Genomic DNA, 71916 nt, shown 5'->3' with positions numbered 1-71916 from the left:
ATAAGCTGCGAGCTTTGGGTTCCCCAAGTTTGCTCGGTTGCGTCTCTTTCCCCATCACTCCTTGACAACTCAACCTTCTACCCCCTCTCTCTCTCTTGTACGTAATTCCGGCACCGGCGCGGCGTCGTTAAAGAACTAGCACCCCTCCTCTCCTGTGAAACGGCTGCGTCCATCTAAGATGCCATTGCTGCCGATGAGTGTGTAAATGTAGCGCCGCTATATTGTAGCTTCAGGGATTGATGAAGCTATGTACCTAGGGTAGGGTTATGGACCTGTCCAAACTACCCTCCCCAAGGACATCTCTAGAAGAAACCACCTGTCAATCGACTCAGAAGCGTTCCACTCGACGGACTCGAAGACACTCGACCATGAAGCCAACCACTCGACAACCAGAAGATCTAAAGTCACTCTGTACACAAACGGACGGCCATTGAGTAGCTTTAATGGTCATCATAGTACTTTATTTGTGGCGTTACCAGTAACGCCCGACCTTAATGTACCTTAAACCCTACATAACTGAGGGCCAGAGGGGTCTGGCGAACTCTATATAAGCCACCCCCTCCTTAGTGTAAAGGGTTCGCTCCCCTGTAACTCATACACACATAATCCAGTCGACCGCCTCCGGGCTCCGAGATGTAGGGCTGTTACTTCCTCCGAGAAGGGCCTAAACTCGTAAATCTCTTGCGTATACAACTACTCCATAGCTAGGATCTTGCCTCTCCATACCTACCCCCCTACATTACTGTCAGACTTAGAACCACGACAGTTGGTGCCCACCGTGGGTCCGGTGTCTTAGCGACTTATTGGAGAAGTTGCGATTTTTCCGATCTCCTTCATCATGGTTTCAGGCGGAGTTTTGGTTGAGGGCCGTGAGATCCGTCTCGGCGCGCTCACGTTCATCGCCGATGACTCCGCTTGGCTTCAGGAGGCTCCGCTCGACATCGACGCGCTCCTAGTCCGCGGAGCGACGCACTTTCGCGCGTGCGTCTGCGGCGTCCTCCTGCGGTAACCGGCGACCCAGTATCGGTCGGCCCCTGTGTCGTCCTCCCTCCCTGTTTCCTGCTGGTGCAAGCGCTCCGGTCAGTCGAGGCTTCAGCGGTGGGTGAGGCACGCGGTCGCTCGCCAGCCGGCCACCCCCCAAGTCGCGGTAATCGAGCCCGACGAATCTCTCTACGGCCTATTTGACCTGTCGACTGGCTCCGCGGAGACTGCATCCGAGTGTGACAGTAGTGATCCAGCGGTGGAGGTTCTGATGGTCGATGGACCATGCAGTCCTCCCGGTTTTCGCCACACCGACGGAGGCGACGGCGGAGGTGATCCGTCGCATGCCCATGAAGAATATCTCCCCGAGCCCCTCACTTCGCTGCAAAGGGAAGATCTTCACCGCCGGAACATGGATGTGCTGCACACTCCTATCATTGGAGAAACCCCCGAGGCTCGTGCCTTAGAGGACGCGCGCTTGGCTAACTTGGCTGAGCGCACTTGACTGGAGAACCTTCAGCGAGCACTCGACGAGCGTGCGCGGCAACGGGTTCCAGAATCCAGTCGACGTCAACTCTTTCCACCACCGACCCAGGTATATCGAACTCCGATTCAGAATTTAGCAGCTATAGCCCGTATAGCAGAGTCGATTCAGCCTTCTGAAGGAAACATGCCCTAGAGGCAATAATAAAGTTATTATTTATTTCCTCATATCATGATAAATGTTTATTATTCATGCTAGAATTGTATTAACCGGAAACATGATACATGTGTGAATACATAGACAAACATAGTGTCACTAGTATGCCTCTACTTGAACTAGCTCATTGATCAAAGATGGTTATGTTTTCTAACCATAGGCATGTGTTGTTATTTGATTAATGGGATCACATCATTAGGAGAATGATGTGATTGACTTGACCCATTCCATTAGCTTAGCACTTGATCATTTAGTATGTTGCTATTGCTTTCTTCATGACTTATACAAAGTTCCTGCAACTATGAGATTGTGCAACTCCCGTTTACCGGAGGAACACTTTGTGTGCTACCAAACGTCACAACGTAATTGGGTGATTATAAAGGTGCTCTACAGGTGTCTCCAAAGGTACATGTTGAGTTGGCATAATTCGAGATTAGGTTTTGTCACTTCGATTGTCGGAGAGGTATCTCTGGGCCCTCTCGGTAATACTCATCACCTAAGCCTTGCAAGCATTGTAACTAATGAGTTAGTTATGAGATGATGTATTACGGAACGAGTAAAGAGACTTGCCGGTAACGAGATTGAACTAGGTATTGGATACCGACGATCGAATCTCGGGCAAGTAACATACCGATGACAAAGGGAACAACGTATGTTGTTATGCGGTTTGACCGATAAAGATCTTCGTAGAATATGTGGGAACCAATATGAACATCCAGGTTCCGCTATTGGTTATTGACCGAGAATAGTTCTAGGTCATGTCTACATAGTTCTCGAACCCGTAGGGTCCGCACGCTTAACGTTACAATGACAGTTTTATTATGACTTTATAAGTTTTGATGTACCGAAGGTTGTTCGGAGTCCCGAATGTGATCACGCCCATGACGAGGAGTCTCGAAATGGTCAAGACATAAAGATTGATATATTGGATGACTATATTTGGACAGCGGAAGTGTTCCGGGTGTTTTCGGAGAAAAACCGGAGTATCGGAGGGTTACCGGAACCCCCCCGAGAAGTAATGGGCCTTGATGGGCCCTAGTGGAGAGAGAGAGGGGCTGGCCAGGGCAAGAGGCGCGCCCCCTCCCCTTGAGTCCGAATAGGACAAGGAAGGGGGGCGGCGCCCCCCTTGCCTTCCCCCTCTCCCACTGCTTCCTTCCCCCTCCTTCTTGGAATAGGAAAGGGAGGGGGCAAACCTACTTGGAGTAGGTTTCCCCCTCCTAGGGCGCGCCTCCCCTTAGGCCGGCCCCCTCCTCCTCTCCCCCTTTATATACGGGGGAAGGGGGCACCCCATATACACACAAGTTGATCTACGGATCGTTCCTTAGCCGTGTGCGGTGCCCCCCTCCACCATATTCCACCTCGGTCATATCGTCGCGGAGTTTAGGCGAAGCCCTGCGCCGGTAGAACATCATCATCGTCACCACGCCGTCGTGCTGACGGAACTCATCCCCGACGCTTAGCTCGATTGGAGCCCAGGGAACGTAATCGAGCTGAACGTGTGCTGAACACGGAGGTGTCGTACGTTCGGTGCTTGGATCGGTCGATTCGTGAAGACGTACGACTACATCAACCGCGTTGTCATAACGCTTCCGCTTAACAGTCTACGAGGGTACGTAGATAATTCTCTGCCCTCTCGTTGCTATGCCATCACCATGATCTTGCGTGTGCGTAGGAATTTTTTTGAAATTACTACGTTCCCCAACAGTGGCATCCGAGCATAGGTTTTATGCGTTGATGTTATATGCACGAGTAGAACACAAGTGAGTTGTGGGCGATACAAGTCATATTTTGGTTCGGCGGTATTGTGAGATGAAGCGGCCCGGAACGCTTACGCGAGACTGGTTTCACCGTTACGAGCACTCATGCTTAAAGGTGGCTGGCGGGTGTCTGTCTCTCTCACTTTAGCTGGATCGAGTGTGGCTACGCCCGGTCCTTGCGAAGGTTAAAACAGCACTAACTTGACGAACTATCGTTGTGGTTTTTGATGCGTAGGTAAGAACGGTTCTTGCTAAGCCCGTAGCAGCCACGTAAAATTTGCAACAACAAAGTAGAGGACGTCTAACTTGTTTTTGCAGGGCATGTTGTGATGTGATATGGTCAAGACGTGATGCTATATTTTATTGTATGAGATGATCATGTTTTGTAACCGAAGTTATCAGCAACTGGCAGGAGCCATATGGTTGTCGCTTTATTGTATGAAATGCAAACGCCCTGTAATTGCTTTACTTTATCACTAAGCGGTAGCGATAGTCGTAGAAGCAATAGATGGCGTAACGACAACGATGCTACGATGGAGATCAAGGTGTCGCGCCGGTGACGATGGTGATCATGACGGTGCTTCGAAGATGGAGATCACAAGCACAAGATGATGATGGCCATATCATGTCACTTATATTGATTGCATGTGATGTTTATCCTTTATGCATCTTATCTTGCTTTGATTGACGGTAGCATTTTAAGATGATCTCTCACTAATTATCAAGAAGTGTTCTCCCCGAGTATGCACCGTTGCGAAAGTTCTTCGTGCTGAGACACCACGTGATGATCGGGTGTGATAGGCTCTACATTCAAATACAACGGGTGCAAAACAGTTGCACACGCGGAATACTCAGGTTATACTTGACGAGCCTAGCATATACAGATATGGCCTCGGAACACGGAGACCGAAAGGTCGAACGTGAATCATATAGTAGATATGATCAACATAGTGATGTTCACCATTGAAACTACTGCATCTCACGTGATGATCGGACATGGTTTAGTTGATTTGGATCACGTGATCACTTAGATGACTAGAGAAATGTCTGTCTAAGTGGGAGTTCTTAAGTAATATGATTAATTGAACTTAAATTTATCATGAACTTAGTACCTGATAGTATTTTGCTTGTCTATGTTTGTTTGTAGATAGATGGCTCGTGCTGTTGTTCCGTTGAATTTTAATGTGTTCCTTGAGAAAGCAAAGTTGAAAGATGATGGTAGCAATTACACGGACTGGGTCCGTAACTTGAGGATTATCCTCATTGCTGCACAGAAGAATTACGTCCTGGAAGAACCGCTGGGTGCCAGGCCTGCTGTAGGAGCAACCAGATGTTGTGAACGTCTGGCAGAGCAAAGCTGATGACTACTCTATAGTTCAGTGTGCCATGCTTTACGGCTTAGAACCGGGCCTTCAACGACGTTTTGAACATCATGGAGCATATGAGATGTTCCAGGAGTTGAAGTTAATATTTCAAGCAAATGCCCGGATTGAGAGATATGAAGTCTCCAATAAGTTCTACAGCTGCAAGATGGAGGAGAATAGTTCTGTCAGTGAGCATATACTCAAAATGTCTGGGTATAATAATCACTTGATTCAACTGGGAGTTAATCTTCCGGATGATAGCGTCATTGACAGAATTCTCCAATCACTGCCACCAAGCTACAAGAGCTTTGTGATGAACTATAATATGCAAGGGATGAACAAGACAATTCCCGAGCTCTTCGCAATGCTAAAGGCTGCGGAGGTAGAAATCAAAAAGGAGCATCAAGTGTTGATGGTTAACAAGACCACTAGTTTCAAGAAAAAGGGGAAAGGGAAGAAGAAGGGGAACTTCAAGAAGAACAGCAAGCAAGTTGCTTCTCAAGAGAAGAAACCCAAGTCTGGACCTAAGCCTGAAACTGAGTGCTTCTACTGCAAGCAGACTGGTCACTGGAAGCGGAACTCCCTCAAATATTTGGCAGATAAGAAGGATGGCAAAGTGAACAAAGGTATATGTGATATACATGTTATTGATGTGTACCTTACTAATGCTCGCAGTAGCACCTGGGTATTTGATACTGGTTCTGTTGCTAATATTTGCAACTCGAAACAGGGACTACGGATTAAGCGAAGATTGGCTAAGGACGAGGTGATGATGCGCGTGGGAAATGGTTCCAAAGTCGATGTGATCGCGGTCGGCACGCTACCTCTACATCTACCATCGGGATTAGATTTAGACCTAAATAATTGTTATTTGGTGCCAGCATTGAGCATGAACATTATATCTGGATCTTGTTTGATGCGAGATGGTTATTCATTTAAATCAGAGAATAATGGTTGTTCTATTTATATGAGTAATATCTTTTATGGTCATGCACCCTTGAAGAGTGGTCTATTTTTATTGAATATCGATAGTAGTGATACACATATTCATAGTGTTGAAACCAAAAGATGCAGAGTTGATAACGATGGTGCAACTTATTTGTGGCACTGCCGTTTAGCTCATATCGGTGTAAAGCGCATGAAGAAACTCCATACTGATGGGTTTTTGGAATCACTTGATCATGAATCACTTGCTACTTGCGAACCGTGCCTCATGGGCAAGATGACTAAAATGCCGTTCTCCGGAACTATGGAGCGAGCAACTGATTTGTTGGAGATCATACATACTGATGTTTCTGGTCCAATGAATGTTGAGGCTCGTGGCGGGTATCGTTATTTTCTCACCTTCACAGATGATTTGAGCAGATATGGGTATATCTACTTAATGAAACACAAGTCTGAAACATTTGAAAAGTTCAAAGAATTTCAGAGTGAAGTGGAAAATCATCGTAACAAGAAAATAAAGTTTCTACAATCTGATCATGGAGGAGAATATTTGAGTTACGAGTTTGGTCTACACTTGAAACAATGCGGAATAGTTTCGCAACTCACGCCACCCGGAACACCACAACGAAATGGTGTGTCCGAACGTCGTAATCGTACTTTACTAGATATGGTGCGATCTATGATGTCTCTTACTGATTTACCGCTATCGTTTTGGGGTTATGCTTTAGAGACAGCCGCATTCACGTTAAATAGGGCACCATCAAAATCCGTTGAGACGACGCCTTATGAACTGTGGTTTGGCAAGAAACCAAAGTTGTCGTTTCTTAAAGTTTGGGGCTGCGATGCTTATGTGAAGAAACTTCAACCAGATAAGCTCGAACCCAAATCGGAGAAATGTGTCTTCATAGGATACCCAAAAGAGACTATTGGGTACACCTTCTATCACAGATCTGAGGGCAAGATTTTCGTTGCTAAAATCGGATCCTTTCTAGAGAAGGAGTTTCTCTCGAAAGAGGTGAGTGCGAGGAAAGTAGAACTTAATGAGATAACTGTATCTACTCCCTTGTTGGAAAGTAGTTCATCACAAGAACCGGTTCATGTGACAACTACACCAACTAGTGAGGAAGCTAATGATATTGATCATGAAACTTCAGATCAAGTTTCTACTGAACCTCGTAGGTCTACCAGAGTAAGATCCGCACCAGAGTGGTACGGTAATCCTATTCTGGAAGTCATGTTACTTGACCATGATGAACCTACGAACTATGAGGAAGCGATGATGAGCCCAGATTCCGCAAAATGGCTAGAGACCATGAAATCTGAGATGGGATCCATGTATGAAAACAAAGTATGGACTTTGGTTGACTTGCCCGATGATCGGCAAGCCATTGAGAATAAATGGATCTTTAAGAAGAAGACTGACGCTGATGGTAATGTAACTGTCTATAAAGCTCGACTTGTTGCGAAAGGTTTTCGACAAGTTCAAGGGGTTGACTACGATGAGACTTTCTCACCCATAGCGATGCTTAAGTCTGTCCGAATCATGTTAGCTATTGATGCATTTCATGATTATGAAATTTGGCAAATGGATGTCAAAACTGCATTCTTGAATGGATTTCTGGAAGAAGAGTTGTATATGATGCAACCAGAAGGTTTTGTTGATCCAAAAGGTGCTAACAAAGTGTGCAAGCTCCAGCGATCCATTTATGGACTGGTGCAAGCATCTCGGAGTTGGAATAAACGTTTTGATAGTGTGATCAAAGCATATGGTTTTATACAGACTTTTGGAGAATCCTGTATTTACAAGAAAGTGAGTGGGAGCTCTGTAGCATTTCTAATATTATATGTGGATGACATATTGTTGATTGCAAATGATATAGAATTTTTTGATAGCATAAAAGGATACTTGAATAAAAGTTTTTCAATGAAAGACCTCGGTGAAGCTGCTTACATATTGGGCATTAAGATCTATAGAGATAGATCAAGACGCTTGATTGGACTTTCACAAAGCACGTACCTTGATAAAGTATTGAAAAGGTTCAATATGGAACAGGCAAAGAAAGGGTTCTTGCCTGTATTACAAGGTATAAAGTTGAGTCAGACTCAATTCCCGACCACTGCAGAAGATAGAGAGAAAATGAAAGGAGTTCCCTATGCTTCAGCCATAGGCTCTATCATGTATGCAATGCTGTGTACCAGACCTGATGTGTGCCTTGCTATTAGTTTGGCATGGAGGTACCAAAGTAATCCAGGAGTGGGTCACTAGACAACGGTCAAGAACATCCTGAAATACCTGAAAAGGACTAAGGATATGTTTCTCATATATGGAGGTGACAAAGAGCTAGTCGTAAATGGTTACGTCGATGCAAGCTTTGACACTGATCCGGACGATTCTAAATCGCAAACCGGATACGTATTTTTATTAAATGGTGGAGCTGTAAGTTGGTGCAGTTCTAAACAAAGTGTCGTGGCGGGATCTACATGTGAAGCGGAGTACATAGCTGCTTTGGAAGCAGCAAATGAAGGAGTCTGGATGAAGGAGTTCATTTCCAATCTAGGTGTTGTACCTAGTGCATCGGGACCAATGAAGATCTTCTGTGACAATACTGGTGCAATTGCCTTGGCAAAGGAATCCAGATTTCACAAGAGGACCAAGCACATCAAGAGACGCTTCAATTCCATTCGGGACCAAGTCCAAGTGGGAGACATAGAGATTTGCAAGATACATACGGATCTGAATGTTGCAGACCCGTTGACTAAGCCTCTCTCACGAGCAAAACATGATCAGCACCAAGACTCCATGGGTGTTAGAATCATTACTATGTAATCTAGATTATTGACTCTAGTGCAAGTGGGAGACTGAAGGAAATATGCCCTAGAGGCAATAATAAAGTTATTATTTATTTCCTCATATCATGATAAATGTTTATTATTCATGCTAGAATTGTATTAACCGGAAACATGATACATGTGTGAATACATAGACAAACATAGTGTCACTAGTATGCCTCTACTTGAACTAGCTCATTGATCAAAGATGGTTATGTTTTCTAACCATAGGCATGTGTTGTCATTTGATTAATGGGATCACATCATTAGGAGAATGATGTGATTGACTTGACCCATTCCGTTAGCTTAGCACTTGATCGTTTAGTATGTTGCTATTGCTTTCTTCATGACTTATACAAAGTTCCTGCAACTATGAGATTGTGCAACTCCCGTTTACCGAAGGAACACTTTGTGTGCTACCAAACGTCACAACGTAATTGGGTGATTATAAAGGTGCTCTACAGGTGTCTCCAAAGGTACATGTTGAGTTGGCATAATTCGAGATTAGGTTTTGTCACTTCGATTGTCGGAGAGGTATCTCTGGGCCCTCTCGGTAATACTCATCACCTAAGCCTTGCAAGCATTGTAACTAATGAGTTAGTTATGAGATGATGTATTACGGAACGAGTAAAGAGACTTGCCGGTAACGAGATTGAACTAGGTATTGGATACCGACGATCGAATCTCGGGCAAGTAACATACCGATGACAAAGGGAACAACGTATGTTGTTATGCAGTTTGACCGATAAAGATCTTCGTAGAATATGTGGGAACCAATATGAACATCTAGGTTCCGCTATTGGTTATTGACCGAGAATAGTTCTAGGTCATGTCTACATAGTTCTCGAACCCGTAGGGTCCGCACGCTTAACGTTACGATGACAGTTTTATTATGAGTTTATAAGTTTTGATGTACCGAAGGTTGTTCGGAGTCCCGTATGTGATCACGGACATGACGAGGAGTCTCGAAATGGTCAAGACATAAAGATTGATATATTGGATGACTATATTCGGACACCGGAAGTGTTCCGGGTGTTTTCGGAGAAAAATCGGAGTACCGGAGGGTTACCGGAACCCCCCCCCCCCCGGGAAGTAATGGGCCTTGATGGGCCCTAGTGGAGAGAGAGAGGGGCCGGCCAGGGCAAGAGGCGCGCCCCCTCCCCTTGAGTCCGAATAGGACAAGGAAGGGGGGGGCGCCCCCCTTGCCTTCCCCCTCTCCCACTTCTTCCTTCCCCCTCCTTCTTGGAATAGGAAAGGGAGGGGGCAAACCTACTTGGAGTAGGTTTCCCCCTCCTAGGGCGCGCCTCCCCTTAGGCCGGTCCCCTCCTCCTCTCCCCCTTTATATACGGGGGAAGGGGGCACCCCATATACACACAAGTTGATCTACGGATCGTTCCTTAGCCGTGTGCGGTGCCCCCCTCCACCATATTCCACCTCGGTCATATCATCGCGGAGTTTAGGCGAAGCCCTGCGCCAGTAGAACATCATCATCGTCACCATGCCGTCGTGCTGACGGAACTCATCCCCGACGCTTAGCTGGATTGGAGCCCGGGGAACTTCATCGAGCTGAACGTGTGCTGAACACGAAGGTGCCATACGTTTGGTGCTTGGATCGGTCGATTCGGGAAGACGTACGACTACATCAACCGCGTTGTCATAACGCTTCCGCTTAACGGTCTACGAGGGTACGTAGATAATTCTCTCCCCTCTCATTGCTATGCCATCACCATGATCTTGCGTGTGCGTAGGAAATTTTTTGAAATTACTACCTTCCCCAACACCTTCCCAGTTAGAGGCTGGCAGAGGCTTGTTACAGATCAGAGATTTACTCCAGGCAGCAGGAGATCAAAATTCAGCTGTATCGCAGTCGCGCAATAGGATTCATAGCAGATCCATCGCAGCAAATACAGTCCAGTCGGCCCATAGCCCCAGATCGCCCCCGAGGCGTGAGGAACGTGGAGACCGGCATGATCAGTACAAGAACCATGAGCAGTATGATCACCGAATCGATCGCGATGATCGACGTCGAGTGCCCACCCCTCCCCCAAGGGGTGGATCGTACACGCCTTGACAACAGGATGATAGACGCCGTCACAGTGTTGGGCGAAGGATTCCAGTCGACCCCAGGGAACCAGGCTTTGATGCAAGATCCATTATCGTTCAAGGTTTGGTCGACAGGAACAGAGCTCACCAAGAAGGTCATGACAGAGATGTACCCACCAGCAGCAGAGTACACGTCTCAGGACCAAAGTGCTTCAGCAGAGCCATTAGGGCCGCAGTGATTCCTCCCAACTTCAGGTTGGCGACTGGAGTTAGTAAGTTCACTGGTGAGTCCAAGCCTGATACTTGGCTTGAAGACTACCGAGTGGTTGTTCAGATTGGCCGCGGCAATGATGAAGTGGCCATGAAACACCTACCTCTTATGTTGGAGGGCTCGGCCAGAGCATGGTTGAATCAGTTAGCACCCAACAGCATTTACACTTGGGAAGATCTTGCCCGAGTGTTTGTCAGAACATTTGAAGGAACTTGCAAGCGACCAGCAGGGTTGACAGAGCTGCAATCTTGTGTGCAGAAGTCGAATGAAACTTTGAGGGATTACATTCAGAGATGGATCACGTTGCATCCACGATAGAGAATGTATCTGATCACCAGGCAGTCTGTGCCTTCAAGGAAGGCGTTAAGTACAGAGAGCTAAACCTGAAATTCGGTCGAACCGGAGACATGTCTCTGAGTCGAATGATGGAGATTGCCACCAAGTATGCCGATGGTGAAGAAGAGGATCGGCTCCGGAGTGGCAAGCACAAGTCAGTTGCCCACGAAACCGGAGGAGGGAACTCCAGTCAGAAGCAGAAGTAGAAAGCCGAGCCAGCTGCTCCTGGAGAAGCCTTGGCTGTGACTCAAGGAAAGTTTAAAGGGAAGCCCAAAGGGTCTTGGAACCCTAAGAAGGTGAAGGACAAGGAAGGAAATGACGTGATGGATTTGCCGTGCCACATCCACACGAAGAAAGATGAGGTGGGTAAATTCATTTACCCGAAACACACCACTCGACAGTGTCGACTCTTGATCCAGCAATTCCAGGGGAAACAACCCAAAGATAAGGAAAAGGAGTCGGACAAAGATGAGGACAAAGAAGATAGTGATGATGGATATCCCCATGTCAATTCCACCCTAATGATTTTTGCTTATGTTGAAAGCAAAAGTTGACTGAAAGTTATCAACCGAGAAGTGAATATGGTTGCTCCGGCGACACCCAGTTATCTGAAATGGTCTCAGACTGCCATCACATTCGACCAGTCCGATCATCCGACACACATAGCCACCCCTGGGAGGCAAGCTTTGGTGGTCGACCCAGTCGTCAAAGGCACTCGACTGACTAAAGTTTTGATGGATGGTGGCAGTGGCCTAAATATACTATATGCAGAGACGTTGAAAGGGATGGGCATTCCGATGTCCAGACTCAGTACCAGCAACGTGAGTTTCCATGGAGTCATTCGTGGAAACAAGGCTGAGTCACTCGGACAAATTGCTCTTGATGTGGTTTTCGGTGATTCCAAGAATTACCGCAAAGAAAAGTTGACGTTTGAAGTTGTGGATTTCCAGAGTGTTTATCATGCTATTTTGGGCAGGCCAGCTTATGCATGTTTCATGGCTCGACCATGTTATGTGTACCTCAAATTGAAGATGCCTGGTCCCAAAGGTGTGATCACTATTACTGGCAATCGGAAGAAGGCGGAAGAGTGCTTTCAGAAAGGCTCAAAGATCGCCGATGCTCAGATGGCAGTGGTAGAGCTGCAGGAATACCAAAAAACTGCAGACCCGAGTGATTTGTTGCGAGCCAAGAAGCCCGCTACGGAATCAGCGTTTCAGTCGTACGGTGAGACAAAACCGATTCACATTCACCTGACCGACCCTAGTGCTGCTCCGACTCATATCTCTACAACACTCGACTCCAAATAGGAAGAAGCACTCATCCAGTTCCTCCGTGAGAACTGGGACATCTTCGCATGGAAGCCTTCTGACATGCTGGGTGTTCCCAGGGGGCTGGTTGAGCATCGTCTACGAGTCAACTCAAAAGTGAAACCTGTCAAAGAACATCTGCGACGGTCCGCCGTTCAGAAAAGAAAGGCCATTGGCGAGGAGGTGGCTCGGCTCTTAGCAGCGGAGTTTATCCGAGAGATTTACCACTCCGAGTGGCTCGCCAATGTTGTCATGGTCCCCAAGAAGGACAAGTCACTTCGCATGTGCATCGACTTCAAACATATCAATCGGGCCTGCCCGAAAGATCGTTTTCCTCTCCCCCGCATCGACCAAATAGTTGACTCGACCGCGGGATGTGAGCGCCTGTCTTTTTTAGACGCCTATTCCGGTTACCATCAGATCCGTCTGTATGGATCTGACGAGATCAAAACAGCTTTCATCACTCCATTCGGGTGCTTCTGTTATGTCACCATGCCATTCGGCCTCAAGAATGCTGGAGCCACGTTCATGAGGATGATTCAGAAGTGTTTGCTCACTCAAATCAGTCAGAATGTGGAAGCATACATGGACGATATTGTGGTCAAGTCACGAAAAGGTTCCGACCTGCTGACTGACCTTGCTGAAACATTTGCCAACCTCAGGAGGTATGATATCAAGCTTAATCCATCAAAGTGCACATTCGGAGTTCCTGGAGGAAAGTTACTCGGTTTTCTCGTTTCCGAACGAGGAATCAATGTCAATCCAGAAAAAGTTGGTACTATACTCCGAATGAAACGTCTTGTGCATGTGTACGATGTCCAGAAGCTTACTGGTTGCTTGGCCGCTTTAAGTCGATTCATCTCTTGTCTCGGTGAGAAGGCATTGCCTCTTTACCGACTAATGAAGAAGTCAGACAAGTTCGAGTGGACTCCTGAAGCTGATGCAGCATTTGCAGAGCTAAAAGCCCTGTTCTCCACCTAGCCGGTGCTTGCTGCCCCAATCAGCGAAGAGCCTTTGCTGCTTTACATTGCAGCCACGGGACAAGTCGTCAGTACAGTACTTACGGTCGAGCGGGAAGAAGAAGGAAAAGCCTTTAAAGTTCAGCGCCCAGTATATTATGTTTCTGAAGTTTTGACCCCATCAAAGCAAAGATACCCTCATTATCAGAAGCTTGTATATGGGATTTATATGACCACGAAGAAGGTTGCTCATTACTTCTCTGACCATTCCATTACAGTCGTCAGTGACGCTCCATTGTCAGAGACTCTGCACAACAGAGATGCAATCGGTCGAGTGGCAAAATGGGCGATTGAACTCCGTCCCCTAGATATCAAGTTTGAGGCAAAGAAAGCCATCAAGTCCCAAGCAATAGCGGATTTCATCACCAAGTGGACTGAGCAGCAACTGCCGACTCAACTTCACTCGGAGCAATGGACCATGTCCTTTGATGGTTCTAAGATGCTGAATGGTTCCGGTGCTAGGGTAGTGTTGGTGTCCCCCTGAGGAGATAAGCTCAGATATGTGCTCCAGATTCACTTTGATTCCTCCAATAAGGAAGCAGAATACGAAGCACTTTTGTATGGGTTGCGTATGGCCATTTCACTCGGCGTCCGTCGCCTCATGGTCTATGGCGAATCAGATTTAGTGGTTAACCAAGTGATGAAGGAGTGGGACGTCAGAAGTCCGGCCATGACTGGTTACTGCAATGCAGTGAGAAAGCTAGAGAAGAAATTTGAGGGGTTAGAGCTTCATCATATACCCCGACTGAAAAATCAAGCGGCTGATGATTTGGCAAAAATAGGTTCCAAGAGAGAAGCCGTTCCCAGTAATGTGTTTTTGGAACACATCCACACACCATCAGTTCAAGAGGATCCTTTCACCGAAGAAGCCCCGCAGCCAAAAAGTGCCACGGATCCGACTGAAGTCGAAGTTCCAGCTGTGGTCGACCTGATCATGGAAGTTTTGGTCATCACTCCCGACTGGACAGTGTCGTACATCGCGTATATCCTAAGGAAAGAGCTCCCAGAGAATGAAGAAGAGGCTCGACAGATTGTTCGTCGATCCAAGGCCTTTACTATGATAAAGGGACAGTTGTATAGGGAAAGCACGACTGGTGTCAGTCAAGAATGTATAACACCAGAAGAAGGTCAGATAATTCTTGACAATATCCACTTGGGGACCTGTGGTCATCATGCGTCCTCTCGGACCATTGTGGCTAAAGCATACCAAGCGGGGTTTTACTGGCCAAGAGCAAATGAAATGGCGAAGGAGATAGTCGACAAGTGTGAAGGATGTCAGTTCTATTCCAATATGTCACATAAACCCGCCTTAGCCTTGAAGACCATTCCGCTCGTCTGGCCCTTCGCTGTTTGGGGATTAGATATGGTTGGACCACTAAGAACTGGTAGGAGCGGCTTCACCCATGTACTGGTGGCAGTCGACAAGTTCACTAAGTGGATTGAAGCTAAGCCTATCAAGAATCTTGATGCCTGCACTGCTATCAGCTTCATCAGAGAGTTGATATTCATATATGGAGTTCCGCACAACATCATCACTGATAATGGGTCAAACTTCAATTCCGACAAATTCAGAGCCTTTTGCGCTTCTCAAGGCACGCGGGTCGACTACGCTTCCGTCGCTCACCCCCAGTCGAATGGACAAGCAGAAAGAGCAAATGGCCTAATTCTCAAAGGACTAAAACCCCGATTGATGTGTGATCTCAAGCACGCAGCAGGCGCGTGGGTCAATGAACTTCCTTCAGTTCTTTGGGGATTGAGGACCACTCCTAATCGGTCGACTGGGCGAACTCCATTCTTTCTGGTCTATGGATCTGAAGCAGTTCTGCCGAGTGACCTGCTTCACAATGCAACCCGAGTCGAGCTCCACTCTGAAGATGAAGCAGAACAAGCCCGGCAGGACGTAGTCGACCTTCTAGAAGAAGAAAGAGAGATGGCTATGATCCGATCGACTATCTATCAGCAGGACTTGCGTCGATTCCATGCCAGAAACATGAAGAGTCGAGCCTTCCAAGAAGGAGACTTGGTCCTCCGAGTGGATCAACATAAACCGCACAAGCTCGCTCCTACTTGGGAAGGCCCCTTCATCGTCACCAAAGTTCTCCACAATGGAGCGTACCGTCTTTACAATGTCGATCGCCAGATTGATGAGCCACGAGCTTGGAATGCGGAGCTGCTCCGCCCCTTTTATACTTAAGTTCTCACTCGGATGAGATGTAATAAAAAGTACCTCTGTAGTTTGTTTATCAAAGACAAGAGTGTTATAATTTTCCCAGTGATTGTTGTTGCTTTTGTTTTCGTGAGAAATCCCCCAGTGGGTGGCTTAGCTGTGAATCCGTTTCGCCTAAGTATCTAAAAATCCTACCGAGTGACAAGCAAGCCTCTCACTCGGAGGTTTAGCTGCGAATCCGTTTTGCCTAAGTATTTGAAAATCCTACCGAGTGGAGAGCAACCCTCCCACTCGGGGGCTTAGCTGCAGTTCAGTACTCGCCTAAGTATTTGAAAATCCTACCGAGTGGAGAGCAACCCTCCCACTCGGGGGCTTAGCTGTAGTTCAGTACTCGCCTAAGTATTTGAAAATCCTACCGAGTGGAGAGCAACCCTCCCACTCGGGGGCTTAGCTGCAGTTCAGTACTCGCCTAAGTATTTGAAAATCCTACCGAGTGGAGAGCAACCCTCCCACTCGGGGGCTTAGCTGCAGTTCAGTACTCGCCTAAGTATTGGAAAATCCTATCGAGTGGAGAGCAACCCTCCCGCTCGGGGGCTTAGCTGTAGTTCAGTACTCGCCTAAGTATTTGAAAATCCTACCGAGTGGAGAGCAACCCTCCTGCTCGGAGGCTTAGCTGCAGTCCAGTACTCGCCTAAGTATTTGAAAATCCTACCGAGTGGAGTGCAAACCTCCCACTCGGGGGCTTAGCTGCAGTCCAGTACTCGCCTAAGTATTTGAAAATCCTACCGATTGGAGAGCAAACCTCCCACTCGGGGGCTTAGCTGCAGTCCAGTACTCGCCTAAGTATTCAAAAATTCTACCGAGTGGAGAGCAACCCTCCCACTCGGGGGCTTAGCTGCAGTCCAGTACTCTCCTAAGTATGAAATCCATTCCGATCCACAAGGACGATGAGGTGCAGGTCGACTGCTGCCTTCTCCTTCGGAGCTACACAATACAACGTGCGCTCCATCCTGATCCGCAAGGACGTAGGTCGACGGCAATCTGTGCTCCATCCCTACCTGCAAGAGTGATGAGGTGCGGGTCGACTGGATTTTCCACCTTAGAGCTGTGTCTAAAGCACTAAAGTATATTCCGAGTGAAGAACAAAGTTTGCTCGAAGGCAAATGCAAGCATATTCAACAATAAGCCAAGTTCAGATAACATCCTACGGGTTCAAAAGTGCTCAGGCGTCAAGCTTGTAAAAGTTTATCGGTTACAAAACCACTTGGCATCCGAGGCAAATTTAAGGCGAAGCATAGAAGTTTTTTACTCCTCAGGTGGAGGACTCGAGGGCGCGACAAACTGGTCCAAGTCGATTCCATCAGCAATCCGAGTGGCAGCAACCATGAAGGTCTCCATGAAAGATTGGAAGTCGTGCTTCTTGGTATTGGCAACTTTGATGGACGCTAGCTTTTCCTCTCGCGCATCCTTGCAGTGAACATGGACCAGGGACAGAGCAACGTCAGAGCCGCACCTGGCAGAAGATTTCTTCCATTCTTGCACTCGACCTGGAACTTCATTCAGTCGAGTCATTAGAGACTTGAGGTCATTTTGAAGCGTCGCTCCTGGCCAGAGTGTCGTATCAATTCGTGACACCACAACCTTCAGTCGAGCAAGGTAGTCAACCACACCAGCAACACGAGACTCCAGCCGGAGCACGTTCATAGAAGCTTCATCATTCACAAGAGAGTTAATGGGGTCCAAGCTTGTCTCCACTCGACTGGTCTCCTCCTCGAAGTTTTGGCAGAATTCTGTAAATACAATTCAAAGATAAACCAGCAGTTCTACGATGAGTCGATGATTACAAGTCAGTCGGGTAGGAGAGATTACCCTCAAGCATGATGAATAACTTCTTGGCGAAGCCCTCCCAGATAAGCCTCCAGATCGTTCTTCTTCCCCACCGGCTCACCAGCCTTGTCATTCAGAGCTATCTTATCATTCTTCAGACGGCTGACTTCCTTGTTGGCCGCGTCGAGAGCAGCTTTCAGATTGGCGTTCTCCTCTTCAAGTTTACCGACTGAAGCCAATTTTTCTTTTGCAAGCTTCATTTTGTCCAAAGCCGCCTTCTGCGCCTCGGCAAGGTCGTGGTCCTTCTTCTTCAAAGCCTCCTTCATTTTATCTGCAATATGACAATGAGATCAGAATCAAGAGTGGGCAGAAAGATAAAGACAGTCATCAAGTCCTCACCAGTCGTATCTTTTGCTTCATCTTTCGCCTTCTGAAAGTTCTCCTGAACAAGCTTCAAGTCAAGGTCGAGCTGGATATGTTTGTTTTCCAATTCAGTATAGCGAGAAACAAGCTCGCAAGATTTCTGCGAAGGATCAGTCGACAGACATCAAAGATAGGTTGCTTCCGAGTGACTAAGAGAAAATCGTAACATTTCTAAGACTACAGTCGAATCAACATATTCAACAGTAGTCTCGGGGACTACACCCAGTGGGTGCACTTAGTGTGCCCCCACTGGTTCTTCCGACTTGGTCCGATTAGTCGGCCGAAAGAGACAAAGAGGTTATGATCCTAAAACTATAGCACTATAGCTAACTGCCAGCAGTCAGCCATGGTCTCATCATGATCTACCAAAAAAACAGGTTCTTCAGACCTTAGTCGACTGCCAGCAGTCGACCATGGTCTCAGGGACTACACCCAGTGGGTACACTCAGCGTGCCCCCACTGGTTCCAAGATTCCATTCGACATGGTCCGACCAGACCGAGTGAAGAAGTTAGAGTGAAGAAATTCAAAATACAAAGACTACAGGTGACTACCAACAGTCCAGCATAGTCTCGGGGACTACACCCAGTGGGTGCACTCAGCGTGCCCCCACCAATCCAAAAATTCAATCGACACACCCAGTGGGTGTACAGATACAAAGATCTTCGGAAAGAAAGTCTTCAGATAGCATATCCTAATAGAACAAGCAGTGACCAACTAACCTGGACATTGCTCTGAAGGGCTGAGCTAGCATCATAGGCCACTTGCCTGGCTTCCCGGATCACCTTCACCTGCTCCATCATGATCCCCGCCTGGCGTATAGCCTCCTTAGCAGCACCCGCTTGGTCCTCTAGGACGTGATGTGTGGCGAAAGGGGAGGGCGGGTCAGCAGTCGATGACGAAGGCCGGGCACTCGTCAGCGGCACAACGAAGGACACGGAATTCTGAGTGATATTGCCACCATCTTGAACCAATGTCTCAGGCACTGATGCAGTCTGAGTAGTCTTGCCAGCCGGCACCTTTCTATTCCTCCTCGGCCTCAGTGGCGCCTCATCGTCATCATCAGGGAGATCGATGACATGAGGAGGAACTACAGGAAAAATCCAAAGTTGAAATCGAAAATCCAATCGACCAAAAGTGAAACTACAGAGAGCGTACCAAGGTTGGAGGTGGCAGCGTCTTCCATTTCCTGGTCTTCATTCTTGGCGGAGGTCTCGGAGGTAGTAGCACTGCAGATTTCAGAAACCAGTCGGTTAGTCAATGAGTCGACCAAGAGTTCGTCCGTGCTAAACGAGAAAACACAAGTTCTGCTGTTACCCAGAAATGGTGGGAATGGCCATTCTCATCTTGGGCAAGGCCTTCGGCGGCTTTGATGGCGCCGCTCGTGGATGCTTCGGCACTTTTTCAGTCAGCGCCGGAGAAGCCGCCCGAGGGCGCTTTGACGATTGCCCAACGGGCGCAGTCGCTTTGCCACGCTCGCTCGCGGGGTCGTGGGTGAGCTTGGATCACCTTTCCGTGCGAGGAGGATCGACTTCCTCCTCCTCCTCTTCACTGGACCCGTCGTCATCCTCTTCCCCCTCACCATCAGATTGCCACTCCTCCTCACTTTCACCTCTGCTCGCCTCTCCCTCCTTGGCCTGTTCTTGCGCCCCGTTGGGCATCGAGTACATCTTAGTGGTGGCCTAGAAGACAACAAACAAGACAAAAGTCAGTCGATTGATTTCAAGCAAACAGAATGAAGAAAGCAAGGCCACAGTCAGAGATGCATAATCGGACCTTATCTACTTCATACGATTGGTCGAGTGGAGGAATCCTCCTGGCTCCTCGGGGGTTGTCTTTGTCCCCTGTGATACTTGACAACCACCCCTCCAACGTAGCCTCGTCGACCTCCTCCGGGTGAATCCGAGTGGTGTCATCGAGACCCGAATACATCCACATCGGATGGTCACGAGCTTGGAGCGGCTGGATACGTCTCCTAAGGAAGATCTCTAACAAATCCATACCAGTCACCCCATCGCGGACAAGCTGAACCACTCGACCAACCAACACTTTGACTTGTGCCTTCTCTTCCGGTGTCACTTTCAGAGTAGAAGGTTTTTCTGCTCGGTTCAGGAAGAAAGGGGGAAGACCCGTCGCCTGTCCAGGAGTCGGCTGGTCTTTGCAGTAGAACCAGGTCGACTGCCACCTGCGGACTGAGTCAGGAAGAGTCATAGCTGGAAAACAACTTTTGCTTCTCATCTGGATCCTAAGTCCCCTGCACATCTGAATCACTTGCGTCCTATCATCACTCGACTTGGCTTTCTTAACCGACTGAGAACGACAAGTGAAAATGTGCTTGAAGAGGCCCCAATGAGGACGACAACCCAAGAAATTCTCGCACAAACACACGAAGGCAGCAAGGTACACGATGGAATTCGGAGTGAAGTGATGGAGTTGCGCTCTGAAAAAGTTCAAGAAACTTCAGAAAAAAGGATGAGGGGGCAGGGAGAATCCGCGGTCGACATGAGTGGCGATAAGGACACACTCACCCTCGAGAGGCTGCGGCTCGATCTCATTCCCCGAGAGGCGCACAGATTCGTGAGGGATGAATCCCCCCTCAGCCAATTCATCGAGATCTTCCTGACGAATCACCGAAGGCATCCAGTCGCCCTGGATCCAGCCCGCGGCAAGGCAGACCTCGAGGAAGATCCACCCCGACTGTACTTCTTCACCTTCGCCTGCGCCGTCGCCTTCTTCGCGCGCTCCAGGGCCGCCGTCTTCTCCTTCACCATTGCCGCAGGCGAAGCCCGAACAGACCGACGGCACCAAGACGAGAGCAGAGGTGGCGGAGGAATTCGAGAAGGAAGGGGGAAAATGAAGGCGCACTATTCAAAAACCCTGGGCCAGCGACTTATATGGAGTTGCCTCTGAGTGACTGACCTGTAGGCCCAGACGATCCTGTCAAATCCCGCCACAGTCGCGCACGCAATACGTGGTGAAAAAGGTGGCACGGAGATTGAGGCGTCTCCGCCCTATCCCGCCCGATTACTGCGGCCTCCTCCGCCCCGCGCACTTCCCAAAAGTCGAATCCTGCAAAATCCGCGAGCAGCAGAACAACTTGTCAGACGGAGGATCTCCTCCACACCATCACTCGGAGCTTTGCAAGTAAAGAAATTCACTCGACTGAAACCAAGAATGGACCAAGGCAACCGAAAAAGAAGTTGGTGTCGTTATTTAGGTTCATGGACCCAAAGCAAGATATACTCATATCACACAAAATGGGCCGGAAGAGTTCTCAACTCCTTCCCCACTCAAACCTCGATCCATTCCGGGGCTAATAATGAAGCTATGTACCTAGGGTAGGGTCATGGACCTGTCCAAACTACCCTCCCCAAGGACATCTCTAGAAGAAACCACCTGTCAATCAACTCAGAAGCGTTCCACTCGACGGACTCGAAGACACTCGACCATGAAGCCAACCACTCGACAGCCAGAAGATCTAAAGTCACTCTGTACGCAAACGGTCGGCCATTGAGTAGCTTTAATGGTCATCATAGTACTTTATTTGTGGTGTTACCAGTAACGCCCGACCTTAATGTACCTTAAACCCTACATAACTGAGGGCCGGAGGGGTCTGGCGAACTCTATAAAATCCACCCCTCTCCTCAGTGTAAAGGGTTTGCTCCCCTATAACTCATACACACATAATCCAGTCGACCACCTCCGGGCTCCGAGACGTAGGGCTGTTACTTCCTCCGAGAAGGGTCTGAACTCGTAAATCTCTTGCATATACAACTACTCCATAGCTAGGATCTTGCCTCTCCATACCTACCCCCCTACATTAGTGTCAGATTTAGAACCACGACAGGGATGACGACGAAACTACCACAGTAATGTCATGCAATATGTAAAATTTGGGGAACGCTACATTGCTAACTAGTGTGTTGTTGTTGTGCACACTATAGTTGTGTTCAGAACATAATAATGTTTGTTATTATTCGTGTGTTCAGTGTTTCACTCACCGTCACCAGAATATAAAGATTGTTATAAGTTAACTAGTACGTAGACATTTGAACAACACCACGTAGCACAACTGTCCGTCAGGCTTTTCAATATGTTAAGCGAAAGATCAGTGGTACACCAATGAAGATATGTGAACTGGCCACAAGGGAGAAGCTTCAGCATTTTTGACAGGGCCTATTGCTTGTTGGATTTCAAGTAAGTTGTTGGTGCCTTACTGCAGATAGATATTTAACAGCAAACACCTCTCGTGCTGAAACTCTTCAGTAGGTTGGAAAGCTCAACATTTATAACCCGTATAGTATTAGCCAGACTTCAAGGTCTGTTTTGCAAATGGACCATCTGGTCCACTCATAGATAGATCTTGTCCCTTCTTTTGACATCCAATGGCCCATGAGCCGTTGGTGCATTCGATGCATGAGATCGCTGGTTGCACAAGATACGTTCTCAGGGCAGTTGCTTGCTTTTGTATGGACAATTGCTTGGTTTTGTTAGGCTTTTTTTGGAATAGGCAACTGATTTGCAAAGTTAGGCAACTGAGTAGCAATGGTAGGCAAATATTTTACCAATAGCAAGCAACTGGGCATCAGCGTAGACAATTTCATAGTACTTGTAAGCAATTGAGCATCAATCATAGAAAACTGACACTCAACGATAGGAAACTAAGCAACCATGAATGAATAGGCAAGTTGGGATAATGTTAGCAAAATTCATAGATACGCATAATGCAGTGAAGTTGCTTGTATGTACTCCCTCCGTCCGAAAAAGCTTGTCTCAAGCTTGTTCCACAAATGAATGTATCTAGCACCAAGTTAGTGCTAGATACATCCATTTGAGGGACAAGCTTTTTTGGACGGAGGGAGTAGTACTAAAGGTGCCCCATGTTTTATCTGTTTTTCTCAATTTTTTTACACAAAACAACATCATAGAAGTCCTACTAAGCCAAAAAAAAGAAGTTGCTTCCCTATAGCACTAAAGTTGCGTCTATTACACCCAAAGTAGCCCATCCAAAAAAGATCGACGAAACCTATCCATATGAGATCTAGATTTGAAGAACTCGTCGTGAGAAACCCAACGGTGGAAATGGTTTTGGATTCTGACGTTCCAATCAAAAGTTAACCCAAATTAATGCACATGTGACAAGATCTTAGCTGGTTTATTTGGCAACGTCCTAGAATCACGTGGGCTGGGGGGGGACGAGACTTGCCTGCTCCTCCCCGTGCTCCCATCCGTGCTCCCGCGTACGTGGCTTGATTTGATTGGAAGAAAATAAGGCCCGGCCCCACCCCCTGAAAATCAGGGGGGAGATGATTAGATTAGATTAGAAAAGAAAAAGAGAAAATGACAGCCGTAGGATGAAGTGGGAGCACGGATGGGAGCATGGGAAGGGAGCATGCAAGCCGGATCCGGGAGGGAGGCACATAAGGGACTGACTGCACTTTGTAGGATGTCCTTCCGGTTATGGTATAGGCGACCAATCGCACCAACGGGTGCTTAGGCGCTGGCTTGTCACGTCCTTTAAAGTTTGTGACTAAATTGCAAATGCATGACGCAGTTTAGGCCTCTTTTGGTTCATAGGATAGGATTATCATAGGAATAGGAATCTTGTAGGAAATGAGATGACATGTATCTCAAATCCTATGAGTAGGAATAGGAAACAAGATGTCATTTGATTGACACCAAAGTAATTTTTCCATTGAGTCTAGCCTCTTTTTTATTTTCCTATGAAATGTGGAGGATATGAACCAATCCCATGTAGGAATAGGAATCCATTCCTATGAACCAAATGGTTCTAAAGGAAAAAATCCTATAAGAATCCTATCCTCTAGAATTCCTATGAAATTCCTCTAAACCAAAGGAAGCCTTACTCTTTTAGCCTTGAGACCATCTAGAGTTATGGACACCAAAGACATATGTCACACTCTTTCATCTATAGAGTTCATCCAAATCCAACCAATTGACCGGACCGCCGTTTCCACGCGATTCCCCACCACTAGCACGCCCCCAGCACGTTCGACGTAATGCCCGAGAGGGACGCCGCTGCGCGACCACCCCGCATGTGGGCCTCCTCCCTCCTCCCCTCCCCTCCCCTCCCGGTACCGTCGGGGGGTTGACGTCGCCGCGACCGCGACGCGGAGCGGTGGGCGGATGGGAGTTAGTTAGACGGCGCCGCTCGCCTCTACCCCCAGATTCGCATTTTATTTTCTTGGCTCGCCCGTCCATGTCACGCTCTCCTCGCCTCCTTCTCCCATCCGTTTCGCCTCCCTCCTCTTCCTCGCCGGAGCACTCCCCTGCGCCTCTCCGGCCTTCTCCGGCCGACAAGCAGTACGAATAGCCGCGGAGACCGGACACGCGGCGTGGCTGGAAGTTCTTGCGGTTCATATAGCATCCCACACACGCGCAGTTCCAGCCCCGTCCGTGCTCTGCTGAATCCAAGGTCGCGGGCGTGTACCTCTTCTTCCCTGAGGTAAGAGGTCATGGCTTTCCCTTTCTGAGGTTCCAATGCTGTTCCGGGGCTTCTTTTCCATGATCTGATCCCTCTGGGAGCCTACCGTTGACATTTCCACCAAAATATCTTGTCGAGCCCACCCTCAGATGGATAATGAACCATTATCCCGTTTTTTGTGTACCTGCGATGTTCCATTTCAAAGCAGATCTCGCCTAATTGCTTGCTCTAAGTTCTCAATAAATTCTGTGAGTGGCGAACTGGCGATTGTCTAGGAACATGGCACAGCCTTTTGCTTATGTGTTCTCCGAATTTGATAATTGAAAATCACATTTTTCAGAGGGAGACTGATTGCTCTAGGCACGGGAAGTATGAAACAAGATTCCCAGCAGTAGTCACAGATATTCAGTAACATATGCACTGTTTGTTTCCTAGAGTATATCAGTGCCCACTATTGAAATCTATACGGATAATGAACGAAATGATATACTAATTGAGATGCAGGCCTAGAGCCTTAAAATCCAACTTCCTCCCAATGCTAGCTTTTAATGCAAACAAGAAACTCAGCTGCAGGTCTCTCTTAGCTTATTTCTGCATGAATTCACTTTTTGCTGCAGGCACAAGGGTCGTCCACCTTCGGATGCACAAAATGAGTCGTCATCCTCCAAGGGATCGTCATCATCGACTGAACAAAATAGATTTTCATCATCGGGTGGACAAAATGGATCTTCATCCTCCAATAAAGAAATACATGGGTTGGCTGAGTAAAGTTGTTAAAAGTTCGGTAAATAAAGTTATAAGAGGACAGTATGACGGGAACTTTAGTGAAGGCTATTCAACCCAGCACGCTACGTCACATGTACTGCCCAATTTTGCCTTTTTCTTCTTTGCTGGAAATAACTAGCTGTAAAATGTTCATTCCTAAAAATGCCTTAATTCTGACTATCATATATTACCATTTTATCATGCGCTTCCTTGTCTGTTTATTACTCTCTCAATTTGAAGTTGCTCTTCTCTGTGACAAATCACATGGGATAAATCAGTCGTGGGAAGTTTAAATTGAATGCTACAGAAGCATAGATAGTGAGGGATCGAACAATTTGTTCTTGATTTTTCAGGAGCCACTGCATTTTTATATAAATCAGGGCGCACAACGTGGTACATGATTCCAAGATAAAATGAACAGCTTTATTTACTTGACTGTTGCTAATTTGGTTCCAATTGTACTGTAGGGTACACATGCCAGTGACAATGAAGACATAGATCGTGCTATTGCATTATCCTTATCAGAGGAAGGTCAAAGGAAGGGAAAGGCCATTGGTTTGTATTATCCCAACTAAACCAGTTTTGATAATCTCTAGTTTAGAGATTCTTTTACCTGGTTGCATGTGTCATTAAAGTTTCTTAGTTTGGAATAGCAGTTCTAGGTTAATGAGCATGTCCAAATATGTAAAGTTGATAGAAAGAATATTTTTAATGTTTTTGTCATTTGCTTTTACTTATGAACCAGATACTGATGATCATTTAGAAGAAGATGAAGAGCTTGCACGGGCTCTGCAAGAAAGTTTGAAAGATAAGCATCCTCTTCGTCAGAAAATTCCGGTGGGGGGAGTTCACTCAGATAGTACTCCAGCAACTAGCCTACTGCCAGATATCTTGCCATCAAGTAGATCGAGGTATTTGTTATAATAGTACATTATGATTCATCTCTAGTTTCACGATAATTTAGCTTGTGGACTTGGAAAAGTTTGTTTTTCTTTCGTTGACACTTGACACCACTGAGTGGCGCTTGCATTGCATGTTGCATTAGTGTGAAACAGTGAATAACAATCTAGTGTGTTGGTTTTTCTAACTAATCGATTTTATAGCAAAAAAAACACATGCATATATATTTGGTTGAGATGTGCTTCACTTACATCCATTGCTGTAACTTGTTGATCTCACAAAAGGTGAGAACGAATATGATTTTGGATGTTTAACCTCATGTATCATCAACTTGGGGGATGAAGCAAAATTCAGGACATGTAATAAAATAGCATTAGGCCATTGATTCATGACCAGCTTCATAGCATGATATGAGAAGGTACATGCCTGTGGGATGACAACGAATACTAGGGCATTCTGTTCATCAGGCTTGTGAATGTGTGGTTCATACTCTGCAACCTGCTTTATACAATATAGAAACAGCAGAAACCTTATCTAAATTCCTGATCTAAATCATACTGCTCAGTCCAAGATCAGGATGTGATTGGGACCGGGGATCAATATTTATGTTTCAAATTGAGTTTATACTCCACTGAAAAATCGTTCATGCAATAATGACCACTAGTATAGTTTCACATTTTATTCCAAGTGTATGGGTTGTAAAAGTGTAAGCTCGGAAAGACTTGGGTAATGTTGAGGCTTACCGGTGGATGCAGGTAATCCAGTTGACTGCTATACAGCGAAACTTTCCCGATTAGGAACAATTGATTAGTGTTAGGAGCGTATGCACTGTCTTGTTGGTTGGGTTGATTATGGGTAAACAATGTAAACATATGCGTTGTCCCGGAAGTATTATGTATTAGTTACCTTCATTCCATTACTTGTTTCCGGCATAAATGTGGTCTCGATAGAGACCTTTGACCATCCATATCCAAGTATGTTAGTAAAAAATATAAAAATTTATAGTGAATGAAATAATTTTTGCAAAAAGGTAGCAATATTGTTACAGGTGACAAATTTAAATACTTTTGGTAGTCAGATAGTCTTTTCGAAATTTAACTGCATAGTGACATATATCTTCCGCTTACCTTTAAGTTATGAAACAATTCTCTCTTTGCATGCTGCCATTGTTAAGTCACACTCTTATACCTGCCATATGAAATCAGTTGTCTCCTCGAGTTCTAATACCCTTACTGTAGAGTAAAATAGTGGAAACCTTGGGTTCTCAGAACTCTACTCTATTATAAGATGGTAGAATTATTTGGTTCTGTCTCCATTTGTTTTCGCCAGGAGCTTCTTTGTTTTGCATTTTTAATAGATATGGTGCACCATATGACTCATGTAGGGTTTGTGCTGGATGTAAAACTCCACTTGGACATGGACAGTTTCTCAGTTGTATGGATTCTGTTTGGCACCCTCGGTGCTTCAGGTGCTCAGCTTGCAGTGAGCCAATATCAGACTCTGAGGTACAAAAACTAACACATTTGATTTAACATACTTCAACTTGTGATAAAATTATAATGTCAGCCTTTCTGTTGGCAAGTTTGCAGTACATGAAGATCATCCATACCACAGTACCTGCTACAAGGAGAATTTTCATCCAAAATGTGATGTTTGCAAGAACTTTGTAAGCAACCGGTGTTTCAAGTTTATGAGTGAGCTTGAGTATTTGGTGGTGCCTAATTTTTAATTTATCTGTTGAAATGTGCTGATTGTATTTTTGTGACCAGATTCGAACAAATAAAAATGGTTTAATTGAATACCGGGCCCATCCTTTCTGGATGCAGAAGTATTGTCCTTCGCATGACAATGACGGTACTCCTAGGTGTTGCAGTTGTGAACGAATGGAGGTTAGGGTTATGGCTATACCAATCAGAAATTAACTGGCAGTTTAGTTCAGTTACAGCTGCTTCAATTCATAGTGCAAATATTCACATTTGATTGATTTAATGAATTTGGCATCTTCCATTTTTTATCATCAACCCCAGCCAAAGGATATCAAGTACATAACATTAGATGATGGCCGGAAGCTCTGCTTGGAGTGTCTATATACTTCAATAATGGACACAGACGAGTGCCAACCAGTATACATTGATATCCAGGAATTCTATGAGGGTTTGAACATGAAAGTAGAGCAACAGATCCCCTTGCTTTTGGTTGAACGTCAAGGTTTAAATGAAGCCAGGGAAGTAGAGAAAATGGTAAGTGATATGATATTCACCATTTTGTAATGTATGTTGATTAACTAATTTTTTAACCTGCTTGATTAGGGGCATCACCTTCCTGAAACCAGGGGTCTCTGCCTATCGGAAGAGCAAATTGTCAGAATGGTAAGTTCTTACAACATTTTCTTGTATGTCACCTTCATACTTATGAGAATTCATGGTAAATTAACATACACTACACAGATATCGAGACGACCAATAATTGGACCAGGAAGCAAAATGATAGACATTTCTACAGCACCATACAAACTAGTTCGGCGGTGTGAAGTGACTGCAATTCTTGTACTATATGCTTTGCCAAGGTAAATTTAGTTATTTTCGTACATTTTCTGAACTGAGCACAGTTGATGCTAATGTTTGATTGATGTTGATTCTGCAACCAGTGTACGAAACTGTTAAGAAGTCCTTTGTTGCGAATGTGTGTATGTTTGATTTCCACTGATTAATTGCTTGCAGACTGCTCACAGGCTATATTCTAGCTCATGAGATGATGCATGCATACCTTCGACTTAAAGGTACTATTGTACGTGTCTATTTTCGTTTTGCAGAATCTTATGCATACTTCTATTTTTGTGCCATCAAACACTGCTGCATCTACGTATTGATATCTTCTCTTTATTTATAGGATACCGAATCCGTAATCCAGAGGTTGAAGAAGGCATCTGTCAGGTCCTAGCTCATCTCTGGCTTGAGTCTGAAATCGTGTCAGGTTCAAGCAGTAGCATTGCAACCACATCTGAAGCAGCAGCTGTAGCAGCAGAAGCAGCAGTAGCAGCAGAAGCAACAGCGACACCTTCTTCAACATCTTCCTCGGCGAAAAAGGGTGAAAAGACTGACTTTGAGAAAAAACTTGGAGAATTCTTCAAGCACCAGATCGAAACAGATCCCTCTGCAATATATGGAGATGGGTTTCGAGCTGGCATTCGAGCAGTTGAACGATATGGCTTGAGAGGTACCCTTGATCATATCAAGCGGTCAGGTTCTTTTCCAAGTTGAGGCAGGGGCATCTTCAGTTTGTGAGCATGGGGCATATCCTATATGGAGATGGGTTTCGAGCTGGCATTCGAGCAGTTGAACGCTATGGCTTGAGAGGTACCCTTGATCATATCAAGCGGTCAGGTTCTTTTCCAAGTTGAGGTAGGGTTTTGCATCTTCAGTTTGTGAGCATGGGGCATATCCTATGAGGGCTTTTTGGTTCAGAGTTAGGCATACCAGCATAAGATGACAGATAGAAGACAGAAAAATGAGGGTTTAGTCATCATATACCATAAATTACAGAGATCTTTTCTGTTGTGCTTTAGATATGAATTTGCCATGATAGCAAGCATGAGAAACCTTTGGCTGGCAGTCTCATTTTATGATTGTGTGCACAATGTAAATATTCGATATACAAAAAGAAAGTTGAATGTATTTTGATGTTTGAAAGCAATGCCTTTCTGTATGTGTGTATGCAGTTCCATTTTTATGTCTTGCCTATATTTTCGACATTAGTGACAGAGCAAAACTAAATGCATGTCAAGGGCCAATTGTAAAATGTGCATGTGTTTGAGTATTGAATGAGGAAATCTGATTTTAAAATTTACTAAAAGATACACCTGGCATTTTTATTTTATTTTTGCATAAACAGGGAAATGGCTGGCTATACAAAGCAAGCAGATGCCCCTGCCTCTCATGTCTAGCTAGATCAAAGCCTGAACTCTCTAGTCTCAAGTGCAAACTTGGAACTGTGACAGCTCCACAATTTGACCCTGTTCCAAGATCTGCTGTGACAACTCCACAATATGACCCTGTTCCAAGGTCTGCCGCTGAATGTGTCATTGGAATTGTGACTGTTTTCGGATCATGAACAGTGCTGCTCGTTCCAGCCATCCCATATGCTTCAGCTTGGCAATACACACGCCCAGTTTGTATACTGATACCGACAATGAACAACAAGCCGTCTATGATACAGGGACTCGTGATTGACATAGTCCCCCCCCCCCCCCCCCCCCCCGAAACGGAGTTGGTACAAATAGTTATTTAAATATATTTAGAATAGATTATATATTATATATTTATAAAGTATATGATGTGTTAACAAGAAGAAAAAATGTACATATATGCCCTGGTGGACATAGAATAAAATATAATGGAAAAAACTACTACAATCCATTGTACAAATTAGTTCGTAGAAATATGTAATGCATTATTGTAACATCAATAGTAATTTGTAGTATAAATATAAGAAGCACAATATATGTGCCTCACATTTATGCATATAATAACATTATACTCCCTCCGTCCGGAAATACTTGTCATAAAAATGAATAAAAGGGGATGTATCTAGATATATTTTAATTCTAGATACATCCCTTTTCATCCATTTTGATGACAAGTATTTTCGGACGGAGGAAGTATGTTATAACATTATTTGGTACATGTCTAGTGCTTGTATTTCATTTATATTTACTTGTAATATGTTATATGTAACCCTACATACAGAAATACATTAGTTTGTGTTTGCGCACTCAATTCTTCAAAGTGCTGAACCAAACAAAACTTAGATTTGACTTCACTACTAATTCGGTTTTGCAATTCTGTGGCCACCCATATACCTGAATTGAAATCGATTCCCAATTCCAATTCTTGTTAAACAGGAATTAGTAGTTGATTTTCATTTATTCGATCCAAACAAATCCTAAAAGACCGATTTCCCCAATGACGAAGTCGAGGTACATTGGATCAATCTCACTCTGTACAGGTTAATTAGTTATATAATCTACCTATATGTGTTTTCCATGTATATATAAATAGCATTGTCCAATCTGCATGCAGGAACCATCTGATCATCTATCTATGCTACCGTTTGTCGCCGCCGGCAATGTTTCAGTGCTTCCTCCCCACTCCCTTATCCTCCCTTCGGCCAACATAGCCTGCACCGTTAGAAGTTCAGATTAAAAATCTGCTCAACTTCAATTGAGTCAAGAAATAACTTCGATTGAGTCATATGTATAGAAGAAAAAAATCTTGATTGAGTGAAATTAGCATGGTACTGCACCTGTTTCTTCCACTTGGTTCTGAAGCAAATTATGAGAAGTACTACAGTCTGCAGCAGCGTGCCGATGGACATGCCCGCCCATATTCCCTGCAGAAACACATTGATGTACGTTCAGAGCAGAGGTTAGAGTCAGATTGCCCGTTTCATATTGGAAGTTGATCCGATTTTGTCGTTACCAGTGCGCCAAGTTTAAGCTTGAAGCCAAAGAGGAATCCCAGTGGGATGCCAACCAAGTAGTAGCATCCGATGTTTATGAAGGCAACAAGCGTCTGCCACCCTGCTCCTATCGCCACACCTGCACAACGACACCGAAAAGTTTGCTGTTCAGATCTTCCTGTTGCCATTGGGAATAATGGCTTGATTTGGTAACTGGTGGGTGTAGTAGCGGTACGTGCCTGTGAGCACAGGCTGGATGCTGTTGAGGAAGATGGTTGCTGCAAGAAGGTAGCCGAGCTTTGCAGCCTCGCTCACCACCTCGTCGTTGTCGCTGAAAACCCGTGGCAGCTCGGTCCTCCAGGCGAGGAACACGGCCAGGAAGACTGCACCGATGGCAGCGGAGGTCGACACCGCCATGATCACTGAGAACCTGGCCGCCTTCGGCTTGTTGGCGCCCAGTTCGTTCGACACCCTAACGCTGCATGTCAGACATTTTTTTGCATTAGCACAAACACTACTCCCTCCAATCCGAATAAAATTGACGCAACCTCTATACAATGTAAAATGAACATTGTATAGATGTTGTGTCAATTAATTTGGATAGGAGGGAGCAATGGATTTTGTCTACTTATGTACAGTTGCAGTCTTCTGTTGGTGGTGTTATATTTGTGTTGTTGCATGCATTATACCTCACTGCTCCATTGAGGCCTAGTGCAACCATCACGGCCCAGAGCTGGTAGTTGATGCTGTCAATTTCAGATGTAGTCTAATCATTGAACCGATTCTTTACATGTACACAAAGTTCAGTTACAGGTTTGCCAGAGGAAATTTTCTTACCAGACTGACATGATGTCAACCTCGAGTTGAGCATTCTTCAGGAGACCCACAAGGATGAGCACTGCAGTGTAGTACCAGACCTCCAAGCTAGATAACACACACATGTATAAATTTGTAAGTACCATTCAAAATGATAGTGCATTTTAAGCAACCTACATGCTGATTTCAATTAAGTTCGTGCATCTACCAACCAGAGCATGGCGGCGGAGGCGAGGGACAGCTTGACGAAGGCGGCGATGCTGCTGAAGGCGAGCATCGAGAACCCCTTCCACGCCTCCGGGAAGCAGCCCGAGACGAGGTAGACGAACTGCGCGAGGATGATGATCCACCAGGTGACGTTCCCGATCATGGCGGCGCCGAAGAGGCCATGACCGAGGCGGGCGACGAAGATGTAGTTGAGCGCGACGTGGAGGGCGAGCCCCACGCCGGAGATGAAGGTCATGGCCCAGACCTTGCTCTGCGCCTGTAAGAACTTCTGCAGCGGGAAGTTGGCGGCGTAGGCGAACAACTGCGGGATGACCCATCGTGTGTACCGGCCGGCGACGGCGGAGATTGCGGCGGGCTGGTGGAGGGCCCGTAGGATGGGCGCCGTGAAAACGTAGGTCGGCACGAGGGCCAGCGCGGTGGCGCCGCAGATGATCCAGGAGCGCTGGATGTAGATGCCCAGCATGTCCACCTGCCCCGCGCCCACCGCCTGCCCGCACAGCGTCTCTAGCGCGCTTCCCATGCCAAGCTGCGAATGCAACCCACACCGTCGATCAGATTGTGTGTTTTCTACTCCTATTTGCAACATTACATGCATGCGCGGGAAGGAGAAAAATTCAAACGCCGATCGATTCACATATGAAAGCATTTTTTTCAACTCGTTAATCGCGTGATAGCCTTTAGTAGACCTGAGCATGGGCAGCCTGGCCCGAAAAACCCATGTGGAGTTGGGCCATACTTGCCGTTCGGGCTGGGCTTGGGCCTCATTTTGCAACCCGGATGGTAGTTCAATTTGGGCTCGAGCTTCCCTTTTCAGTATTCCAAGTCAGGCTTACACATGTGAACATTGAAAAACAAGATTTTGGTCAGGCTCAGACTCAATAAAGACTGTATTTTGGGCTTCATGTTAGGCTCGGGCTTGAGAAAAGAAGATTGGGCTTTTACAAGCTCGTCCCGGCCTAATGTTTTTCTAGGTTTAGCCTTTATCCAAAAGACACGATCACACATATGCACACACTACATAGGTATGTGTGGAAGGCTCTAGATGAGTTTACCTCGATGAAGATTTTTGTTGAATTATAGATGGGCCTTGGGCCCATATGAACAATAATTCCTTATTAATCTCTAAGGCATGTGTCTATGTAGGGTGTCATGAAATGGTGAAAAGTTTAATACCATACCGCTAGTGGAAGAGAGTTGCGACCTCTTTATATGAGATTCTATTTTACATGTTATTGGAGCTTGAGAAGATGAATGACACACATGTACTCCTCCGCCGCCGCCCGCCTAGCCCGTGTGTGTTTCGTAAAAATTCTGAACTCATACCTATGTCTACGTTATATTTTTTACTAGTCAGGAATGATTAATTAATTAGAGATTAATTATGAGTCGCTAATGAAAGTGCCACTATCCAAGACATTGGACTGTGAGTTGTTTGCCGACTTGGGTGTGGGCCTAAGCCTAAGCCCATGACTCCCTACATGATGACCTATATATTGGACGTGTCGACACTCCAGCCGACACACTTAGTTCCTCGTCGCTCATAGCCCTAACTGTCACTCTACTGTTCCACTCATTGTTGATGCTTAAGGCGATCCCACCCCATCGACCATGTGCATTCCCGTTCGGGAGAGTAGGCCTCCAGAACCCCTTACTTTGCGATCCTACACCGGGAGAAGGGCAATAAGGTTTTTGGAGAGCGCCTCGGTATGACTGTTCCCTGCTCTTCCCCGTCCTCTGCTTCAACTACTTCCCTGACACCGATGCCGTGGCTAATGACGCCGCCGCCAAGAAGAAGGCTGCACAGGAAAAGTTGGGGCCGATGCCGCATCCGTGACTTTAGCCTGGCCTACTGGAGGGTATGATCTGTTCAGCCCCTATTTACTCGTTTATGTGCTAGCCGTATTTAATTTGTTCATAAATGTTTCAGTTCTATGTTCATTACATGCTCACATGTTTAAATATCTGTGTGAGCTCCATACTGTTAAATTAATCAAAAAATGCTAATATGTCCTGCAATCCAAAAACCTTATTTGTATAGGCAATTATTATTCAAGGTTTTTTCGCTACATTGAAATCGGACCCGTTTACATGTACGCATTTTAAGCGTTGATAGACCAAGAGTACCTTGTGGCTCATGCGATGAACGTGTTTTGGGTCGCCGGTGGCACCCCCACTGGAACGATTGCTCCTGAACATGAGAAGGCATTTAGGGAGGCCACTGCCATTTTGTGGGAGCCATTCTAAGTGTGATTGGAGACATGTTAGTCGACGCATATCTGCACATGTGGGTTGCCAAGAACTTATGAGATGCGCTCGAAGCTAAGTGCGCTGCAACCGATGCTAGAAGCGAGATGTATGCTATGGAACAATTCCATGATTATGATTACATGATGGTTGATAGTTGTACTATACTGAACCATGCTCATGAGATACAGTAGATCGCTAAGGAGCTCGAGCTACTTAAGTGTGAATTTCTGAACAAGTTTGTCATGGGATGCATAATTGCTAAACCCCCTCCTTCTCGGAGGAACTTTGCTACTTCTCTCAAACACTTGAGACATGAATTCTCGATTGAGGTGTCATCGTTCATCTGAGGTTGAGCAGATTTCGAGAGCAAATGACTCACACATGAAAGGGGTCGAGGGATCTTCTAGCACAAATATGATGGAGAAGAATTTCAACAAGTTTAAGAGAAAGAACACGATCCAACAAAATACTACTTTCAATAAAAAAGGGTAAGAAGAAAGACATGAAGAAAATTGGTTGCTTCACTTGTGGTGATGATGGTCGCTGGGCTGAAAGGTACCTGAACAAGTTTAGGAAGCCATGGCAAGATTCCAAGTCTGCCAGTGTGACCATGAGCAACAATGATAATGGGGGTATCTGGGTATAGTAATTTCTTTACTGTACTTTTAGTTTGTTAGTCCATTGATTGGTGAGTTGATACAGGTGCAAATACTCATGTGTATGCTGATGTGTCATTGTTATCTTCTTACCATGTCACACGAGATTGCTCCATCCATGGGGAATGACTCACATCCTTTTGTTCCTAGTGTTGGCACATTGGATCTAAAGTTTACTTTGGGAAAGATCGTGTAGCTAAAGAATATATGGCATGTCCTGCTATCAAAAAGGATTTTGTTAGTGGCTCCCTTCTATGTAAGGAAGGCTTTAAGTTCGTATTCGAGTATAATAGAGTAGTCATATCAAGATATGGACTTTTTGTTGGAAAAGGATATTAATGCAGAGGTTTGTTCCATCTTTTCCTAGCTAATTTTTACAATAAAGTTGTGAACCATATTCATTCGAGTGTGAACGAATTTGAGGTTTGGCATTCATGTCTTTGTCATATTAATTTTGGTTGTATGGCGCAACTAGCTAAGTTGAATTTGATCCCAAGTTTCACTCTAGCCAAGGCTTTAAGTGTCATGCGTGTATACAATCTGAGCTACCTCACAAGCCTCACAAGAACGCGAAGGAGAGACACTTGCCTCCACTAGAGCTCATACACTGATCTCTATGAGATGAATGGTGTGTTCACTAAAGGTGAAAAGAACTTCTCCATGACATTGATAGATGATTTCACTATATTCGGCTAAGTGTATTTGTTAAATACTGAGGATGAGGCTCTACACTAGGGAGAAGTTGCAACTTGAAAATGAAAATAAAATGAGTTTGGTCTGATCGTGGTGGATAGTACTTTTCTAATGAGTTCAATTTATTCTGTGCGGAGTATTATTCATGAGAGGACACCTCCTTATTCACCCCAGTCAAACGGCGTTATCGAATGAAACAACCATACTCTAAAAGATTTGGTTAACGCCATGTTAGATACATCATGATTATCCAAGGCATGGGGGGGGGGGCTATATTGACATCATGGCATGTCATGAAAATGATAATGAGATTACTCCCTATGAGAAATGGGAGAAGAAGAACAACACCCCTCTTACTTACAACACCCCTCTTACTTACGCACTTGTGGTAGTTTGGCGAAAATCAACATGTCAATAAGAAGATAACCAAAAAGCATAAGCTGGGACCAAAGACAGTGGACTGCGTTTTTCTGGGCTATGCTGCATAGCGTTGGCTATACATTTCTAGTGCTGAAATCCGATGTACCTAACGTGAAGGCCAGTACTATAATGGAGTCCAAATATGCCACATTATTTGAGGATATTTTCCTACAAGAGATATGTAAAGTAATTCTTGACACGAATCGGATGTGACTTCTAAACCTATCATTCTAATGAATATTATGGGAGAAGACAAGATGAAAATACTGCGGAGGGTGACAAGGAAGCTCCTGCTAGGGATAAAGACGACAAAGTTCTTTGTTCATATTTTCCTTGTGTGCCTCCTGGATGATACTCCCAATTCTATTTCAGAAGAATTTGCATCTCCAAATGCTAATTACCGGAAGGATGTGGCCCATAGCGAGATGGATTACATCTTGGCTAACGGGATATGGGATATTACTAATCGTCCCTAAGGTTGCAAACCAGTGGGATGTAAGTGGGTGTTAAAAAGGAAGCTTAAGCTCGATGGTACTATTGAAAAGTACAAGGCTATGCTTATGGCCAAGAGTTATGCCCAGAAAGAAGGCAAAGATTTCTTTGATACCTACTCACCTGTGGCCAGACTGACAACCATTTGAGTATTACACTTGTTGGATGCATTGCCTGGTCTTCTCATTCATCAAATCGACTTTTCTAAATGGAGAGATAGACGAGGAAATATACACGCAACAGTCTGATGATCAGGAAGGACTGATGTTTAATCTATTGAAATATTTTTATGGCCTAAAACAAGCACGTGGGCAATGCACGAGAAGTTTGATAAAAATTTAACATCTATGGGCTTTGTTGTTAATGAATCTGACAAATGTGTATACTATCGGCATGGTGGGGGCAAAGGAGTTATTATATGCTTGTATGTCGATGACATACATATTTGGAACCAACCTCAAAGTCATCGAGGAGGTTAAGGCTTTCTTATCTCATAACTTTGAGATAAAAGACCTAGGTGTGGCTGATGTTACCTTAAACATCAAGCTAATGAGAGATAATGAGGGTGGGATTGCACTTCTGCAATTCCACTATGTTGGGAAGATTCTGAGCCGCTTTGGGTATTTATATTGCAAACCTTCTCCAACACCATACGATCCTAGCGTGCGGATTTGAACGTTCAAAGGCTAGATCATATGAGATACTCTCAAGTGATTATTTCAATCATATATCTAGTTTGTGCTACAAGGCCTGGCATCATGTTTCTTGTGAGCAAACTATGCCAGTTTGTTTCCAATTCGGGTGATGTACATTGGCATGTTGTTGAAACAGTTATGCGATATCTGTAAGGTACTGCGAGACACGAACTTCACTATACCGGATACTTGATGGTACTTGAATGGTATAGTGATGTGAATTGGACCTCTGATGCTGATGAAAAGAAAGCCTCCAATGAATATGTGTTCATACTTGGTGGTGTTTATTTTTTGAAAGTCTTGCAAGCAGACTATTTTAATGAAGTCAACAATGGAAGCATGACTCACATCACCAGATAATTTTGTACGAAAGTGGAATTGCTTCAAGAGATTTTGATGGACTGACGGTGGTTGAAAATCCAATTACATCTATCCTTATGAATTGTGACAACCAGACAGTGATTGTTACGGCAAAGAGTTCAAAGACAACATGCAATCCACAAAGCATATAAGGATATTGAAATATGTTAGACATTAAGAAACTCCAGAGTATTAGCGTTGAGTTACATCCAATCGGCTAAGAATCTGGTAGATCCCTTTTGCAAAGGGCTATCATGAACCATGATAGAAAATGCTTCAAGGAAGATAGTTGTGAGACGCACATAAGTTTCCATGGTGGTAACCCAACTTATGTGATCGAAGATCCCGTGAAATAAGACCTGGCAAAACAAGCTACTAGTTAACTGAGGAGAGTAACCTTACTAACCTAATTTGTTGGAGATACAATACTCTCACAATCTTTATGGCAGTTTGACTTTGGTCTTAGTGTGTTCTTAGGCTAGTATAAGAAAGATGCTACCCTACACATCGGTCTTTGGAAGAACACACCTATATGAACCTACTATTGGTCACAAACTATGAGATAGGGTAATCTCTAGGAAGCCCATGAAAAGTTCAGGAGTGTGACTAATATACTCCACCCACAGGTTATCCTTCGGTAGCCTAGTACGGGCAAGACAATTGGTGAAACTTCTGAACGTCAAACTGACAATTCAAGAAAGTCTGTTGTTCAGTTGTGCAAAAGTATAATCCTTTGCTCTTGGTGGATGTTCAACCTTAACCAGTCTCCACTAAAAATACATGTATAACAAAACAGTGCTCTGGAATAAAGGACAACATAATTTTCTTATGAGATCCGGTGGGGACTAGTGAATTATAGATTGGCCTTGGCCTCATATAAGCAACAATTTCTAATTAATCTCTAAGGCCCATGTCGGGTGTCATGACATGGTGGGAAGTATACTACCATACTACCAGTGGAAGAGAGTTGAGACCTCTTTATAAGATATTCTCTTCTACATGTTATTGGAGGTTGAGAAGATCAGTGGTACATGCACGCTCCTCCTCCGCCGCCGCCTCGCCCGTGCGTCGTGTTTCGTGAATGAGCCGAGCCGACCCGACCCGACCAACTCAGACCAATGTCATGTGTGTGCTTTATTTTTGCCGATAAAAAAGGTTAGTTAATTAGAGATTAATTATGAGTACCTAATGGAAGGGCCATTGTCCGAGATGTTGAATCGTGGGTTGTTTGTCGACTCGGTCATTAGCCATGGCTTATATATTGGAGGCGTTGATAACTCCAGCCAAGACACTCAGTTCCTCCTCGTGCACAACCCTAGCCACCACTCTATTGTTCCACTCGCTATTGCTGCTTCCCGCGATCCCATTCTGTCGACCGCATGCATGACCGTTCGGAAGAGAAGGCCTTTGGAACCTTGTCCTTTGCGATCCTGCGCCGGGAGAAGGGTGATACGGTTTTTAGGGAGCACCTTGGCGTGACTGCTCCTAGTTCGTTCTTGTCCTCTGCTTCGACTACTTACATGACGCCGACGCCATGGCTAACGCCGCAACCATTAAGAAGGAGGCTACAGAAGAAGTCGCAGCCTCCACCACTACCGCTGCCGCAGGCTTAGACTGGCCTATTGAAGAGTATGATTTGTTCATCCCCTATTTACTCATCTATCGCTAGACGTATTTACCGTGTTCATAAATGTTTCGGTTCTATGTTCGGTACATGCTCACATGTTTAGATATCGGTATGAGCTTCATACTGTTATTACTAGCATCATGATTTATTCGTGGATTAAATTAATCAGAAAAGTGCTACTATACCCAGCAATATCTTCATCCTTTCCCTCTCCTTCCCAACCATGGTCTGCAGTTGTCACCCCATGCTCCTCTGACACTGTCGTCCAGGATTCAGCACGCTGTTCTCCGGACCTTATCGTCTCTGGAGTGGATCTTGCCCTAATTACTGGTGGTCCCAGCTCCGCCTGGTCCCTCTTTGGCATTGGAGTTTTCATGCAAGAAGAGCTACGAGTTGGAGGGCTATTTCACCGACCGCCGCTTCTCCTTTGTATCGGCCGAAGATGCAACTAGCCCAACAACAAGCTTGTGTGGAGTTGAATGACAACACGCAAAGGTCTTGTAGAGCTTGAAAAAGCTTGTTTTGGTCTATTTTTCTCTTTTCTGAGCACCGAACGTCATAGACAGACTGATGAGCCAAAGTAGCAAAATTCTTCTTCCTGAGAGGGGCGGACTCTATGTTGGTAGATCAAACTTTCATGCCCTCCCTCCATTCCATCTGTTGAAGTAGTCTCCTTTTCAAGTAGATATGATTCCCCTGCGCGCCGCCGCTGGTCTGGCTCATTTGTCGTGCGGGCTGTTGGGCGCCATGTTGTGTAGTTGCCATAGCCGAGAGAGCCATGCCACCTCACGCCAGCTAGGGCTGGGCGGCATGCTCCTCCGATGGCGGTTCATGGTGATTGGCCGTGCATCTAACCATGGCATGGGATGTCGACGGTCCAAGCACATCTCCCTAGGTGCGGACCGTTTTGTACCCCTACCTGTTCTGGAGCTCCGTGCCTAGGGAAGATGTTCATATATTGAATGAAATGTTCATGTATTAAAGAAAACCATTCATATATTAAATAAATATTCATATATATAATGTTTAAATCTTAACCGAGACATTCATATATTAAAGAAAAAACGTTAACATTTCGAAAGAGAAGTGTTCTCTCATCTCCCCGAAAGAAGAAAAGTAACAAAAATATTTAGGTGTAATAGACAACTGAAACCCCGCAAAAAACAGAATAGGGGAGTGAAAAAAGAAACATTGATTTTTTGCAAAAAAAAAAGAAATAGAAGTGCAAAATGTAAAAAGAAAATGATAGAAACGAAGAAAAGTGAAAAAGGGGACAGAGCACTCACTGGACCGGCCATGCGGAGTGAACGTGTGTGAGCGATTGCTTTCGCAATAAAACACTTTTCCGGATAGAGAAAGTTAGATATATTTGCGGCTGATGGAGTATATTATATTATTATAGTAGAGAATGTACATCCATGCATTACTTGGGCAGTTGGACGGCAGCTTGCGTATAAGCGTCTGCATCTGTACTGGGTTAGAGAAAAAAACGTAGCTAGCTACTGTCCATGTGTTTGTGGCTGGAGTTTGGGTGGTCCATGGATAGATCGGCTGCATGTGCATCTATCTATTCTGCCCCGTGCACCTAACGATCGAAAACGACCACCGCGAAATCAGAAATGGTTCCCTTGGACGTGGCGTGGCCTCTCGTCGTTGTCAGTCCTTCGTTGGATCATGCATGGGTCGACCCGAATTTGGCTGGCCACTCGAAGTAGGTGTGGCCGCCGTGGCACGACGAGTGGTGAGCACGGACCACACGTACATCTGTGCGCACGCAGCTTCACCCAAAACAGTTTTGAGGGAGATCGACCTAGAGAGAACGTTTGTTTTCTAGCAAAAGCAGAGATCTAGACTCGGCTTTCAGCGTTCAGAAAAGAGGCCCGGCTCTTTACTTGCATATGGATACGGATGGATGCTCTGCACGGTGCAATGTCGGCCACCACAATTACGAGCCAGTTGTGCGGTCTAAGTACCACATGGTCTAATGTTGATGGATAAAAATGTTCGAACACATGCAGCATATCGATCCATGGACCACCCAAACCTTCCTATGCGGGCGGACAATTGAAATCTCACAAACCGGTACAAACACGCCTCATCTAATGTTCGCAGATGCGGGCGGACAACTGAAATCTCACAAACCGGTATGAAATTGGGGGGTTAGGATCCTCTGCAGTAGCCTATGATGCAGTACGGTTGCTTCCATGTGGACCCGACCCCATCTGTCTGCAGTACTGTAGAGAATCCCAACCCAAAATTGGGAGCTTTCATAGTCTACGGACATCGCTGACGCAGCCCCATATATACTCCACCATAAACCCAGTTTTTTCTCTTCCTTCTTCTCTTTCCTCTCTCCATTTGACAATGGGCCAACATATAGATTTCTTTTGGGTGGTGTAGCTATACCTACCTACTAGCTGCAATTCATGCATCTTGATTAGGATTACAACTTTCCAGTCCATGCTTTGTAAATTTTGGAGTATAATTAAGAACCGATCAAGCTATAGTCTGAATTGAACACATGATTCAGTTAATCAAGGTGTTTATGAACTCACGTACATACCTTCCTAACCAATGGCGGATCTAAAACTTCACCGCTGGGGTGCCGAGCTTAACACTCATGCGATTGATCACTTCTAATACACACTTGTTAGCCTGATAGTATATGGTAAAATAACTTTTTGCATTTTCAGAGGGGTGCCATGGCATCCATGGAACCCCCATTGAACCCGCCCATTTTGTAACAAGCCTGTTGCCGGCTAGAGGGCTCCCGCTTCATGTTTAGCTATTCTTTTGAGTTTGTTTAGGGTTTATGTCCCACTAAGAAAGATGACATGACGGGGGCTGCCTGAATGATGAAATAAGTCTCTCCGGCCTAGTCCTTTGCCCGGCCGGCGGGCATGCGCAAGTGTAAGCATATATGCAAGTTGATTGGCTTGTGGCATGCGTACCAGGACACCGTAGGCGAAGCCTTCAATGACGTTCTGGGCGACGGTGACGGCGGCAAGCTCGACCACGCCGATGTGGCCGACGAAGCCGACGGTGACGAAGTTGATGGAGAACTGGAACACGGCGGTGAGGATCGCCGGGAACGCGATGTGCCACAGCAGCTTCGACTCCTGCCAGCACTTGCCCACCAACACCATCTTCCCCATGAATTTGATTGATCCGGCCGGCCGGCGTTGACGATGTATATGTCAGGCCGGCGGCGGGCAAGACAAGATAACCACTCCAAATCTAGCTGCCCAACCCTCCTGCAACTCACTCGGTGCGGTGTCTATATGAACTCCAGGCCGGTGTATACGAAGAAGTGTGTTTGTGGCATGCGCTCAACAGAGGAGGAACATGCGAGGCAAGTCGCAGAGTTAGCTAGCTAAAGCTGATAAACCTAGCTTAGCTTGCTGTTACTTATAGGCTTCAGATGCTACTACATGAGAGTATACAGTATACATATATACTAATTGACGCCCCCTCTATACAAGACAACTTTTTTTTGTGACGGAAAGGCCTCGACAGCTTTTTTCTTTTGCTTTTTGTAGAAGAAGAATTGAGGCGATTCCTTTTTTTTGGATGAAGGCGATTCATATTTGACGGGAGCCACTAGTTAACGAGCGCTCCTTCGAGAATGTAACGCCCCGGATTCGGTGCGCCAGGTGTCTGCCAGTTATTCGCCGTCGTTGCCATGCCATTGCTTGCGTGTTGCATTTTGCCATGTCATCATGTGCATTTCATTTTGTATACGTGTTCGTCTCATGCATCCGAGCCTTTTCCCCGTTGTCCGTTTTGCAATCCGGCGCTCCTATGTCCCCCAGCGTCCCCCTTTTGTCTCCTGTTATGAGTGGGTGTTAAACTTTCTCGGAATGGTCCGAGGTTTGCCAAGTGGCCTTGGTATACCACCGGTAGACCGCCTGTCAAGTTTCATGCCATTTGGAGGTCGTTTGATACTCCAACGATTAACCGGGTAACCGTAAAGCCCCTCTCTCTTTGCAGCCCAACACCCCTTCCAAAGTGGCCCAAAACCCAGCAAACTCCCCTCCATGCTTTCGGTCGTTCGATCACGATCGCGTGGCCGAAAACCGCTCCTCATTTGGACTCTCCTAACTCCCTCTGCCTATAAAATAGCCCCCTCCCCCGAAATTCGCGGATGAAACCACCCCTAACCCTAGCCTCGTCTTCCTCCGCGCGCCGGACACGTCCGGACGGCGCCGGACGCGTCCGCCGCCGCCTCCCTCAGCCACTCACAGCTCGCCATGTCGCCTCCCGCGCCCGACCCCGCCGCCGGCCCGCGCAGCCCGCTGCAGGCCCGCGGGGCCCGTGCGCCGCCGCCGCCCGGCCCGCTCGCCCGCGCCCTCCGCCTCCCGCGCCGGTCGCCGCCGCCGACTGCCGCCTTCGCCGGCGCCCGTCTCCCTCGCCGCCCGCACTGCCCCGGACCGGATCCACCCTGCCCCGCCGTCCCTCGCTTCGTCGCCGCCTCGCGAGGCCCCGGGCCTCCACCTCCTCGCCGCCGGCTTCGCTCGCCGGCCGCCCTCCGCGCCCGGCCGCCCGCCATTCCCCGTCGCGCCCCTCCTCTTCCGAGCAGCCCGAGCTCCACCGGACCCCGCCGCACCCGGATCCGGCCAAGGAAGCCCCGGATCCAGCGTCCCCGAGCCTCTCCGGCCATCTTCTTCCCCTAATCCGGCAACCTCCTCCGGCGATCTTCGAAATCCGTGCAGCCCGAGGTTGACCCCGAAAACGCCTGTCCTGAATATTTTTGCATTATCATGCCATGTTCATCGCATTGTATCTCTGCATCCGTAGCTCCGTTTCGTGCGTGTAATATGTCAAATTGTTCGTCTCAACGAGTGCATCATTTCATTCCATTGCATCATATTCATTTGAGTCCATCTTGATACCTGAATCATCATTGCAAGAGTGCATCATGATGTTGTCTGCTATCTGTTAACAGAACTTGCTCTTTTGTCATTTTTGCCATGATTGATGTGTGCATCCTATGAGGTTGATGTCTACATGTGTTTTGATCTATGCCATGTATTCTTTACAGAGGTGCTTACCATGTATTTTTGAGATCAATGTGATGACTAGCACAAGCATGCAAACTAGGCTTCGTGATGTTACTGATTTTAGTCCCTGTTCTGCTGTTATTTTGATGCCATGTAAACATGTTGCTACAGAGAGATCCATGCATATTTTGAGATACTTCAGTAAGGGTGTTTTGAACATATGATTATTTTCTATCCATTCATTCCCTTATTTGCAATTATGGAGTAGTCTAGCATGTCATTTTCGTGCTCGACTTTTGCTTCAAAATGTTTCCTGGCAGATTGTTTACATGTTATTCAATGTTGCCAAGGTTGTTGTAGTTGGTCCTTGCATGCTATGAACTTGTTCTTGCCTTGGTTTGTTTCATAAACATGTCTTATTGCTGATTATATGCTTATCTTGTCATGCAATGACTTGTGGTGAGTGAATCAAGCTTGTTAAGTAGGGTACTTGTTGTTGCTATTTTGCTAGGCTGAATCTGTTATTTCATGATGCTATATAAACCTGCTGCTACAAATCATTCTATACATAATCTGGAGATGTTCACTAAATATGTTTTGTTCTACATGTCATGCTCTATCCATTCATGCCCCTGGTTGCATTTATAGATTTCTGTAGCTTGTTCATATCTTGCTTCAAAGTTGCTACATAATGTTGTTGTCAGCCTGTTAACATTAAGTTCAGTTGTTGCCATGCTTGTTGTTAGTGATACATGTACCCTATGGACTTGCTATTGCCATGCTTAGCTTCATAAACATGCCTTCTTACTGTTGGTAACCTTGCCATGACATGTTTTGCTCTGTAGTGAGTTGCACAAGCTCATCAACATGCCTTCAAAATTCTGTTCCTGCCATGTATGAATCTGTAATATAAATTGCCATGTTAACATGGGTGCCATCATATTTTCTGATCCTTTTTGGCTTATGGTCAATAAGGGACATTTGATCTATGTATTTAGTAGATTCATGCCATGCCTTTGTTTGCCATGATAAGTTCCTGTAACATGTTGTTTGATAGCTCTAAACATTGCAACCTGATATTATTTTCAGCAAAGTCTGAACTGTTATTATTTGCAATCTTGCCATGTGTGTTTGAGGATGTTCTAGTGATTTCTGGAGATAGCTCAGTGTTCATGTTTTGTTATACTTTACCTGTACATCATGCTCATGCCTTTTGTTTTCTTGTTGAGGTCCTGTAGCATGTTGTGTTGATGCTTGCAATATGCCTAGTTGCTGTTTCGGACAGCTTGTCCTTTAAACTTGTTTCATGTGTGTGTGTTGCACCGTTGCTCCGTTTTGAGTGTGCTCTATATGAAACTTGCTTAGAATTGCATATAGTTTCATATTATCATGTTGCATCCTTTTTTTGGGGTGTTTGCTTGATGTTTGGGTGCATTTTGCATCAATGCCATGCTTAACTTGTTTTGCTCATATCTTCTAGGCCGTAGCTCCGAATTAAATGAACTTTATATGTAACTTGACTAGAATCTCGTGTAGATCATCTTGGTGCATCTTAACTTGCTGTTTAACAACTTGAACATAAGGTTTATTCAGATCTGGACCAATTTCGAAATATGCATATGAGGACTTACCGGAATTGTTATATGTTGTTCCCGGCCTCATTTAAACTTGCATTGATGTGTTGCTCTTGTTTGCATCATCTCTTGCCATGAGTAGCAGCATGTAGTCTTGTCATGCATCATGCTTGTTGTGCATCATGTCTTGTCTATGAGTGGTGTGTTTACTATGTTGTGTGCTTCTCTCGATAGTTCCCGTTTCGTTGCGATCGTGAAGATTCGTTCGTCTACGCTTGGTTCGGCTTCATCCGTTCGTCTTCTTCATGGACTCGTTCTTCTTCCTTGCGGGATTTCAGGCAAGATGACCGCTACCCTGGATCTCATTACTATCATTGCTATGCCAGTTGCTTCGTTCCATCGCTTTGCTGCGCTACCTATCTTTTGCTCGTCAAGCCTCCCATATTGCCATGAACCTCTAACCTTTGATACCTTTCCTATGCAAACCATTGCTTGGCTATGTTACCGCTTTTGCTCAGCCCCTCTTATAGCGTTGTTAGTTGTAGGTGAAGTTGAAGATTTCTCCATGGTGGACAGGATTTTGGTTGGGATATCACAATATCTCTTATATTATTAATGCATCTATATATTTGGTAAAGGGTGGAAGACTCGGCCTTATGCCTGGTGTTTTGTTCCACTCTTGTCGCCCTAGTTTCCGTCATACCGGTGTTATGTTCCCGGATTTTGCGTTCCTTACGCGGTCGGGTGATTTATGGGACCCCCTTGACAGTTCGCTTTGAATAAAACTCCTCCAGCAAGGCCCAACCTTGGTTTTACCATTTGCCTCACCTAGCCCTTTTTCCCTTGGGAGTCGCGCTCTCGAGGGTCATCTTTATTTTATCCCCCCCGGGCCAGTGCTCGTCGTGAGTGTTGGTCCAACCTATCAGCCGCCGGTGGCCACCAGGGACAACTCTGGGTTGGCCTACCGGAAGTTTGGACAATCCGGTGTGCCTTGAGAACGAGATATGTGCAGCTCCTATCAGGATTTGTCGGCACATTCGGGCGGCTTTGCTGGTCTTGTTTTACCATTGTCGAAATGTCCGGGATTCTGAGTCTGATCGGGTCTTCCTGGGAGAAGGAATATCCTTCGTTGATCGCGAGAGCTTATCATGGGCTAAGTTGGGACACCCCTGCAGGGTATAATCTTTCGAAAGCCGTGCCTGCGGTTATAGGCAGATGGGAATTTGTTAAGTCCGGTGGTAGATAACTTGACACCAGATCCGAATTAAAACGCATCAACCATGTGAGTAGCCGTGATGGTCTCTTTTCGGCGGAGTCCGGAAAGTGAACACGGTTTCTGTGTTATGATTGACGTAAGTAGGTGTTCAGGATCACCTCTTCATCATTGCTAGTTGACGACCGTTCCTTTGCTTCTCTTCTCGCTCTTATTTGCGTATGTTAGCCACCATATATGCTTAATCGCTGCTGCAGCCTCACCACTTTACCCCTTCCTTTCCCTTTAAGCTTTGTTAGTCTTGATACCCATGGTAATGGGATTGCTGAGTCCTCGTGGCTCACAGATTACTACAACAACAGTTGCAGGTACAGGTTATGAGATGATCAGGATGCGAGAGCGATGCTTACTTGTTTTGGAGTTCTTCTTCTGCTTCTTCTTCGATCAGGGGATAGGTTCCAGGTCGGCAGCCTGGGCTAGCAGGGTGGATGTCGTTTGAGCTTCTGTTTGTGTTTCATCCGTAGTCGGATGATGCTCTTTTGTATTGTGATGTTGTATTCGTGTGGCATTGTATGCCTCTTGTATGCATCCCCATGTATTATGTAATGTTGATGTAATGATATCCACCTTGCAAAAGCGTTTCAATATGCGGGTCTATCCTTGGTGGGACCTTCGAGTTCCTTTTAGATAGGGTCGCATATTGGGCGTGACAGGGAGCCTCGCAACAATCAGTGCCACTTGGCGCGCTCTCAGCCATTTGCCACGTGTCGCGCTCTGGACGCTCTTTTTGGATTTTATTCTTTTTATTTTTCTGCGCACGTTTTCGGCTTTTTAAACGGTTTTTTCGATGTTTTGGTTTTCCACCGGTCTTCCTTAGCTTTTTGTACAACAGAAAATTTTCAAAAAAAAATTGCGCAAGAAACACGTTTTTTTCACGATAGTCACGGTTATGCTTCCCCGAGAGACACGGTTTGCGTTCGCGAGAGTCACGGCCGTGCATCTTGGCAACGAAAAAAATTGTGTTTTCTGTTTTTGTTTCCTTTCGCGAGAGTCACGGTTTTGCTTCCGCGAGAGGCATGATTGTGCTTTAGCGAGAGTCATGGCCATGCCTCTCGGAAACGAAAAAAACGCATTTCCTGTTTTTGTTCCTTTCACGAGAGTCACAGTTTTGCTTCCGCGAAAAGCATGGTTGTGCTTTCGCGAGAATAACGGCCGTGCCTCTCGAAAACGAATTTTTCCTTTCGCGAGAGTCACGGTTTTGCTTATGCGAGAGGCACGGTTGTGCTTTTGCAGGAGTCACGGCCGTGCCTCCTCGAAAATGAAAAAAAAACACGTTTTCTCTTTTTTTTCGCGAGAGTCATGGTTTTGCTTCCGCGAGAGGCAGGGTTGTGATTTCGTGAGAGGCATAGGCGTGCCTATTTCTGAAAGGGAAAAATCCGTGCTCCCGGTTCGGTTTTTTCGTGAAAAAAAGTTCGTCGAATCCGTGCTTCCTAGGCGTCAAAGTTCTTTTTCCCGCTATTTTATTTGTTTTTTCCTTGTACCCCTCGAAAAATAATATTTTTCCCTTTTCAATCATTTTTTATTTTTTCTTTTCTTTTTTTGCGATTTTTTTTTCAATCTATTTATCTTCAATCATGATAGTACAATGAACACCAGAATAGACGAAACTGAGCCGCGTGCACGGGTTCACTTAGGCATGTCAAGTGCAAGGAGGGTGGTAGAACGCTAGGGCTATGTCTCCGAAATCACCAACGAAGAGTCATTTCTTACAAATGTCACTCCCACCTTTTCAGGCACTGACAAGTGACATACATACAGTGCGCCACTTGACGCAACCTGAAAGGTTTTTTTTGTAAATTTGTTATTCAAAATGTTTTATCTCCTGAACGGAAACAAATTTGTGTCTTCGTCTTTGCTTCTTCTGGAAGCACATTTTCCCCCTTTTTGAAAAAAATAGTTGTGTTTCTTATGGAAGCAAATCCGTACTTCCACGAAAAGCAAATCTGTGCTTTCTCATGGAAGCATAATATTTTTTTCCTTTTACGAGGAGCATATATGCGCCTTCACGAAAGCAAATATGTACTTCTCTTGGAAGCATAATTTTTTTTCCCGCACAAACAGAAACCGGAGAAAACCAGGCAAACGACGAAGGCAAGAATCATAAAAGGAAATCTAAAATCCAAAAATGCATACAGAAAAATAAAATAAAATTCAGAGAAAGCGTCCAACACGCGATATGTGGCGGCGACGACGCACCACTTGACATGCTCTGATGGCACCAAAAGTGACCCCTGAAGGTCCCACACATGGGTTAACCTCCAGTCCTATGGCTCGCACCTACCGATTCCTAATAAGGAATCAATGACGGGTCGGCCCATTAGCTATGTTGCTTGATGGCTTCATTCACACTTTGTCCGGTCGCTACGTTCGATCGGTATAGTCTGGTTTTTTTTCTTTTCGTTCTCTGTTGTTTTTATTTGGGGTTTTCACTAATTTTCCTCTTTTCTTCATTATGATTTTGGTTTTCCCTGTTTTTGCAACAATTTTCTTTGTTTTTTTTTCTTTATACTTTGATCTTCTTTGTGTCTTTCTTGGATTTTTTTAGTTTTTATTATTTCATCGCCTTTCTTTTTCTTTCATTGTCGCTTTTTTGGTTTCTTTTTTCAACATCTGTCCACTTTTTCATACACATTGTATATTTTTTGTATACATGTTTTAAAAAAAATTCAAAAACATGTGTTGAATATATTTTTCAACAACAACAACAACAAAAACACCCCTAAAAAATCCTTTAATTTCAAACAAGTTGGGGTAGGCTAATCATTTTTTTAAATACATGTTAAAACATGGTTGAATGATAAATTTTTTAACTACGCAAACATTTTTCAAAACACCACGCACACATTTTTTAAACTTGTGAATATTGAACTAAATTTGATTAACATGTTTTGAATGTACTTAACTTTTGCTTTGAACTACACAAACATTCTTTTACATTGTATTTTTTTAAAAAAAATCACGTACATTTTATTGAAATGTGTAACATTTTTGAATTGCCACAAACATTTTCATACACATGATTAACATTTATAATTTTGTCATTCGCATTATACATTTTTTCATGCACACCAGAAATATTTTCTAAACATGTTTAAGATTTTTCAAATAGAAGATTAACATTTTTCAAAAAAAATGTAAATGCTTTTGTAGTGTGTGTGTGTATTTAATATCTTGAAATATAAACAAAAGTAGTAAAAACTTAAAGAAAATATGAAGGAAAAACAAAAACCAAAAATAAAATCACGCATGGCGTCAGCGTGACTCGGCTTGTGGTTACTGGACCATCCCAACTCAGGCTCCCTGGAGGTGACCTCACTTCCAGGGAGTCTGAGCTGGGATGGTCCACCTCCAGGGAGCCTGAGCTGGTATACAAACCGGCTTGTGGTTATCGAATCCGACAATGAACAACAAGCCGCCTATGATGAGGGACTCGTGAGAGTTTTTTTCCCTTCGTAACGGAGTTTCTATAAATAGTAATTTAAATATTTTTAGCACAGATTATATATTATATATTTAAAGTATATGATGGGCTAACAAGAAGAAAAAAAGACATATATGTGGACATACAATAAAATATAAGGGAAAAACCTACTACAATCCACTATACAAATTCGTTCATAGAAAATATATAATGCATTATTGTAACATCAAGAGTAATTTGTATATATATGTGCCTCACATTTATGCATATAATAATATTATATGTTCAAAAAATATAATTTGGTACATGTCTGTAGCAATTGTGTTTTAGTTATAATTACTTGTAGTATGTTATATGTAACACTACATACATAAATACATCGGTGTGTCTACGCTCTCGATTCTTAAAAGTGTTGAACCAAACAAAACTTATACAGTACTTGACTTCACTACTAGTTTGGTTTCCGACTCTGTTGCCATACATATAACTGAACTGAAATTGATGCCCAATTCTAATTCTCATAAAACATGAATTAGTAGTTGAATTTCATTTCTCCAATCGAAACAGATCCTAAAAGGCCGATTTCCCCAATGACAAAGCCGAGAGAGGCGATTTTCAGGACCATGGTTCGGCCGAACCCATGGTCCAGACCATACGATTTCCAACCGTTACACATGTGGATCTGTGCCTCTTTTGTGTTCAAATTTTCTGTTACATCTTAACCTCTCCAGGCTCACGTTAACCTATCTGCTTGTAAGCACACCCTAGGCCTGTGTGGGCTAGCATTTTTTTATTTCAGACTAGATGGGCTGGCACATGTCTCTAGGTACATACCTATCACACCTTTGCACAAAAATGTCGATTTATCATGATAGCAGCTACAAAAGAATTATTTTTAAAGCTTCGATAAGCATATGTGTTATAAAAATGTCTAGATTTTTCAAAAGTTGAATAGCAGTAAGTTATGTGCCTATAATACTTTCAATCAATATTAAGTAGGAAACTAGTACTGATATTTTGGAAAAAGAGATGTAGACACATCAACTATGAAAATTTATCTGTTCAGAAACTAAAAATTCTAGATACTATTGGCTTTGCTATATGTCTGATCAGCAGGCCATCAATCATGTACAGGAAAAATGTAAGTTTCATGGGATACAAAACTGAAGAAAAAAGAGTTGCAAATGTAACTATGAAAATTTATCTATGGATTCCTTGCCAGCCTACTCCATTCATGTGTTGGGAACAGAGCTTGGCGAGCATAACGAGGCAATAAACAATAGTAAACAGTGCTTGTGCATGGTAGACAACATTTCATTGCCCGATGTAACATCACTATTTTATTAGCTAATAGCATCAAATAGGATTATTAGCACATGTAGTGCTTCTAACCCTCACCAAACTGTTCCCTCCATCTTCCTAAACTATTCCCGCCATGCAATACTTTACCAACCATGCACATATCCCCAGACGCGGTGCCTTCAGATGAGTGGTTTTGAGCGTGGGTTCGGATGGACCATGGTCCCAAGCAACATTGCCGCAAAGCCGAGGTACACCGGATCAATCTCAGTCTGTGGATGTTAATTAGTTCTATACAATCTACCTATATGTGTTTTCCATGTACATATTATCATTGTCCAATCTGCATGAAGGAACCATCTGATCATCTATGTATGCTACCGTTCGTCGCCGCCGGCAATGTTTCACTGCTTCCTCCCCACTCCCTTATCCTCTCTTCGGCCAACATAGCCTGCACGTTAAAAGTTCAGACACTTTTTATATAAGGATCTGCTCAACTTCGATCGAGTCATTATATATAAAAAATAACTACGATCGACGGATCGGGTGATGTTAGCATTGTACATCACCTGTTTCTCCCACTTGGTTCTGAAGCAAATTATGAGAAGTACAGCAGTCTGCAGCAGCGTGCCAATGGACATGCCCACCCAAATCCCCTGCAGAAACACGTTGTTGTATATTCATAGCAGGTTAGAATCCGAATTCCCGTTTTGTAATTATGCATCCATCTTATTTCTCTCAAAAATAATAATTATACATCCATCTTGGAGGTTGATCTGATTTTGTCCTTACCAATGCACCATGTCTAAGCTTGAAGCCAAAGAGGACCCCCAGTGGGATGCCAACCAAGTAGTAGCACCCAATGTTTATGATGGCAACAAGCGTCTGCCACCCTGCTCCTATCGCCACACCTGCACAGTGACACCGAAACAATTTCTCGTTCAGATCTTCCTATTTTCGTTGGGAATAATGGCCTAATTTGGTGACTGGTGGGTGTAGTGGTGGTACGTGCCTGAGAGCACAGGCTGGATGCTGTTGAGGAAGATGGTTGCTGCAAGAAGATAGCCGAGCTTTGCAGCCTCGCTCACCACCTCTTCGTTGTCGCTGAAGAAGCGTGGCAACTCGGTCCTCCAGGCGAGGAACACGGCCAAGAAGACCGCCCCGATGGCGGCAGACGTCGACACTGCCATGATCACTGAGAACCTGGCTGCCTTCGGCCTGTTCGCGCCCAGCTCGTTCGACACCCTAACGCTGCATGTCATAGATTTTTTGCATCAGCACATACATTGATGGATCTCGTCTTCTCTTGTGTTGGTGGTGCTATATTTGTGTTGTTGAGAGCATTATACCTCACTGCTGCATTGAAGCCAAGTGCAACCATCAGGGTCCAGAGCTGGTAGTTGATGCTGCAGATTTCAGAAACCGTTTAATCATTGAACCATTTCTGTACATGTACAAAGTTCAGTTACAGGTTTGTCAGAGGAAATTTGCTTACCAGACTGACATGATGTCAACCTCGAGTTGAGCATTCTTCAGGAGACCCACAAGGATGAGCACTGCAGTGTAGTACCAAAGCTCCAAGCTAAACAACACACACACACACACACATATAAATTCTATAAGTACTATTCAAAATGATACCAGGCAATCTACCAGGTGGTTTCAATTAAATTCGTGTATCTACCAACCAGAGCATAACGGCGGAGGCGAGGGAGAGCCTGACGAAGGCGGCAAGGTTGCTGAAGGCGAGCATCGAGAACCCCTTCCACGCCTCGGGGAAGCAGCCGGAGACGAGGTAGGCGAACTGCGCGAGGATGATGATCCACCAGGTGACGTTGCCGATCATGGCGGCGCCGAAGAGGCCGTGGCCGAGGCGCGTGACGAACACGTAGTTGAGCACGACGTGGAGGGCGAGGACGACGCCGGAGATGAAGGTCATGGCCCAGACCTTGCTCTGCGCCTGGAAGAACTTTTGCAGCGGGAAATTGGCGGCGTAAGCGAACAGCTGCGGGACGACCCACCGTGTGTAGCGCCCCGCGACGGCGGACATGGCGGCGGGCTGGTGGAGCGCGCGGAGGATGGGCGCCGCGAAGACGTAGGTTGGCGCGAGCACCAGCGCGGTGGCGCCGCAGATGATCCAGGAGCGCTGGATGTAGATGCCCAACATGTCCACCTGCCCCGCGCCCACCGCCTGCCCACACAGTGTCTCCAGCGCGCTGCCCATGCCAAGCTGCAAACACAACCCATGGCGTCACCTCGTGTTATTTTACTTGGAACATTACATGCGTGCGAGGGAAGGAGCAAAATTTGCTTTATAATATAAAGCGGGGAAAACTCTTTTTTTGGAAGGAACAAAATTCAAACACCGTCATCACACGTTACACGCACTCTGTGTGGAAGGCTATGGACAAGTTAATTCACTCCTTATCATGTACCATTCAAACCTTGTTCACTTTTCATCTTTCGAAAGAAAACTTGTTCAATGGTAGAGATTAATTTACTTCATTTCCTCCTTGTCTCTCTCTAAACACTCATCTACATGGCGAACTATTATGTCATTGTGGTTTCCCTTGTGCCCCGGCCGCTCACATCGACACAATACGCATTGCCCTTATACAACCTGCGGTGTTATCTACCCACATAAGCATAAGCAATAACCATATTGCTATGGTCTGCCTTTGTTCCTCTCGAGACAAAAGTCCACAGACCACCCAAGGTGAACCCTAACCCTGAACTCTCAAACTCTAACCCGCCCCTCCAACATATGCATTATCTCCTTTAATGTAACCCCTCCTATTAATCTAGCTTCACCCGGCCTGCCTTTAGTGAAGCTATAAAAGTGATAAATGGAGGGGCACAATGGCAAAAGATTGACCAGAATTGGTTTTTTTATACTTGCATTTTTCATGAGTGAGGCTTTTTGGCTTTCGGGCTCCATGAAGCCCGAAATTTTCATTTTTCCTTCTACCCTTTGGGTTTCAAAAGAATTCTTAAAATAAATACACAAGTACTTATAGATGTATACTAGTTGTGCGTAAATTTTTACTATGAAATACATTTTGATGTGAGATGTAAAAGAGAAATCATGTACTTTTATAGTGAATACTAAATGTGTCAGAAATACATTATTTTGTTATTTTTGTGTAGCTCGCATAAAAATGTATTTCACCATGAAACTTTACAGGCAAGTAGTACTTTTTTTTTGAAAAGTACAGGCAAGTAGTATACATCCATAGATATGTGTGTGTATTTTCAGATTTTTTTTAAACATACAAATTTGATTTTTGATTTTTCCAAATTCCAGGCTCGAGCTCCATTACCTATTTCCGCATTTTTTTTAGATGGAGCAATTTCCGCATTTTCATATGATATCTGACGTGTGGTAGGTGCAAACATGGGAGGCGGGGGCGTGAGGGGTGGCCATCGATGTCAAAATAGGGTGAGCCATGACCTCACGATCTTGACTCGTTTTCTGTCTCACACTGTCTATTTGGTTGGGTAATTTCCCTATTAAAACTCCACAGTCAATCCATGAGGAATATAGCCCTATTTTATGCATATAGAAATGTCCCTGAATACTAAAGACAACATGTGTTTATAAAAAGATTATTGTATGTGGGGAAAATATTGAGAGAATTAAAAAGATATGTCCCTGTTTTAAAAAAAACTTTACGTTTTTCAGGAAAAAGTATCAATATTAAATGTAAGCAATATTAACATATTGACTTAATTAAAAATTTAACACATATTAAAACTACATAATATTTGAATACAAAGAGAAATGTGAAACAAAAATAAATAAATAAAGACCAGACGGTTAATAAAGCGGCTCACACACATGATGAAGAGGTGAGCGAATGCTTGGTATTGGTTGCAATAAACAAGATATAGTGTTTTCACCATAGAGAAGAATAGCTAGAAGTGTTAATAGCCAATTTTACCAACTAAAAAAGAGAAATAAAAAGTCAATTAACATAGTCAGCACTACCGTTGTCCTATGCCACACCTAGATAGTGAAATGATCATTTGGTGCAACCAATGAAAGATGGTCTCTTGGATTTTATTGAGACGATTTGGTTGGCCGGCTACTACTAGGATTTTTGAGGTATGATAATTATTTTCCTATGTTCTCTTCTTCTTTTTGCTCTTGAAGCAGTCATGTGCGGCAGTTTTTTTATGTCAAATATTTTTTTAGTTGGAATGTGCATTTTAAAATCATCACAAAAATGCTGCACGCATCACTCGATGCGGAGGCCGACGAATACATCCTCTTTTTGAAATGAAAGAACAGAAATAGTGAAATGGCCAAACCGAACGATATGTACGCGCCGTATGTGTACATGCACTACCCCGGCGGCGGCATACGGCGCCACAGTCCCCACGTTTTCGTGGCTCGAGTTCGGATGGAGTACGTTGTCGTCCACCGATCGTTCGGGCGCATCTGTCAACTTTTCCCCGTGCACCGAACGACGGAAAACGACCGCCGGGAAACCCGAAATGGTTTCCTCCGACGTGTCGTGGCGTCTCGTCCTTGTCCCTCGTTCGCTCATCGGTCAACCCAGCCCGAATTTGGCTGGCCAGTGGCACGACGAAGTGATGAGAACGCACGACACGTACATCCGTGTGCACGCAGCTCCACCCAAACTTTTGAGGTAGATCTGGAGAGAGCGTCTGTACTTTAACTTGCTGGTTCTGGCAAAAGCAGAGGTTTGGTTTCTAACGCAATCTTGCTGCTTTCATCGGTGTCAAAAAAAAAGGAAAGCACGGCTCTTTACTTGCATGCATGGATGGATGCCCCTGCACGGTGCAGTGTCGGCCATCGCACAATTACCAGCTCACCATGTGCCATTGGAGTTGCTCTAAGCTTTTTCGCATGTGACCCCTTAGGCTTTTCTCGATTCCGAGCAAGTAGAAAACACGCGAGCGTACACGCGAGCACGCATGTTTGCACAACAGAATCCTTAGCTTGATCGATCGATGATACTTATGGCTAGCAGCCAGCCAGCCAGGTATGGTCTCGATCACTAGGCAAACTGAGAATTAATTTAAACAATCACTACTAGCCCCAGTACTCCAGTTCATGCGTAAGCTAGTGTGTAATATCCGTCACAATGTTAGGCCTTTCTTTATATTGCTACAAGTTTTAGTATGGTTATTAAGCAAGCACGCAGAGAGAGACATGTTGTTAGTTCCTTATTAGGTTATATACGCATGGGCAATCAATCCTTGTTTTTATTGGCGTCCTGCTGACCCAAGTCTCCAAGGGAAGGAACAAACTCGGGTGTTAATTTGCGACGCACGGGAGCTGACGTAGACGGAGACGTGCAAACCACCCTACATTACCACGGCACATTGCGCGCTAGCTAGCTAGCTTAATTAATCAGCTATATACATATACCTACTAGCTGCGCTTGATGCATCTTGATTACGAGTGCCAACCTCTTAATATATATCTACGTGCTTCGCAAATTCTGCAATCTGTAATTAATTAAGAACCGATCGAGCTACTAGTTTGAATTGATCGACACATGATCCAGTTAATCAAGAGTTATGACATGTACTCAGGCACGCTGCACCCGTACGTGCGACTAAATTTTGCCAAGTTAATTGGTGCAGATCAACAGATGGCATGGAAGCATCTAAGCACATGCATATACGTATCTACAGTATGAGCTAGCTAGCAAAGTAGCAATGCGCGTTAGCATATATGCGAGTTGGTTGGCTTGTGGCGTGCGTACCAGGACACCGTAGGCGAAGCCCTCGATGACGTTCTCGACGACGGTGACGGCGGCGAGCTCGACCTCGCCGATGTGGCCCACGAAGCCGACGGTGACGAAGCCGATGGAGAACTGGAACACGGCGGTGAGGATCGCCGGGAACGCGATGTGCCACAGCAGCCTCGACTCCTGCAAGCTCTTGCCCACCATCTTCCCCATCAACTTGATCGATCCGGCCGGCCGGAGCCGAGTCGCCGACGATGTGTATCAGGCCGGCGGCGGGCGGGCCAGCTACTCCAACTCCACCCGTCCAACCCTCCTGCAACTCACTCGGGGCGGTGTCTGTATGATGAACTCCCGGCCGGTGTATGTATACCAAGTGTGTTCGTGGCGTGCGCTATTGAACAGAGGAGGAAGATGGATGTGAGAGAAGTTCCAGAGTTAGCTAGGTAAAGGGTAAAGCTAACGAAGCTAGGCTAGCCTGCTGTTATTTATAGGCTTCTTCCAACCTCGGGCATATTCGGTCCCCGACTCCCCGTGCCTTCAAGGCTTCAGCCACTATCTCTGCTGATGCTACTGCATGAGAGTACACAGTACACACAGATGTAGTACTACGTAGTAGCTATTGATTGGCTGCTAATGCGTCGATTGTTTGACGAAACTGGGCCTCGTGCACAGGGTGGTTTACAGGTGACGAGTGGGTGGCCAGGCCCATCGGCAGTGAGAGAGATGTGGTACTTCCGGCCCTCCGGTCCGTGTGAGGCGGGTCGGGTGGGTAGGTGGGTGGAGTGATGTGGATTGGGATGGAGCAGGGCAACCAGTGTTGTGGACTTCCACTGATTTTCAGAGGGTTCCATCAATCACCGGATCATGACTGGCGTGTTCAACAGCGAAAAAGATGTGCATCAATGACAGCATTAGCGTGTGCTACTAGTTTGTTGTGTGTGGTCAGGACTCAGGAGTGCGTAGGTAGATTAGATTGGTTGAAACTTCAAACCAGTGCTTTCGAGAATAGCATCCGCTAGCTTTTTTTGGTGCATTTTCCTTTTTTGCTTTTGGACTTTGCTGATCATAGCAGGAGCATTTGAGCTCCGGGTGGAGGCACTCATATCACAATCATGGGATAATTGCCTTGGAGTGATTTCACTTCATGGAACTCAATGAAATCCGGAGGGTAGTTGTTGTGTCTATAAGTTGGACCAATCTAACTTTTTTGTTTGGACGTCTTTGTTAGCCCATTGAATTGAACTGGGATGCAATACCGAAACAACCAATGCATTGAAATGGACTGCAATTCAAGAGTTTTTGTTCGGATGCATTTGTTCTGTCAATCTCCCATGTCACCGCTGCCTGTCTGCGTTCTTGTCCTAGCTACTCACCACACATTTGCATTTACCAACCTTTTTTTTATCTATTCATCTTCAATCATGGCAGTACAACGAGCATCAGAAATAATAAAAATTACATCCAGATTCGCAGACCACCTAGCGACGACTACAAACATTAAAGCGAGCCGAAGGCGTGCCGCCGTCATTGCCCCTCCCTCGTCGAAGTCGGGTAAAACTTGTTGTAGTAGACAATCAGGAAGTCGTCGTGCTAAGGCCCATAGGACTAGCGCAATAGAACAGCAACCGCCATCGACGAAGAGTAGCGTAGGTCCGAAGGACCCAACCTGAAAACACATGAATGTAGACGAACTACGACCAGATCCGAGCAAATCCACCAAGGACAGATCCGCCGGAAACACACCTCCACACGCCCACCGATGATGCTAGACACACCATCGAGACAGCGGCTAGGTGTGGAGAACCTTATTCCATCTTCTGGGAGCCGACGTCGTCTCCTCTTTCTGAGCAGGACACAAACCCTAACAAAACCCGAAGAAACAAATGAAAACAGAGCCCTCCTGCCGGCAAGGGCCGAGATCCACCGCGCCGCCATGGCCCTAAGGCCACCGGAGACGAAGCAGACCGACGACGGCGCCGGCGGGAGGCAGGGAACCCTAGACTTTTCTTGGAGAGGAGGCTAGACGGGTGTTGTTACCTAGCCGGTCGTCATACACTTCATAGCCCCCGCCTCCCCGCCTCGATCCAGACAAAGTCGTCCTTGGGGAGCAGGCCACCCATGATCTGTCGACCGTCTCACCTGGATCCGGCGGGGACGGCAGTGGTAGGTAGCAGGTGACGGTGTCCTAGACTAGGGGGTACTCACCACGTCGTCTCCTGACTAGGTGGATCGGGGCGAGGACCCTCATTGCAGTTCAATAATGGACCACTTCGGGCAGCCGATGACATACACAAGGAAGATTCCACAAAACTTGGTGATCAAGACAAGGACTCCTCTCCACTGACGTATTCGACTAGGACTCTTGTTATCATAATGATCTATCGACTAGAGAGTTCCGCTGTGAGATCGACGAAGGATAAATGGCTCCCCTGCAGATCAATTGTGACGTCGGCATCTTCGTCGCCGGCTCTACCAAGGACCGCGCTCCGCCTCAGATCGTCATGTTCGGACAAGGGCCTTCTTCAACATCAACTCTGATCTCTATCAAGATCATGGAGAAATCATCCATGGAGCTCGAGGGCTCAACATCAACATTGCCCTCGGGTGACCGTGCTGTTTTTCTGGACAACGAACTTGTATTTGCCGCCACTGCCTCCTCGAATATCGCTTTGACGATTGCTTTGGTGGAATTGTGCATAATTGAGTCTACAACAACCCTGTAAATTTTTGTCGCATTCCGATGGACGAATCTCGGGCGATCTCCGATTTACCGGAGCCCTGTCGAATCTGGACAGGATTATGGATGAATTTAGGGGGAGGGCTCCAACACCCAGCTCAGACTTCCGTTGGAAAATTTCCCTTCATTAGCTGCGGAATTACTATATCGACAACCCCTCAAAATTTCAGCTCGATCCGACAGTTCAAACTCCGGGAAACCTCTGATGAGTGCATCGATTTTCGGATCTGTTTTCTGCGCGTGAACGAATCCGACCCGAGTTCATCTTTTTTTATGAACGGGATTTCAGACATCCTTTTTGAAGGAAGTTTTATATGGGGCATCATGTTTTGTTCTCAAATACGTGCCCACTAATTTTAAAGCCATTTCTGTGGTAATCTTCACTGTCGCGCCAGTGTCAAACCAGCGCGACAATGTTGTTTCACGGCCGTCGACCTGCGCCTGCATTGGCTGCGCTGTCGCTACATTAAGCCGAGGTCAATCTCATCGGGTCATCGCCCCAACGAGCCGAACAAGAGTTCGGGATCGCGAAGGCTAAATCATCACCAACATCGTCGTCCCACGAATTACGCGGAGCGGGCACACCGGCATCGCCGCACGATCACTTCATCAAGCCGGCATAGACCGCGTCACAAGATCTGACCTACATTGGCATCGCCACGCCATTGCTTCTTCAAGCGGATGTCCACCACACCGACCTGCTTCGACACCTCGACTGGCATGACGGCTGCAGCATCAACTTACCGACATGCTCTGTCACCTCGGCTGGACCGGGGGCTTCGCCGTCTCTTCATCAACCTACTCTAGGGACTTCGTCGTCACCAGCCGACAAGCTTCGTCACGTTAGTGATATGTCTCCAACGTATCTACTTCTCCAAACTCTTTGGCCCTTTTTTGGACTCTAATTTGCATGATTTGAATGGAACTAACCCAGACCGACCCAGTTTTCAGCAGAATTGCCATGGTGTTATTTTTGAGCAGAAACAAAAGTTCTCGGAATGACCCGAAACTTCATGGAGATGAGTTTTGGAATAAATAAAAAATATTGTCAAAAGCATCAACCGAAGGGGGCCCACACCCTGGCCACAAGGTTGGGGGTGCACCCTCTGTCCTTGTGGCCCCCTTGGACCTCCACCAACCTCAACTCCAACTTCAATGTTCACGTGGGAGAAAAAAATCAGAGAGAAGGATTCATTGTGTTTTACGATACGGAGCCGCCGCCAAGCCATGTTCTTCCTTGAGAGGGTAGATCTGGAGTCCGTTCGGGGCTCTGGAGAGGGGAATCCGTCGCCATCATCATCATGAGCCATCCTCCATCACCAATTTCATGATGCTCACCGCCGTGGGTGAGTAATATCATCGTAGGCTTGGTGGACGGTGATGGGTTGGATGAGATTTACCATGTAATCGAGTTAGTTTTGTTAGAGTTTGATCCCTAGTATCCGTTATGTTCTAAGAATGATGTTGCTATGACTTTGCTATGCTTAATGCTTGTCACTAGGGCCCGAGTGCCATGATTTCAGATCTGAACCTATTATGTTTTCACGAATATATGTGAGTTCTTGATCCTATCTTGCAATTTATAGTCACCTACTACATGTTATGATCCGACAACCCCAGAGTGACAATTGTTGGGACACTTCCCCGTGATGACCGTAGTTTGAGGAGTTCATGTATTCACTAAGTGCTAATGCTTTGGTCCGGTACTCTATTAAAAGGAGGCCTTAATATCCCTTAGTTTCCAATAGGATCCCGCTGCCACGGGAGGGTAGGACAAAAGATGTAATGCAAGTTCTTTTCCATAAGCACCTATGACTATATTCGGAATACATGCCTACATTATATTGATGAATTGGAGCTAGTCCTGTATCACCCTATGTTATAACTGTTACATGATGAATGCCATCCGACATAATTATCCATGATTGATCCATTGCCTACGAGCTTTTCACATATTGATCCTTGCTTAGTTACTTTCCCATTGTCACCGTTACGATTGCTACAAAACTGCTACTGTTACTTTTTCCACTGTTACCGTTACTTCCATACTACTTTGCTACTAAATACTTTGCTGCAGATATTAAGTCTTTCAGATGTGGTTGAATTGACAACTCAGCTGCTAATACTTGAGAATATTCTTTGGCTCCCCTTATGTCAAATCAATAAATTTGGGTTGAATACTGTACCCTCGAAAACTGTTGCGATCCCCTATACTTGTGGGTTATCAAGACCTTTTTCTAGCACCGTTGCCAGGGATCATAATTCTATTCTCTAAGTCACATGGAATTTATATCTGTTGATTACTATGAGGAATTTGAAAGATCAAAGAACCAAGATTTTTTCCCTCAACTACGAGGGGAGGTAAGGAACTGTCATCTAACTCTGCACTTGATTCACCTTCTGTTTTGAGTAAACTTGCGACACCTACGCTTGCTATTGATTCTGATATGTCACATGTTATTGATGATGCCACTTCTGTTATGCATGATGCTTATGATGATGCTACCTGCTACCTCTTGAGCTTGCGTTGGTTTTCCCTTGAAGAGGAAAGGGTGATGCAGCAAAGTAGCATAAGTATTTCCCTCAGTTTTGAGAACCAAGGTATCAATCCAGTAGGAGACAACGCACAAGTCAACGAATACCTGAAAAAACAATCAACAACTTGCACCCAACGTGATAAAGGGGTTGTCACTTTATGGTCACTTGCAAAAGTGAGATCTGATAGAGATAGATAAACGATAAAGATTGCAAAATAGTAGATCGGAAACTAGCAAGATGTAAATGAGATTCAATAATATGGAAAAGAGACCCGAGGGCCATAGGTTTCCCTAGTGGCTTCTCTCAAGATAGCAAATATTACGGTGGGTGAACGAATTACTGTCGAGCAATTGATAGAAAAGCACAAAGTTATGATGACATCTAAGGCAATGATCATGAACATAGGCATCACGTCCATGTCAAGTAGACCGACTCCTGCCTGCATCTACTACTATTGCTCCACACATAAACCGCTATCCAGCATGCATCTAGAGTATTAAGTTCATAAAGAACGGAGTAACACATTAAGAAAGATGACATGATGTAGAGGAATTAACTCAAGCAATATGATGAAAACCCCATCTTGTTATCCTCGATGGCAACAATACAATACGTGCCTTGCTACCCCTACTGTCATTGGGAAAGGACACCGCAATATTGAACCCAAAGCTAAGCACTTATCAAATTGCAATAAAGATCAACCTAGTAGGCCAAACTAAACCGATAATTCGAAGATATTTGCAAAGATATCAAATCATGCATATAAGAATTCAGAGAAGACCTAAATAATATTCATAGATAATCTAGCTCATAAATCCACAATTCATCGGATCTCGGCAAACACACCACAAAAGAGTATTACATCGAATAGATCTCCAAGAACATCGAGGAGAACATGGTATTTAGAATCAAAGAGAGAGAAGAAGCCAACTAGCTAATAACTATGGACCCGAAGGTCTGTGGTAAACTACTCACGCTTCATCGGAGAGGTAATGGTGTTGATGTAGAAGCCCTCCGTGATCGAATCCCCCTCCGGTAGGACGCCGAAAAAGGTCCCTAGATGGGATCTCACGGGTATAGAAGGTTGCAGTGGTGGAAAAGTGGTTTTGTGGCTCCCCTGGATGTTTTCAGGGCATAAGAGTATATATAGGCGAAGGAACTAGGTCAGGGGGCCCACGAGGGGCCCACGAGGGTGGGGGCGCTCCCTCTTGCTTCGTGTCTTCCTTGTCGCGTCTCTGACTTCATCTCCAAGTCTTATAGTTTGCTTTCGGTCTAAGAAAGATCATCGCGAAGGTTTCATTCTGTTTGGACTCCGTTTGGTATTCCTTTTCTGCAAAACTCTAAAATAGGCAAAAAAAAAAAACGTAAACTGGCACTGGGCCCTCGGTTAATAGGTTAGTCCCCAAAATAATATAAAATAGCATACTAATGCCCATTAAACATCCAAAACGGATAATATAATAGCATGGAACAATAAAAAATTATAGATACGTTGGAGACATATCAAGCATCCCCAAGCTTAATTCCTGCTTGTCCTCATGATAAAAACAGAATTTTTGATGTGGAATGATGCCTAACATATTTATCCATGTAATTTTCTTTATTGTGGAAGGAATGTTCAGATCCGAAAGATTCAAGACAAAAGTTTAATATTGACATAAAAATAATAATACTTCAAGCATACTAATAAAGCAATTATGTCTTCACAAAATAACATGGCCAAAGAAAGCTATCCATACAAAATCATATAGTCTGGCTATGCTCTATCTTCATCACACAAAATATTTAAATCATGCACAACCCCGATGACAAGCCAAGCAATTGTTTCATACTTTTGATGTTCTCAAACTTTTTCAATCTTCACGCAATACATGAGCGTGAGCCATGGACATAGCACTATAGGTGGAATAGAATGGTGGTTGGGGAGAAGACAAAAAGAAGAAGATAGTCTCACATCAACTAGGCGTATCAACGGGCTATGAAGATGCCCATCAATAGATATCAACGTGAGTAAGTAGGGATTGCCATGCAACGGATGCACTAGAGCTATAAGTGTATGAGAGCTCAAAAAGAAACTAAGTGGGTGTTCATCCAACTTGCTTGCTCACGAAAACCTAGGGCATTTTGAGGAAGCCCGTCATTGGAATATACAAGCCAAGTTCTATAATGAAAATTCCCACTAGTATATGAAAGTGACAACACAAGGAGACTCTATATCATGAAGATCATGGTGCTACTTTGAAGCACAAGTGTGGAAAAAGGATAGTAACATTGCGCCTTCTCTCTTTTTCTCTCATATTTTTTTTATTTGGGCATTTTCTCTTTTTTTATGGCCTCTTTTTTTTTCGTCCGGAGTCTCATCCCGACTTGTGGGGGAATCATAGTCTCCATCATCCTTTCCTTACATGGGACAATGCTCTAATAATGAAGATCATCACACTTTTATTTACTTACTACTCAAGAATTACAACTCAATGCTTAGAACAAAATATGCCTCTATGTGAATGCCTCCGGCGAAGTACCGGGATGTGCAATGAATCAAGAGTGACATGTATGAAAAATTATGAACGGTGGCTTTGCCGCAAATACGATGTCAACTACATGATCATGCAAAGCAATATGACAATGATGGAGCGTGTCATAACAAACGAAACGGTGGAAAGTTGCATGGCAATATATCTCGAAATGGCTATGGAAATGACATAATAGGTAGGTATGGTGGCTGTTTTGAGGAAGGTATATGGTGGATGTATGGTATCGGCGAAAATTGCGCGACACAAGAGGGGCTAGCAATGGTGGAAGGGTGTGAGTGTGTATAATCCATGGACTCAACATTAGTCATAAAGAACTCACATACTTATTGCAAAAATCTATTAGTTATCGAAACGAAGTACTACGCGCATGCTCCTAGGGGGATAGATTGGTAGGAAAAGACCATGGCTCATCCCTGACCGCCACTCATAAGGATGACAATCAATAAATAAATCATGCTCCAACTTCATCACATAATGGTTCACCATACGTGCATGCTACGGGAATCACAAACTTTAACACAAGTATCTCTCAAATTCACAACTACTCTACTAGCATGACTCTAATATCACCATCTTCATATCTCAAAACAATCATAAAGAATCAAACTTCTCATAGTATTCAATGCACTTTATATGAAAGTTCTTATTATATCCATCTTGGATGTCCATCATATTAGGACTAATTTTATAACTAAAGCAAATTACCATGCTGCTCTAAAAGACTCTTAAAATAATATAAGTGAAGCATGAGAGTTCAAAAATTTCTATAAAATAAAACCACCGTCGTGCTCTAAAAAGATATAAGTGAAGCACTAGAGCAATATTGTCTAGCTCAAAAGATATAAGTGAAGCACATAGAGTATTCTAATAAATCACGATTCATGCGTGTCTCCCAAAAGGTGTGTACATCAAGGATGATTGTGGTAAACTAAAAGGCAAAGACTCAAATCATACAAGACGCTCCAAGCAAAACACATATCATGTGCTGAATAAAAATATAGCCTCAAGTAAAGTTACCGATAGACGAAGACGAAAGAGGGGATACCTTCCGGGGCATCCCCAAGCTTAGGCTTTTGTTTGTCCTTGAATTTTACCTTGGGGTGCCTTTGGAATCCCCAAGCTTTGGCTCTTGCCACTCCTTATTTCAAAGTCCATCAAATCCTTACCCAAAAACTTGAAAACTTCACAACACAAAACTCGACAGAAAATCTCATGAGCTCCGTTAGTATAAGAAAATAAATCACCAATTAAGGTACTGTTGTGAACCCATTATTTATTTATATTGGTGTCATATCTACTGTATTATAACTTCTCCATGGTTCATACCCCCCGATACTACTCATAGATTCATCAAAATAAGCAAACAACACGCGAAAAACAGAATCTGTCAAAAACAGAACAGTCTGTAGTAATCTGTAACTCTCGAATACTTCTGTCGCTCTAAAAATCCTACAAAATTAGGAAAACCTGAGAAATTTCTGTACCAATCCAGGTAAAGAAGAATCAGATCAAAATCATGTTTCTGTGAATTTTAAAAAATAATTTACTAAGCGCAAAAGTTTCTGATTTTCAGCAGGATCAACACAACTATCACCGTAAGCTATCCTAAAGGTTTAACTTGGCACGAACACTAATTAAAACATAAAACCACATCTAACCAGAATCTAGATGAATTATTTATTACTAAACAGGAGAAAAAAGTAAAGAACAAAAATAAAATTGGGTTGCCTCCCAACAAGCGCTATCGTTTAATGCCCCTAGCTAGGCATAAAAACACGAATAGATCTAGGTATTGCCATCTTTGGTATGCAATGCTTCAATGGAACATGTATAACCCTGAGAAGATTCTTTGGTTTTTATCAATGATTAAACTCCTAGGCAAGAAATCGAGAGATTCGTTCATGGCAAAAGGTTCCTTAATATATCGAAAAGGTTGGGGTGAACACTTACTGATTTGAGATATTCATTTTCCTTACTAGAAGATTCACCCTTATTCTTAGGAACATAGATGAACTTGGCACCTTTGGCAGGAGGAAGATTTGAGGTATTTTTAACAGCAGAAAAAGCGGAACCCAAGTTGGTAATAATATCTTTTAGTTTACCAATTGTAGTAGAATTTTGATCTATCTTTTCATTAACTATGGGTTCCTTTTCTCTAAGATTCTTAAGTGTAACTCCTACCTTAGATTCATATTGAGTAATTTGATTATGAATCTTTTTATCTAAATTTTCGATTAACTCTACAGTAGAAATTTTTTTCTCAATAATATCAAGTCTTTGCATCACATGTTCCAAGGTTGAAATAGTTCCATTGACCAAAAGAGGTGGTGGGCCTAACAAATCTATCATGGCATTATAAGAATCAAAAGTATGCCTTCCCAAGAAATTCCCTCCAGTATTTGTGTCAAGAACATATCTATTCCAAGGAGTAATGCCTACATAAACATTGCGGCGAAGAGCGAAAGTAGATTGCTTTCTAGTAGATCTATTTTGAGCATTGCAAATTCTATACCAAGCATATTTTAGATTTTCTCCCTCCCTTTGTTTAAAATTGAGAACTTCATTATCGGGAGTACTGACAACGATAGGAGGACTAGCCATGAAGGCAAATCAAGCGTTCTAACAGACGAACACACAAGAAGCAAGCGAAAAGAGACGAAAGGAAGAGGGGCAAAGAAAAGGCAAAGGTTTTCAAAACTCATTTTAGAATTGGGGGAGAGGAAAACGAGAGGCAAATGGCGAATAATGTAATGCAAGGGAGAAGAGTTTATGATGGGTACTTGGTATGGCTTGACTTGGCGTAGATTCCCTGGCAACGGTGCCATAAATTCTTCTTGCTACCTCTTGAGCTTGCGTTGGTTTTCCCTTGAAGAAGAAAGGGTGATGCAGCAAAGTAGCGTAAGTATTTCCCTTAGTTTTGAGAACTAAGGTATCAATCTAGTAGGAGACAACACACAAGTCACCGAATACCTACACAAACAATCAACAACTTGCACCCAACACGATAAAGGGGTTGTCAATCCCTTTACGGTCACTTGCAAAAGTGGGATCTGATAGAGATAGATAAACGGTAAAGTAAATATTTTTGGTATTTTTGGTTTATAGATTGGAAAGTAAAGATTGCAAAATAGTAGATCATAAACTAGCAAGATGTAAACGAGATTCAATAATATGGAAAAGAGACCCCGAGGCCATAGGTTTCACTAGTGGCTTCTCTCAAGATAGCAAATATTATGGTGGGTGAATGAATCACTGCCGAGCAATTGATAGAAAAGCGCAAAGTTATGAGGACATCTAAGGCAATGATCATGAACATAGGCATCACGTCAGTGTCAAGTAGACTGACTCCTACCTGCATCTACTACTATTACTCCACACATCGACCACTATCCAGCATGCATCTAGAGTATTAAGTTCATAAAGAACGGAGTAACGCATTAAGAAAGATGACATGATGTAGAGGAATTAACTCAAGCAATATGATGAAAACTCCATCTTGTTATCCTCGATGGCAACAATACAATACGTGCCTTGCTGCCCCTACTGTCACTAGGAAAGGACACCGCAAGATTGAACCCAAAGCTAAGCACTTATCCCATTGCAAGAAAGATCAATCTAGTAGGCCAAACTAAACCGATAATTCGAAGAGACTTGCAAAGATATCAAATCATGCATATAAGAATTCAGAGAAAAACTAAATAATATTCATAGATAATCTTGATCATAAATCCTCAATTCATCGGATCTCGGCAAACACACCGCAAAAGAGTATTACATCGAATAGATCTCCAAGAACATCAAGGAGAACATGGTATTGAGAATCAAAGAGAGAGAAGAAGCCAACTAGCTAATAACTATGGACCCGAAGGTCTGTGGTAAACTACTCACGCTTCATCGGAGAGGTAATGGTGTTGATGTAGAAGCCCTCCATGATCGAATCCCACTCCGGCAGGATGCCGGAAAAGGTCCCTAGATGGGATCTCATGGGTACATAAGGTTCTGGCGGTGTAAAAGTGGTTTCGTGGCTCCCCTGGACGTTTTCAGGGTATAAGAGTATATATAGGCGAAGGAACTAGGTTAGGGGAGCCATGAGGGGCCCACGAGGGTGGGGGATGCGCCCTACCCCCTGGGCGCGTCCTCCTGCCTTGTGGCTCTGGTCCAAGAAAGATCATCGCGAAGGTTCCATTCCGTTTGGTATTCCTTTTTTGGCAAACCCTAAAATAGGCAAAAAAACAGAAACTGGCACTGGGCCCTCGGTTAATAGGTTAGTCCCAAAAATAATATAAAATATCATATTAATGTCCATTAAACATCCAAAACAGATAATATAATAGCATGCAACAATCAAAAATTATAGATACGTTGGAGACGTATCACTACCTCTTTGCTTGATAATACTGTGCCACTAGGTGAATTTCTTGATGAACAACTTGCTAGGGTTAGAGAGAATGAAATTATTAAAACTGATGATATTATTGAAACTGATGATTATGGTTCTCCCCCTAGATATGAATTGCCTGTTGTACCTAAGGGTTATATTATGGATGAAGAAACTGCTAGAGACTTCTTTGCTTTGAATGATAGAAATGATCTTAAGAAACTATTAGCTAAGCTGAAAGAAAAGTCTTTGAATGCTAGAATGCAATATGATCCTACATTTGCTACTTCACCTATCTGTGTTACTGATAAGGATTATGAATTCTCTGTCGATCCTAAGTTAATTACTTTGGTTGAATCTGATCCTTTCCATGGCTATGAATCTGAAACTGTTGTGGCACATCTTACTAAATTGAATGATATAGCCACCCTATTTACTCATGAGGAGAAAATTTGCTATTACTATATTCTTAAATTGTTTCGTTTCTCGTTAAAGGGTGATGCTAAGATATGGTTTAATTCTCTTGCTCCTGGTTGTGTGCGTAGTCCCCGGGATATGATTTACTACTTCTCTGCAAAATATTTTCCTGCTAATAAGAAACAAGCTGCCTTAAGGGAAATATTGAACTTTGTGCAAATTGAAGAGGAGAGTCTCCCACAAGCTTGGGGGAGGATTCTCCAATTACTTAATGCTTTGCCCGATCATCCTCTCAAGAAAAATGAAATACTTGATATCTTTTATAATGGACTAACCGATGCTTTCAAAGACCACCTGGATAGTTGTGTTGGTTGTGTTTTCAGGGAACGAACTGTTGAGCAAGCTGAATTGCTATTGAATAATATATTGAGTAATGATAATGATTGGACACTTCCTGAACCAACTCCTAAGCCAACTCCAAAGAAAAGGGGTATTATGTTTCTCACTCCTGAAGATATGCAAGAGGCAAATAAATCTATGAAAGAAAAAGGTACTAAAGCTGAAGATCTTAAGAAGTTACCGCCTATTGAAGAAATAAATGGTCTTGATAACCCGACACGGGTAGTAAAGGTAAATTCACTTTATAGATTTGATGATAGTGATATTCCTCATAATAAGTCTGCTAGTCAATGCTTGGATGAGTTTGATAATTTTATTGTTAAACAAGAAAACTTCAATGCTTATGTTGGTAGACAATTGAAATGTAATGCTTATATGGTTGAACACTTGAGTGATTATATGTCTAGAGTTAAAAGTGATCTTAAGCTTATTAGTAAACATGCTTCCATGCTTATGACTCAAGTAGAACAAGTACTTAAGGCAAAAAATGATTTGCTCAATGAGTTAAATAATAAGAATAATGATAATGATGTTAGGGTTATGACAAGAGGTGGTAAAATGACCCAGGAACCTTTATATCCTGAGGGTCATCCTAAGAGAATTGAGAAAGATTCACAAAGAATTAATACTGATGCACCTAGTCCTACTAATAAAAAGAAAAAGAATACTGATAGGACTTTGCATGCTTCTAGTGAACCTGTTATAGACACACCTGAGAATCCCAATGATATTTCAATTTATGATGCCAAGACACAATCTGGTGATGAAAATGAACCTAGTGATAATGTTAATGGTGATATTCATGAGGATGCTCAACCTAGTAATGATAATGATGTAGAGGTTGAACCTGCTGTT

At 44.5% G+C, this 71916-nt stretch overlaps 3 protein-coding genes across 3 annotated transcripts; 1 reads left to right on the top strand and 2 right to left on the bottom strand.

Annotated features, from left to right (window-relative positions):
* Nucleotides 1-24157: 24157 nt before the first annotated feature.
* LOC123091059 (protein DA1-related 1) lies at nucleotides 24158-29766 on the top strand. The gene is made up of 12 exons (XM_044512455.1): nucleotides 24158-24433; nucleotides 25030-25271; nucleotides 25645-25732; nucleotides 25923-26088; nucleotides 27462-27582; nucleotides 27660-27743; nucleotides 27847-27966; nucleotides 28105-28317; nucleotides 28387-28446; nucleotides 28525-28643; nucleotides 28798-28856; nucleotides 28967-29766. Exons 2-12 carry the CDS (start codon nucleotides 25053-25055, stop codon nucleotides 29335-29337), a joined length of 1620 nt encoding a protein of 539 aa, XP_044368390.1. The 5' UTR covers nucleotides 24158-24433; nucleotides 25030-25052; the 3' UTR covers nucleotides 29338-29766.
* A 1200-nt stretch (nucleotides 29767-30966) lies between these two features.
* LOC123094432 (protein DETOXIFICATION 29) lies at nucleotides 30967-43170 on the bottom strand. The gene is made up of 8 exons (XM_044516439.1): nucleotides 42720-43170; nucleotides 32563-33104; nucleotides 32372-32458; nucleotides 32224-32280; nucleotides 31774-32012; nucleotides 31555-31673; nucleotides 31379-31465; nucleotides 30967-31253 (listed from the first exon to the last, which is right to left on the bottom strand). The coding sequence occupies exons 1-8, from the start codon at nucleotides 42921-42923 to the stop codon at nucleotides 31167-31169; spliced, it is 1422 nt and encodes a 473-aa protein (XP_044372374.1). The 5' UTR covers nucleotides 42924-43170; the 3' UTR covers nucleotides 30967-31166.
* A 9183-nt stretch (nucleotides 43171-52353) lies between these two features.
* On the bottom strand, nucleotides 52354-58548 carry LOC123094431 (protein DETOXIFICATION 29). Its single transcript, XM_044516438.1, has 8 exons — nucleotides 58074-58548; nucleotides 54024-54565; nucleotides 53831-53917; nucleotides 53685-53741; nucleotides 53348-53586; nucleotides 53128-53246; nucleotides 52905-52991; nucleotides 52354-52786 (listed from the first exon to the last, which is right to left on the bottom strand). Exons 1-8 carry the CDS (start codon nucleotides 58269-58271, stop codon nucleotides 52700-52702), a joined length of 1416 nt encoding a protein of 471 aa, XP_044372373.1. The 5' UTR covers nucleotides 58272-58548; the 3' UTR covers nucleotides 52354-52699.
* Between the last annotated feature and the right edge of the window lie 13368 nt (nucleotides 58549-71916).

This window comes from Triticum aestivum, chromosome 4B, assembly GCF_018294505.1.
Source record: "Triticum aestivum cultivar Chinese Spring chromosome 4B, IWGSC CS RefSeq v2.1, whole genome shotgun sequence".
In the NCBI taxonomy this organism is placed as follows: domain Eukaryota; kingdom Viridiplantae; phylum Streptophyta; class Magnoliopsida; order Poales; family Poaceae; genus Triticum; species Triticum aestivum.
This window is presented reverse-complemented; position numbering and strand designations above follow the sequence as displayed.

What these genes read in the sequence shown, in the direction of transcription:
- LOC123091059 (XM_044512455.1), top strand. Translation starts at nt 25,053, where the DNA reads ATGCACAAAATGAGTCGTCATCCTCCAAGGGATCGTCATCATCGACTG. An exon ending in CCCAGCACGCTACGTCACAT is followed by an intron (nt 25,272 to 25,644) that starts GTACTGCCCAAT and finishes ATTGTACTGTAG; the next exon opens with GGTACACATGCCAGTGACAA. An exon ending in GTGATGTTTGCAAGAACTTT is followed by an intron (nt 27,744 to 27,846) that starts GTAAGCAACCGG and finishes TTTTGTGACCAG; the next exon opens with ATTCGAACAAATAAAAATGG.
- LOC123094432 (XM_044516439.1), bottom strand. Translation starts at nt 42,923, where the DNA reads ATGGGGAAGATGGTGTTGGTGGGCAAGTGCTGGCAGGAGTCGAAGCTG. An exon ending in GCTTCGCCTACGGTGTCCTG is followed by an intron (nt 33,105 to 42,719) that starts GTACGCATGCCA and finishes TTGCATTCGCAG; the next exon opens with CTTGGCATGGGAAGCGCGCT. An exon ending in GAACCAAGTGGAAGAAACAG is followed by an intron (nt 31,254 to 31,378) that starts GTGCAGTACCAT and finishes CTAACGGTGCAG; the next exon opens with GCTATGTTGGCCGAAGGGAG.
- LOC123094431 (XM_044516438.1), bottom strand. Translation starts at nt 58,271, where the DNA reads ATGGGGAAGATGGTGGGCAAGAGCTTGCAGGAGTCGAGGCTGCTGTGG. An exon ending in GCCTCCGCCGTTATGCTCTG is followed by an intron (nt 53,918 to 54,023) that starts GTTGGTAGATAC and finishes TGTGTTGTTTAG; the next exon opens with CTTGGAGCTTTGGTACTACA. An exon ending in AGCTTAGACATGGTGCATTG is followed by an intron (nt 52,992 to 53,127) that starts GTAAGGACAAAA and finishes GTGTTTCTGCAG; the next exon opens with GGGATTTGGGTGGGCATGTC.